We start from the raw sequence: 61,006 nt of genomic DNA, 5'->3' as shown, positions 1-61,006 counted from the left end.
CCCCCCCCCCCCATTTAACAAACAAGACTTTTCATTCCAGAATTTAGAACTGTTTTAGATGTAAGCAATCTTTTTAGAGACTTCACACTAGGTGAACAAATACGATATTGTTGTAATAGGGGTGTTTAAAGTACTCTGCATTTGATTTACTTACACTAGCCAATATGCAGTTGTATTCATTTGCCTCATTCTGATTCTGATTTTACTTATCTTTCATTAATGAAACATAGAATAATAGAGTGGGAAGGAACCTCGGAGATCATCTAGTCCAACCCCCTGCTCGAGCAGGAGACCCTATACTATTTCAGACAAATGGTTGTCCAGTCTCTTTTTGAAAGCCTCCAATGATGAAGCATCCCCCAACTTCTGAAGGCAAACTGTTCCTTTGGTTGATTGCTCTCACCGTTTGGGATGTTCTCCTTAGTTCTAGGTTGCTTTTCTCCTTGGTTAGTTTCCATCCATTGTTTCTTGTCTTGTCTTTTGGTGCTTTGGAAAATAGTTTAACCCCTCTCATCTTTGTAGGAGCCCCTCAAATATTGGGATATTCCTTTTGTCTGTTTTATGTTGCTGGTCATTCACTGAATAAATATTACATTTATATTTACATTACATTTACACAGATTTCTCAGATTCATAACATAATGTAGCTTATTGTTCAGCAACAGGTTGTTATCCTCTATACTTAACAACTGCAACAAAATTCCTTTATAAAGTTTCAGAGATGTCAATGTTTTTTTTTATTGCTTCAAAGATAATCCCAAATCAAGTGCGTTGTGTAGGTATTTATAAAAACAAAGTTCTGTTTCAAAAACCTCAACACTTTTGTTGCTATCATATAGAAAACAGTACAGTCTATATACCTTGTGTAGTTGATCTATTAACCTTCCATGGTATTCTCCAATTACACTGATAATTCCCACACAGAATGGCCACTGACTGAGAATGGCTTGGCTGGTTGATGCCATCCAAGGCTTCTGGAGGCACCAAGTTAGGGAAAGCTGTTCTACTACTTTTATTTGCTTACTTAGTTAATTAAGTGTACATAATTAAAAACAGCAAATAATAGCAACCCCCCCACACACACTATTTAGATATTATCTTTGCCTTTTCCTTGCTGTATATTTTTGACAAGAGTTTAGCAGGAACCTCAGTTTTGAGGCCATTAAGTTTTGTTTGCATTATGTTTAAGCTGAAATGCATTCTTTTTATGCAGATATGTAGTTCCAGATATTGTATCCAATAGAGTAAGATGGAATGAGAAAATATTAAAAGTAGGATACCCCTGTTGCAAAGCCCAAATATCTATAGTTTCAGATGTTGGACAGAGGGGTGGGCAGGCCGGACGGAACATTTGGGGAGAGCACAAATAGATGGAACAAAAGGCAAAATGTCTTAATTTTTGGAACTACTAAAACTTACACAACTACAAATCCTACAACAAAATGGTGAGAAATTCTGCCAAATTTTAGGAAGACTACTCAGTAGAGACTTAGAGACATTGGTGAGTGGGCAAGGAGGCTAAATGGTACAGGTTGGTCATAAGACAATAGGCCTTTTTGTATGAAACATGAAGATGCTAATCAAATGCCTTGATACCTTTATGATTGGTTTGCCTCTTCCTGGAAGGCACACCTTTATTCATGGAGGTCATACACATGTATTCATTATTTTAGAGGTTCTGCATCTAGTTCCCTTGGAGTGGCATATCACTTTTTTTTTAGAAAAAAATATTCATTTAAATACGTGTGGATCAGGGACATTTCCTTGCACAATTAAAACTGCCATAAAAGTTACTTCATGAAATAATCAGGACAAAATCTGATTAAATGAATATCTAAAGAGAATGGTGATTTTGAGCTTTTGCAGATCGTTTTGTAACTGACAGAACTCGTTTAACTTGTACCAGTCCAGCAAGACAGAGTTTCTGTACAAGATGTTCTTGTACTTCCTGCTATGCCAGTTTAAAAGAACAGTGGATACTGTTTCATAAAATGTCACAAGACAGAAGGCTAAATAGGAAAAGAACGAAATGCTCAACTGGTAACTAGTAATTACTGATAGATGCAAATTGTTCATAAAAAAAAAACAATTAACTGCAATGGCAGCATAGCTTCTGACACAATAATTTGTGAATTACATTGTATAGATAAAGTATAGATAGAAATACTTCCGTAATCGTGGTTTGTGTGGGAAAAGTAGCAAATGACAGCAGGGGTATAGATATTGTGGTTTTTGCAGCTATCAGTATGCCTGATGCAACTTCCCTTTGCGTCCACCAGGAACATAGCTTGAAATATGTGACCTTTTTTTTTCTCAATATAAAACAAGTGAATCAGGCTGTGGCTTATATAATGCTGTGAAGAAAGGAGTCATTTTGACTATGAGGTGTGACAAGCATTGCAATATAATTCCGTTCACCACAGCTTAAGCAACATGAGGAAAACATATTGGCAAAGCTATAGTTCCTTCACAACATTGGCTCGACTGAGTGGGAGAGGACAATGCTGCTGTATGTGAATTCAGCAACTGTGGGGATCTGGGTTTCCACAATGTAGTGGCCCACAATTTTTAAAAATCATGGTTAGCTAATTAAATCATAGAGCTGGAGTCATGCACTGCACTAAGCTATTAACAATGACCAACATTATCTTTCAGTGTTATGAGGCAACCTAGGCAATATTCAAGCTCCAGAGGCATCTTCTGTTTATCTCAGCAAGCCCTGTCTTTCAGCTGGGGGGGAGCCATCTCCCATAATCACTAGCTACTGTGATCGTTGGTTGTGTTGGCTGGGAATTATGAAAGGCTAATGTATGCAGCCTGCTGGTTAAGGTGCTGGCTAGATCTGAAGTCCACATTCAAATTTATTCTCAATCATAGAAGCTTACTGGATTGTGTCTAAGTCAGCCTCCCATACAGGACTGTTATTATAAAAAGCATAAAGGGAATGATAATCATTCCATTCTGAGAAAAAGCAAAAATAAATTTAACAAATACATTTTGCAGGTCATTTGGTTCAGGAAAGGCTGCTGTATCAGCAAAAGAATGCAGTACACAGATGTGGCCGCAATATTGGTACCCCTTCACTTTTTCCCCGAAGAATCCCAACTTGCTATGAAATAAGTTGAAACTGCCACAAGTAAATGGCATCTTCTTCTTGTTGTGCCATATCCGTTATTGGACGTTGGCGATCATGTTGGCGATCCTGTTTTTATCAGCAGCCGCACGAAAAAATGCTGATGAGTTTTGTCCAAACCAGTCCCTTAGATTTTTGAAGCCATGATGTTCTTCTTCTGCCTGTATAAACAGAGCAGTGAACTATTTGGAGAATCCTATATATTTTTTTCCTGAATTCACATTAGTGCTAAGTGGATACTGTAATAGTATGGTTTCTTAAGTTCAGAATCTATGTCTAGCCATTGGTTTTATCAACACTGGTTGATGGCTTAGCACACGGGTGTCAAACTCGCCAAGTCAAGTGAGGTGTCGCGAAGTATCATGACTTTTTTCGCATTGCCGGAGCTGGGGTGGGCACGGCCTCCGTATGATGCAACCGGCCTGCGAGCTGGCAGTTTGACACCCCTGGCTTAGCAGGTTCATGAACCCAGCTTGCTATGCTTCGGTCTACAAACTGTGATTAAAGAAATGTAGCCGCTGATGAGTCAATGTAGACAAAACATTATAAGAAGTGAATTGATTAGTTTTTATTTATTTTTATTCAACCAATTTATATAGCATTAATTTCAAGACAAGTGGATTCTAGGTGGCATACAACAGAGACTCTTGGGTTTAACCTCTTTACTGCCATTATCCCACATAAATCAGCTGTGTATGAAAGCAAATCAGGTAGCATCTTTTATCACCCCACTGATCTTTACACTGATAAAACACTGCTTTGGAGAAACATTACAAGTCTCTGTTAAAAAGCAGTCCAAAGAGGGAAAGCCTCTAGGTATAGTTAAACAGCTTCTTTTATGCTGCTGCATAAAACAGCTTCTTTTATGCTGCTGCATGCAGATTTATACAGTATTTTTAATGTTAAAATAAGAAAGGAAAGCAAACATAATCATGAACTATTTTTCAATGAACACAATGCCAGTTTTCTTTTTAAATGGCCAGACTTAATTAGACAGCCATGTCTTAAATATTTAAAGAAGTGTTCAGAATAAATTCTACAGAGCTAAAAGTGACCCAAATTCTACTGCACTTGCTGCAATTTAATTGGAGGGTGACTTTGCTCGACTGCCAAGAATTCAACCAAGGTTGCTTGCTGCTTTTCAGAGTGCCTTTATCAGCAGAAATTATTAAAAAAAAGTGTTCTATTAACAAAGCCTCATCTGGTCTGATTTCCTTCTCTCTCCCTGACTTTAAAAAATGAAAAGTACAAATGTGCTTATCAGTGCAGAATACACTAGATGCAGAAGTACTGGAAGTTAATTTCCCTTGAATAAGCACTTGCTTTCGTCAGACCCTTGAGGACAAATGTCCAATAACGCCAGCACCGTATCTACCATAAGCACGTGGGATATAAATGGAATGTACCACTGAATGTACCATCTATATACAGTAGGCCCGATCCAAGAACCTTCTGTCAGCTCTTGTAAAGACTGTAATGTTACTGCTTGCTCTCACTGTGCCATACCAACCTGATTAGTAATATTTGCACTAAGATTCCCCCCTGGAGATTCTAGACTTGACGTAGGATTTGAGAATTCTAATTTTAAAACTCAGTCGTACATGTAGCCCAGCGGTAGGCAACCTTGGCTCTTTTATGACTCGTGGACTTCAACTCCCAGAATTGGCTCAGGAATTCTGGGAGTTGAAGTCCACGAGTCATAAAAGAGCCAAGGTTGCCTACCCCTGATTGTAGCCACTGCAATCTATATATATTTCTAATACTCCATTTTGCACAACAGAATAATTCTTAATTATATTTCACTAAGACTCCCTGAACTACCAATAATTGCAGATTTGTATTCATCAGTTGTTTCTGGGTAGTTGCCAGATATCTTCTAAATAAGCTAAGGCAAGGGAGAAAATTTAAATCTGCCAATTGTCCATTAATGGTGCTAGATTTTTCAGAGACAAGGAGTATTTTGTAGGTTTTTTTCCTCCTATCCTAGAGTTTCCATTGTGACAAATGAAGGTTTTTACATTCCATGAATCTGTAGCTCTATAACTCCAGCTGCAAATCAAAGGTCAGGAGCAAGAAAACAAGAAGAAAAGAATTCCCCTTGAAGCCAGCTTTTGATGATTCCTTTTATGTCCTAAAAAAAAAGCTACTAAGAACAGTAATTCATTTGCATAAATTCAATTCTTTTGTTACCTATTTTTATAATTTGTATCCCATCTTCTGCCCATAGAGCACTATTTTTAGGGCTGTAAGCATTAAAATTAATTCAGTCAGCTGAATGGTAGATGGTCAATTGACAGAGTTTAATATTAACCACACACCATAACCTCTAACATATAGCTTGTTTACTCTCAGTTTCAGGTTTTGAAATCTCAGTTAATCCATCTAAGTTCCCAGACTCAAATTCATTTGCTTGATTGGCAAATTCTTAACTGGCTGGGACTAGCATATACTGACTCAGTCCAAAACCTTGTAATATCTCTTGTCATTTGCTTAATTATGTAGGGAATTCTGTAGTTGCTTCAACATAATTTCCATGGCAAATAATCTTGAATGCTATTTGGCCAACGTGGAAAAAAAAACATTGCAAGTCAATGTCCTCCAACACTAACAGGATCCCATAATGGTTCCCCGAGGATCTGACTAATAACATTTGTTGTTACAAGCTTAGGTTAGAAATCAATATCCAACATACAGTAGATTTTTTTACTTAGTTCCTTTCTTCCTGCATGAAGGAAACACAGGTGGATTGTGAGGAGGTAGGAGACCCATTTGGGAGAAGTGGAGTTCAAAGGCAGCACATTGCACGCTATCATTTTGTTTTTAAAATTACCAAGAATCTCAAAATCTTGGAAATATGCCCAGTCTTTTCAAATCTCTGAGAGAGCCTGGAAGAATATTTTATGTGTGAATATTATTCCAACTTTGAGACCCATTCTCACATATTCAACCTAATCCCAACCCAAGGCCTAAAAAGACGAAAGTAGATAGAAATACAAAAACAGATATTTCTGCCATTTTAGCTCCCCGACCCTGAAGTGCACCTGGGTGTGTGTGTGTTTTCTTTTTTTAATCAGACAACAAAATCTTCCTCTCATGTTTTGTTAAAATTAACTGATATTCTCTGCTACTCCAGCTGTTTTGTTGCTAGCATAGTGCTTTTGTCTTTTAACGTCTCATAATCTGCCTTCAGTTGGTATGTATTTTAAGATTTTCTTTTTACATAAAATGATTTATTTTAATACCCTCCACCCACTTCAGTGATTGCTACTCTGTTTACTGTAAGCTGGCTAGAAATGCTTTAACCTTTAGGGCTGGAAAGATTTCAGAGCATATGAAAAAAAATTGGAATGTGCTCTTGGGCGGGGCATTTATTTAGGGTTTGTGAGACTCCCAGCTGCATCTCTCAAGAATATCAACTTTTGAGCTTGTAGACTATATAATTACCCTATGGAAACTACGAGTCCTGTGAGGTCTCAGAGGTGAAATGGGGGAGGTGTGTTGCTGACGGTACTTCCAATGCACAGGAGGGACTTCAGTGCTTTCTCCCTGGTTACAGAAGCTAAATAAATACTGCAAAAACAAAATCGGTCTATTACTGTAATTATACAAACTGCCACATTTTATTCCCCTTTTCAATTCAATTCAATTCAATTCAATATATTCAATGTATACTGCTCAAAAAAATAAAGGGAACATTTTGCCATGGAACTGAAGGGGTTTGCGTTCCCTTTATTTTTGTGAGCAGTATATTTATTATTTAGCATATGATGAGAACATGACAGAAGTAAACAAGTACACACAATCCATATACAAAACTTCTACAAGGGTTTGATACCTCATAACTGGATGCCCAGTTCAGCTATTCAGGTGATCGCCTCCAGTGCTGCTTCATGCAGATCTTCTAGGGAATGTTTATTTTAAATAAAAAAATCATTATTTTAACCAGGGGCAGTAGATATTGGTGATTTTGATACTAGTACACTATCCATCAGATTCCAGATCCAGACCACAGTACCTCAAGGAACAGGGTTTGGTCAGTTCAGTCTAGTAGTTAAGACACTAGGCTGCTGATTTTGGGCCAGTCACTCTCTCTCAACTCACCTCATTTCACAAGGTTACTGTTGTGGAGAAAATAAGAGGAGGAAAGAGTATTGTGTGTGTTTGCTGTCTTGAGTTATTTACAAAAACAGTAAAGGTGTGATAAAAAAAAATCTTAAAAAAAGATAGACAAGATGGTGATTGCAGTGCAAGCCCTGTCTTTTTGCTCATGCAAGAGGCACATGTGTTGTTGGATCTGGGGTTTGTTGGGTCTTTTGCCAATGCTAATCCAAAGCACTCCTCCATGTGGAATCATCAGGAAAATATATCAGCATGACATTGGCTGTCCCCATTGCTTATCTCTGTCCCTGCTTCTATAGTCTGTTTCCAGCTGCTGCCAGGCTGGACTTAGTGCAGTGGTTCTCAACCTTTTTAATGCCGCGACCCCAACCGGTCGTAAGTCGAGGACTAAACCGGTCGTAAGTCAAGGACTACCCAACTGGTCGTAAGTCGAGGACTTTCCCTGCCTGGGAGCGCCGCGCATGCGTGGTTCTGCCCCCTGCGCCGGCCGAGGCGTAGCTGGCAAGCGGCAGAGACGGAGCAGGCCAACCACCAGCTGGCCCAGCCCAAGGGAGGTAAGGCACCCGCCGGAAAAGGGGAAAAAATGGCAGACAAAAAAAATGGCGGACAAAAAAAAATGGCGGACAGCCTTGCTTGGCGACCCCCATGAAATGGTCGATCGACCCCAAATGGGGTCCCGACCCACAGGTTGAGAACCACTGACTTAGTGGGACTTTGTATAGTTCAAGGCTGCCCTTGGATGGTGTCAGAATAAGGAAGGAAATAATACTTTAACATCAATATGGCTAAGGATGACTCAGGGCTCACTTTCACTCATGGTCTATGGACACTCTCACTCATGGTCTATGGATGAGATGAAGGTTGCATCAGAGAGTTATAATGGAAAAAGAAGATGCCAGGATATCTTGATACTGTGGTTAGCTGCCATTGGGGAAAGGCTCACCCAGGATTGAGATCAAGCGATGAACACCAATATGAAGTTGACCAACTGGCTTATTTTCCTCCCTTCTCCCAATTTTGGAAACATCTATGACTTGAAAAAGCTTGCCTGGGTCATTATGTTCCAGTGGAGCCACCCACATAAGGCAAGACATAAGACAACAGATTTTATCCTACATCCACAGATGTTTTATTATAGGAGCTTGTTTAGCTAGCAACTGAGAAAGCAAGGCTATTAAGAAAAGAACACAGAAATCCATTGTTGGAACTCTTCAGTCCAAATGCTGTTATCCTTCTTCGAGTATTTTTCCATCTAAGCTTTTCAGATTTAGAAAAAAATTCAGAACAAAATTCTATCCAATTTCTTTCCATTCTTAATGTGCGGGTTTTTTTACAACTATCCCTAATGAATTTCATAAAGAAATTCTTAAAGCGTTAATCATCATACAGAAAATACAGCAAGAGAGTGAAGTTTTACTCATTTCATAAACCACCAAGACTTCACTCTCTGTACAGATTTAATTGGAAATAGTAAATCTGTACAGATTAAACCAAATAGAATTTATTTTTAAACAAAAATAGTTTTGGTTGCAATAATAATGCTTAATAGGAGAATTTAAAGGCAGGAATAATTTCGTATATATTACTTTCCAAGACATACATTTANTGTTTTAGAAAATTGCTTTCTCTTTTCCCCAACCCCTCCCTCTTCCTTCCCCTGCCCCTTTACCAGTTATCTGGTCCCGTACAGTGCCACAGAGATATTTCCATTATGATGGGCTGAGATGTAGAAAGCAATTGCTTTCATGCTAGCTTTGCCTGGAGCTGTCATACTTCATGTGAGCGTATTTACACATATCACTTCCATTTTTTCCTTCCCATGCTTTCCACTTGTGTGGTTCATACAGTTGTTCAGACTATGTAGACTAAACACTATATAGTACAGAACCGAGACTTTAAAAGGGATGGAATGGGAAATATAGTTTAGAGATAGATTATGTACTTAGTATGCAGAAAATCCCCAGAGAAATCCTTGGCATCTTACTCTTCTCCCCACACCCTGAATTCTGGCAAGCTGTTGCCAGTTAACATTGTAAACCATGCTGAGCTCCTGCTCTGATTGATGCAAATCTGCTTCCATTCTAAGGTTCTAAAAGGTTCTTCCCATTTAATGGGCAGGATTTATTTTGCAGCTTCCAATGAATCACCACCTGTGCATTTTAAAGTAGTGACCACATTCAATACCCACTTTGTCAATTCCCCTATTATTGCCAGTTACATAGATTGGGGACAGGGCAGAGAAACATCATGCCTTAAAAATATTGGTTTGGATTCAAAAGGCCCTTTATATGGTGAAAAACAACTCTCCTTATGAAAGGGAGGGTATTCTGGGACTCACTTCTCATCCCATCGTTCTTGTGCTACCAGTAAAGTTAGCATGAATATATGGAACACAATAGAATAGAATAGAATAGAATAGAATAGAATAGAATAGGAATAGAGCTGGAAGGGACCTTGGAGGTTTTCTAGTCCAGCCCCCTGCTCAAGCAAGAGAACCTATACCATCTCAGACAAGTGACTGTCTAGCCTCTTCTTAAAAATCTCCAGTGATGAAGCGCCCACGATTTCTGGGCGGTAAGCTGTTCCACTGGTTAATTGTCCTCACTGTTAGGAAGTTTCTCCTTAATTCCAGGTTGCTTCTCTCTTTCATCAGTTTCCAACCATTGTTTCTTGTCCTGCCCTCTGGTGCTTTGGACAATAATTTGACCCCCTCTTCTTTGTGGCAGCCCCTCAAATGTTGGAATACTGCTATCATGTCACCCCTATTTCTTCTTTTCTTTAGACTAGCCAAACCCAAGTCCTGCAGCCGTTCTTCGTATGTTTTAGTCTCCAGGCCTTTGCTCACCTTATTTGCTCTTCTCTGAATTTTTTCCAAACTCTCAACATCTTTTTTGTGATATGGTGACCAAAATTGGCTGCAGTATTCCAGATGTGGTCTTACTAGGGTTTTATAAAGCGGTACTAATACTTCGTGTGATCTTGATTCTATGCCTCTGTTTATACAACCCAGGATTGTATTAGCTTTTTTGGGTGCTGCTGCACATTGCTGGCTCATAAGTGATTATCCACTAAGACTCCAAGATCCCTCTCAGGGCTACTGTTTTTAAGCCAGGTCTTGTCCCATCTGTACTTGTATCTTTGATTTTTCCTAACCAGTTTGATACTTAATCTTCTTGCCTTAAAATTATCCATCGAGACTTGATTTCAGAATTTAAGCATACCAATGTTCAAACCTAAAAAAAAATGAACGTCTGTGATGACAATTTGTCTAATTTATGCACATGATTAACTGCTTTTAAAGATTGTGATTCCCTTAGGATAGGATAGATCAAACTTCCTGTTTTGTTTTCCAGCTTGCTTCATTGATTTTATGATGATAGATGCTGGCATTCAGTTATGTAGGTATACAGAAAGCTTGGCACGAAATTCCTTGGAAGAGAGTGATGCCTACCAAACCTATTGCAAATCATATGACCTTTCCCTCCTAAAATTTCCATGAATCATGTTTGGTTTTCAGGAAGGCACATACTAGTGTTAGTCTGCATACATCTTAGGCAATGATGCAGTGAAGGCCAACTTTTTGAGCTAATACTCCGTTTTGAATTTCCTGGTTATTTATTTTAAAAGAATGCACAAGAGATGACTATGTAAAAGCAGGGAGAAAGAGAAAAAACAGATTCAGTGTTATAGATTGTTACCGAAGACTAAAAATATAAACAAATGTCATCATAGTACTATTTAAATCTTTGATACCAGCCACATTTGGAGTGTGATGGGCACTCTGGCTGTCCAATCTCAAAGAGTCCCTGGAGGAAGAAAGACAAAATGGCAACTCAAACAATCAAGACACTGAAAGTAAGTAAGTACTTCTGTTGGTGCTAGTAGGATCTTAGTTGAGATAGGAAGTGAAAAGGTGGAAACAGTGATGCAGATTTTATAAATAATCTGAAAATATCCATAACTATCTTTCACCGACCCCTCCTATATATGACATTGGTAGCAACTTAAAATAAAAATTAATTTATGACAATGTTTAAGCATTGGGGCAAGTTTCTACCTATGGCCCATTCACTGGGAGTCCAAAAAAGCCACCAGGAGGCAGGCATATTGTACTTTCCTAAGAAGTGAAGGTCAATAGTCCAGTGTTTATCTCAGATGACTTCCTTTGGAAGGCCTATTCCCAAAATGTCAATATTTGTATTTACAAATGTACAGGTTGAACATTGCAAAACAGGTAATAACGGATTGAAACGGAAATAACCGTCATTACATTCACATCAGGTTTTTCTGAGAAGGCAGTCAGCACTCACAGTACTTTTATGTTGTCCAGTGTGTTTTCCTTTTTTTTCCAAACCTATTTCCACATTCGCCTATTGGATCCCACACCATTCTTGGTAACTCACATGAATCCAAAAATTCATTTACCATATTCTGATTGTTTTATTTGACTATAATAGACATTCAGTATCTCAAGACTTATCTGCTAGAAGAAATTTGATTGGGATTTTTGTTGTTGTTAATACTAGTGCAGGATTTTGGTCCTCATGATAGAGACTGTTGCAGGTTTCTGGGTTGCGTTTCTGGGGGATGGGGAGGGAGAGTGCAAGTAGTTTTCCCTTTTTTTGTATGAAGAACAAGCACCCATAAGGAGTGTGGGGGAGAAATTTACCATACTAGGCAGTGAAGCTTGTATCAGTAATCTCATTTCTTTGCATATTGTCCAGTTAGAAAAACAGTAACCAGAAATGCTATGAGAAGAATAAGAAATTGACAGCATGATGAAGGCATGAGAAGGATAAAATGAGGAAGTGAGTGGATGCAAGCTAGAGAGAAAAAAAACAAGACATCCTATTGAATCCTGCGATATTGAATGAAGACAGAGGAATTGGGTGGAAAGAACTAAAATAAATGATTTGGAAGAACGACAAGGGCAAAGGAACTGAGATGTGAAAAGGTGGAATATGTCAGAAAATAGAAAAGTCTGGAGTGGGTTCCTATTGAAGAAGAAAGGACAGCTACTGGACAAAGAAGAAACACCATACCACGGTTATATTGACTGGATGGGAGGAACTGAGATAGAGGTCACTATTGTCCCCTTTCAGCCAGAACCATCACCCATGAAGCCATTATGTATACTGCATTAGAAGAGACTACAAACAATGAAGCCCAGAGTATCAGTCTGTGGATCCTAAGTAAAAGGCTGAAAGGACTAGAAGGCAACCTTGTGGGACTGCCACTACAGCTTTCATTAGCCCTGCCAGGGTAAGGCAATGAAAGGATTTGTTTGGAGAATGTGCCTCTCTGTTATTTTCCTCAGCTGGTCTTAGTGAGGTTTACGATTTGTTTGGCCAAAGTAGTGGTTCTGGGAACATTGCCCTTGGGTGGGAGTCTTAATGAATCTGAAGGGCATCAAGTTCTGAGAAAGCTTCTCTGCTGAACGATGCAAAGTAGGGCTCTGACACCAATTCATAAATTGCTGATTAGAAGAAACACCCATTTCAGAAAATGGGATCTATTTTTAGGCAGTGACAACGTCCTGAGAATCTTGGCTTGCAACATGAACTTCGTCACACAGTACAACTGTTTAATCTAGACATGTTTTCACAAAATAGTGAGGTTTTGAAATGATTACTTATTAAGGGAGGCAGGGAAGTTTCCCTGAAATGTTAAATCTGAGTACTTGTTTATTCCAGATGCTTTTTCCTTAGCTGTTCTGTTAATCAAATATGACAGTGGTCACAGGGCAGTTGATGGTAGTGTTATCTACATTAGATACTGTAATAAGTGCAGTATTTTTTTAAGTTTTTGAAAATGTCACGTGGAAATATATTGTTTTCTGACTCTGTCTGTATCTATTTTCAGAAACTGGCCTTTTGAACATGTCACGTTCACTTAGGGATTACTAACTACTTATATAACATTTAGATGCTATTTGTGACCAGAACTGTTGTCATATTTATCTGTCAAATTCATCTAGCCATCCATTTCACAACAAGTGACTCTAGATGGTATACAAGAAAGCAAAAAACAGTGAATTAATAAATACTAATTCATTATTATTATAATTATTAAAACATTTTAAAAAACAAGACAAAAAAGGACTATTATGTAAACACATATTAATAATACTAGAACCACCTTAATAATTTACCAGTCCTCTAGGGACCCCAGATCTGATGACACCACCAGGTTTTGAGGGACCTTTGGATGCATTTATAGTATAGGAAGTATAGACATGGCCATAATTGGGACTGGAACTTCCATTATTAAGTGAGTCAGACCTGATTTATGACTTTTTCCCATGGTCGTTATGTGAATCATAGTCATTAAGTGAATCTGGTTCCCCCATTGACTTTGCTTGTTGGAAGTCTGCAGGGAAAGACATAAATGGCAATCACCTGATCCCCACAATGCTGCAACCATCTTAAATCATAATTACATGCAAGTTGCCAAGGGCCCAAATTTGATCACATGATTTTAGTGATGGTCATAAGTACAAAGACCAGTCATAGATCACTTTTTTCAGCACCATAACTTTGAATGGTCGGTTAACTGAATGGTCATAAGTCAAGGACTACCTACAAAAAATAGTCCTGTCATTCACGTACTCTCCTTTTTACGACCCTATAGTCCAGACATGTCAAACTTGTGATGTCACGTGATTTCGCGCGATGTATCGGAACTTTTTCCCCATTGCCGGCAATGGGGTGGGCGCAGTTTCGGTGTGACGCGTCCGGCCCACAGGCCAGCAGTTTGACACCCCTGCTGTAGTCCCTATTCAGGGTAGAATTGGGGCGACTGGCTGGATTCTCCTTCTGATGCCTATGTGGAGTTCACAGCAAAAAAAATTTTTTTGAGTTCTAGGAAAGAAACATCTGCCACTACTTAGGATGGAACTCTCAACCTTCCGCGTGGGAGGTGAGCATCCTCAACTCTAGGCCATCGCTCAATTCACATTGCCATGCATACAAAATCATAAATTTATTTGGCATGCTAAAAAAATGTTTCAATAATCTTAGGAACTAGGAGACATCATAAAATGTTGCAAATGTTACTTTCCTGAGACAGAAATTTATTCATGGTTCAATTGTGCAAAGTCAACAGGAAGAATAGTTTTAAACCTTTTATCAGCTGTTCTTTAACAAAGTTTCATCACATAGTAGCAAGTGAAAAATCTCTTGATCTTTGTTTTTGGAGCATAGATCAGTGGCAGCCCTGCTTTATTTTCTTCCTCCAGTTTACTTTTCTGAGTCTCTAATTTACAAGGAGCTCATGCTGCATAAACCTTCAGATATTGAAGAACCTGACCCACACGTTCTTGTAAAGTGTCAAGCTTTTGGTAAAATACAGCAACTTCCCTTTGAGTGCTCTGCTGACAGTTCTTGAGCAGTTTATCATCCTTCTCATGTGAAGCTCCTTGGTTACAATCACAGGTTGTCCACTTCATTCTTTATCATACAAATCAACTCCTGATTTATCATCTTTACATTTTTTAGCCCAGAGATGCCCAGTACTTACATCAATACAGTCATCACCAGAAACAACCTGCATACGGTAATGAATTTCAATTGGAGGGACTCCTTTGGCAGTAAAAAATTCAATCACGGACCTTTGTTTAAAGCACACTGTTGAGTACCCACTGCAGACTTCCATTTCATGAACAATAGCAAAACAACCTTTTCTCACAGCAATTTCATGGCAATTGAAATAAAAGAACAGACAGTACTATTAAACACGTCAGAGCTTCCAATACATCAGTATTGCTATTTATTAGTGACCTATAACATTGGAGGCATTCCTTTTTATTCAATCCTCATTCTAAACCCGCTTTTATTAATCATAATGCAGCAATGCTTTATACTATGGAGAGATATAAAAGGAAGTACATTTACTAATTTATTTCTCATATTTATATGGCTGCCCATCTCACAGAAGGTGATTCTGGGTGACATATAATGAAAACAACTATTAAAACAGGATATAAAAACCAGTTAAATAATTAAATAATTTACATGAGTATAGGTAGTCCTTGACTTACAACTGTTTAGTGACTATTTGAAGTTACAATGGAACTCAGAAAAATGACTTATGACCAGTTTTCATACTTGTGACCATCACAGCATCCCTGTGGTCACATGATCAAAATTAGGACACTTGGCAACTGGCATGTATTTATGATGGTTACAGTTAGGGTTACCAGGTCTGCTTCCAAAAAATAGCGGACAAGCGGGGGGGGGGTGTTAAGTAGTAAAAAAAGTAGACTATACAGCTTTAGATTACGTACCATTTCATCATAAAGCTTTTGAATAAAAAAAATGTCCACTATTTTGTGAAAAAAAATAGTGAACATAATGTGAAAAAAGTGGACTGTCCGCTCAATAGTGGACACCTGGCAACCCTAGTTACAGTGTCCTGTGGTCATGTGATCACCTTTTGCCATCTTCTGACAAAGTTTAACATTTCTGTTGCTAAGCAAGAGAGTTGTTAAGTGAGTTTTGCCCCATTTTATAATCTTTCTTACCACAGTTGTTAAGTGAATCAATGCAGTTGTTAAGTTAGTAACTCAATGAATCTGGCTTCCCCATTGACTTTGATTGTAAGAATGTTGCAAAAGGTGATCACATGACATTGCAACTGTCATAAAAATGAGCCAGAAGCTAAGCATCTGAATTTTGATCATATGACCATAGTGGTACTGCAATGGTCTTAAGTGTGAAAAGCAGTCATGTCATTTTTTAGTCCCGCTGTAACTTCAAACAAATAGTTGTAAATCAAAGATTACTTGTATAAGACAGAATGTCTCCACAAACTGTTCCTAAAGTTATTTCAGAAAAATAGATGGTGGTATCTTTCCTGAGCAAACATATCTTGTATGCGTATCTGTTAAATCCAGCTATAATCTAGTGTATAAACTTGAAAACCTCCAATTATTGCTTTGTTTCTTCCTTTGTATGAAAACATTCTACACAGCAAACAAGCTATCTTTCATGAAGCTTCATCCCTTAAAAGCCCTACAATTATGCAAGTCCTCTGATTATTTCCAGGCATCCTAAAAATGCAGTCCTAAAATACAATATTCTGTATGAGCTACTGAACTATTCCACAAAAACTACGTAAAACTTAGAGGGAATCATTTTTTTCGTTGAGTTATTTCTTCCTTAGAATCAGCGAAGCAGATGACTCAGTGACTAAACAGTGGGTTCCTGGAAAGTTTATCTTTATTATTAAGGTTAGTTAAATAAGCATGGATACTCACTCTTTTTCTTGTTATTTATTTGCTTGCTTTGGGCTAAAAACCCAAATAATCGCTCATCTAAAGAAAGGGCTAAACAGTATTGGCTCCTAACTTACCACGTCACTAACTCCCTTTGTCAAAAATTCAACGAACAACGTACACTCTTCATACAAACCAATTTTTCACCCCAACGTGAAAAATTAAGCCTCCTATTTAAAGACGGGAATTTTTTTTTTTTTGAGAAAAATATCATGGAAAAATCCCACGCAGCCTCACTCCAGCTTGTGCGCAGAAGCGGGTTGCAGGGAGCATGCGCAGAAAGAGCTTATTCCCTGCGGAGGGGGGAAGCTTAGCCGTTCTTCAGAGTGCGCGGGCGCACGAGCGGCCGGGCGACAGGGCCCCTCCTCCTCTGGTTTGCCACTGGGTAACACCGCCGGCCCGTTGTCGCTCGGCTTCCTCCGCCTCCGCCCCCTCTTTGTCGCTTCCCAGAACCGGCGGGGGCAGCACCACTCAGGAGGGGCCCCTCCATCGCCCGCGGCATCACAAGGACGGGGAGTCGACATGCGGCAGGAGAGCTGCCGGCCTTGGCGATAGAAGGTGGGTTTCCGCCTCGCCCACCTTGATGGGCTGCCCGGGGCTTCTTCCTCCCTGGCTGTTCCCACCACTTTCTTCCCCCCCACCACCCACCCATCGCTGTTTCCTTCCAGCTCGTGCCCTCCTGGGTCTTCCTCTGGCTCCCAGGCTCCCCAGCCCGATGTCTGCGGGTTTAATGGGACTTCGCATCTGGCGGGTCCTGGACCTGCTGGCCGGGCGATTGGGAGCTGTACTCCGGCCCCCTAAGGAAGGATACTCGCCTGTTGCTCCTGCCTTGCCCTCCTTCCATCCCTCTTCCTCCGTCCCCCCCTTCGCGTCCCACCGAATGATGGGCTTATAGTTGCCTTCATTCACCTTCCCTCCTCTGACCTTGCCTTGGGAAGGTATTCTCCCCCCTCCCCCGGTCCTTTACCCTCGTACCCGTCTTGGGTCTCCCGATTTGCTCTTTTCTCAGGGTTACTACTCCCCGCAACGCAGGATTGAACTCGCCAGTTTGACCCTAAATATTGCGAAGCGCCTTTCTCCGCGTTAGAGTCACTTGGTCTTGAGCTCTCTCTCGCTCGCTCTCTCTCCCCCCCCCCCCCGCTTCTCCGCATCTACTTCTTCCCATCCTTTTGGAGTCCTTTCGCAGACTCCCTTTTTTCCATTTTGTTCTTGCACCATTAACTGGAAGGAGCCTCTGTTCTGAACCCGTTCAACTAAATCGTCTAAAATCATCTTCCTATGTTCCATCTAATTGGCATCAACAGAATAACAGAACAGAATAACAGAGTTGGAAGGGACCTTGGGGGATCTTCTAGTCTAACCCCCTGCTCAGGCAGGATAGCCTATTCCATTTCAGGCAAATAGTTGTCCAATCTCTTCTTAGTTCCTCTGTACCCTGATTAGCTGGCTTCATTCCTGCTGAACTCTACTCACCCTTTTGCCCTGGAATGCACCCTTCTTTTCCTTTCTAATTTTTCTTATAACACGGACTTAAACAATGTATTTTCACCTCCTTGCTTTATCTCGGAATTCTCATTTTATTCCTCTTTTTACTTCACTCTCTAAACTGCTACCCCACTTTTCTGTATTACTTGTTTTCCTTGCTTTGGATTTTCTACATGGTCCCTGAAATTCCTAGCTTTTTTGCAGCCAGGCATCTCAAGTTGGCATGATGTCTAGCTTCCTTTGCATGTTAAACTTTTTTTTTTTGTATTGTATTCACAAGTACTGGGGAAGAGGGCTGAGTCCCTGTGTTCAGCTCAAAATTCATCTTGTCATCTATCTTTGTCAAGTGGATGCATAGTAAATAGATTCCATGTTTTATTTGCTTTTTAATAATAGAGGAGCAATAATAAACAATTGTCTGTTGTGCATAAATAGGAAGAGGAAAAAACTGTTGCTTTTCAAGAATGGCTTATGATTTAGTCTGATAGTTCTGCTTGGATATCTAACTATAAATAATTTGTTTATGGCTTGCTGATAAATAGACAATTGTGGTATTACTTTGAAAGGAGCTTACTTTTCTTCAGTGTTCTTCTCCTTAGTTGCTTATAGAAGTCTATGTTAGCTTCAGATTGCCAACGGATTTAAAGAAGTAGTCCCCTGGTTAAAGAGAGTTCCTCTTGCAGCTTCAGAAAATGTTCCTTATTAATTTCTCTTTGATTTTTTTTTGTAATTTTTTATTGCTTTTAAAATGTTTATTTGCCTTTGAATTAGTGTAGGAAGATAGTTTTATATATTCTTTGAAGAACAAAACTATAGCTTTCATTTCTGAAAAACCTATATGTCAATACGCAGTAATAACTCAGTTCCATACATTCCTTAAGGATGTTGTGCTATATGATAGTTATTTTTAGTATCAGCTTTCTGTGTGTATTTATCAGCACAGAAGCGGATCCATGAAAATACCGTGAAATGCATAACAAAATGTATGGATGGAAGCTATTGTGTAACATTCTCTTTATTGTGCTTATTTTAATGACTTTAAAATAAACTTGTTTATTAAAATGATTGTTACCAATCTTGAGTCCCAGGAGAGAATGAGCTAGAAATTTAATAATTTTGTTCAGGTCACAAAATTAGCTATTTGATTTAGAGAGTAGCTTACTTTATATATACTGCTCAAAAAAATAAAGGGAACGCAAACTCCTTCAGTTTCATGTTAAAATGTTCCCTTTATTTTTTTCAGCAGTATATTTTTTGGCAATGTCTTCAAATTTGTACTCAGAATTCCAAGGGCTATATAAGCATATTGTTCAGAATCGCTTTAAGAAATTTGACAAACATTAGAGAGTAAGAATAGTCTTATATGCCCCCCATCTTATTTAGTAAAAATCTTGTTTTGATTTTGTAAATAAACCTAATCATTTTATTTCTCAACTGAAACTGAGTCTATGAATATATTAGCAATAGTGTAAAAGCATTGCTTGTTTTAGAATAGATGGTAGTAATTCTCTTTTTTCTTTGAAACAGATGTCTCAATGGTTCATAGTTCTTAAATGCTGAGGGCTATATCTCTTACTGTCTAACATCTTTTGTTTGTTCAAAATATTATCCTTCTCTCTTAATTGCAAGCAGCAAAACTAGCTAAGAAATTAAAATTCACTATAGCTTCCCATTTACATGAACTGGGAAATTGATAATTCCCTCTACTTTTAAGTAATCCAAGTAATCAGTTACTTATAACTTAAATGTTCTAAAACCATAAATAGAAAAGCTATAAAACAATCATGTTTAATTAATAGTGCAGAAAACATAAAAACTGCTGTTCCAGTGTAGTATTTTGGCTGGTTAGGGTATGCATAGAAGATAGATAAAATGGCTATGTGCAAGTATCTGAAGCTCATCTTTTTAAGAATTGTAATATTTCTATCTTACAGCCATCTGTACTTAAATATATTTTTATGTTAGTAACATGAAACTCCAGTTTTATTGATTTCATGTATAAATACTGCATTGAACGTCTTCTGGTAATTTTATATGTACACACATGCACCCATAGTAAGCATTTTGCATGTTTTAAACACTTAAAATAGAGTAACTATATCTCTTCCAGCTAAATAATGGTGGAAAAATGAATGGTGCCTCTAAACACATGAGATATTTTAACAAAATGGAAAGCTACTGCAGATAAAATATTCTCAGTGAATTCTTATTTTCAATTTTTAAGATCTCTTTGCTTACATCAGTGGAGTAAGAAACTAGGATGCTAGCTACATGATCTACAAACTCTTGATGAATATTATTGTTTCAACTGCAATATACCTATAACTGTTTTTTTTATTTTTAGATCTTATAGTACAAATTATTGGTAACCATGGTGCAGAAATACCAGTCTCCCGTGAGGGTGTATAAACACCCCTTTGAGCTAATTATGGCTGTAAGTATCTGTTTGTGTAATATAATCATGAATTGTATTGGCTCTGTTTATTGCTTGATTGGTTAATTAAGAAAAGATTAAGAAATATAATTGGCTTGAACATAGTTGCTATAAAGAAGTTGGTGTTTCTAACTAGTTCCAGTAATATATATATTCAGGATGGCATGTTCATTTCTGTTCTTTGACATGAATAGATGACTTCAAACAAATACCATGAACAAGATTAGAATAATATACAATACATGACTATTGAGGAAGTTGGTTGATTAAGTTATGTTATTATAAAAAAGCATTTGCAAGAAAATTTACTTGGTTTGGCATAATATCTTAATTATATTACTTTTGACTGCTTGGCTTTAGACAGATTGCTATCTGCTGATGAAAACAAACAGGGTGCTGTAAAATCATATTTTTCTCTCATTATTTAGGAAAGTAATTATTTTCTTTTTATTATAATTTTTATTATATTGCTGTATTTTTTTTAGAATCCAGAGATGTTCTGCATATCATAGTTTGGGATTGTAAAAAATATTTGGCATACAGTGGTTAAATGATGTGTGAAATAGCTATTCTGGAGCATCTGGTTCTGAGATTGTAAAATTGCTTACTTTTTTTCTGGTTTAGTTTGAAATATTCCTCCCTCCTCACTTGTAGGAGAGGGGGAAAAAAATCCTGTACCCTTTAAAAATCTCTTGCTCCTAAACCAGCAATATTATTGGCAGAATTGTTGTAGGAGGAACAGCATATCTGAAGGCGTTGGCAATAGCAAATAGGCACAGTGTGCTATGTAAAACAGTTACTTTGTGCTAAGGAAATACTGATAAAATGATATCAGTATTTAATATATCATTAAATGTTTTGTAATATATCATTGGCTACAAAACCTTCAAAACTAAAGTTTAGCAATAGAAAGAAGACTTAAAGATGTTATTAAAATACTGTATGTAGATTAACTTGGATATTCACTCTGGGTTGACTGTGTTATTAATCCATTATTGGGAGGGGACTGGTACTGCTGGCCTTTCAGTTGTTCAAAGCATCCCTCACCATTGGCCATATTGGAAGTTTTCAGCTGTTGCCCCTCTAGCTCATCTTTTTGTTTTACTGGTTTGTAAAATTACTATATTTATTTTCTGAATAAGTTTTGTAGGGATAGTATATTAATGCTTACAAATAGGGCTGAAAATACAGAAATTGAGATTTGGTTAAGGTTTTAAAAAGCATGAGTCAACACTGAAATACTTTCAGTTATTTTTGTCCATCGGAAGCTGATCATACATATAGGAGAAATTCACAAGATATAACAAAAAAGTTAAAAAGAGCTTCTTGCCACCCCCGTTCCTCAAGATAATTGAGCGCTGAGAGACAAAGTTGAACCAAAAATTGAGTGTTAATGCTAACAATTCTTGGGTACCACTGCCTTCTACTATGGCCACTAACTCAACTATGAAATATTTGATTCGATTAACATTGAATCAAATTGAATTGAATACTTTATTTGGCCAAATGATTAGACACACAAGGAATTTGTCTCTAGTACATATCTAGAGTTTGTCTCTGGTACATATTTGCCCTCTAGTCTAGAAGATTCTCATTGAAATACTCAAGTATATCGCCATTAAAAAGTTGAACGTTGGATCAAATGCATTAAAATGGTATTTCTGTGACAGGTGTAAAGCGATACATTCGGCTAGGAAAAATAAGGTGCAGGACAGGAGAAATCTGGTTTTGGAAGCATTGCAGGTGACAAGTTTCTAGGAATACTAGTGGACTTTTAGATGAACACAAACTAACTATGTGATGCAGTGGCTAAAGAAGGGTTCTATACAGATGACAGAAGATGATAGTTTTGTTGTAATCTATACTAGTTTGACCATACTTAAAGTACTGTATTCAGTTCTGGGTGTAATGTGAAAGGAAAATGAAACAGAGGGAACATGTGTTATGGCGATGATAAGGATTCTGAAAACCAAGACCTATATGGATTACCTAAAAGACCTGGGCATGTTTAGCTTCCCCCCCCCCCCAAAAAAAAGCTACATGACAACAATCCACAAATATTGAAAAGACTATCATGTGGGAGAGGTATCTATTCTCTGTTGAAACCAAGAGCAGGACAAGGTTCAGTGGGCTAAAGTAAAAGAAAGATTTGAACACTGGAGGAAAATTCCTGACAATAAAGATTGCTTTTCCTTGAAGTGAAGCTTTTAAAACCTCCATTTGAAAGTGGAGCTTTATGCTGGAGGTGGTTTAGTGGATTCTTGTATTAACAATGGGCCAAGATTAGATGAGCTATAATGTTCCTATATTCAGTGATTCTATATAAATTACAGTCTCTCTTGTAAAGTCCTGTTCTGGTACTATTTGTCTCTACGTGCAAATTGTCTATTGTGTTCTTCATTACTAGCAACTGTTCAATAACCTTTCTGTTATCTCAAATACATCTCTTTCAGTGATTGCTCTGATCAGTGATTTTGTTACATTTCCACTGTACATGTGAATAGAATTCAGAAAAACACACTATCTGTATCGAATGAATTCCACACTTTCCTGAACATTGAAGTGGTTTGCAGATGGCTTTAAAACTTTGTAAGAATATCTTCATTCATAGTTTGTGTATGCCAAATGTCAAACGCTGATGGCCAAATAGGTTTTTCCAAAGCTGTTTAAGCAGTTTTTTATGCAAATAATGCAATGGATTTTTTTAGTCTTGCAATATACCGTAAAGCATACAGAGTTCTGCTTAGCAGATACATTGGGGAAAACGTTGTTTTTTATTTATTTAACGCATCCAGCAAAAACGGATAAAGTAAATAATTCTGTGAAATATATATAGGGCCCCTAAATACTGAATTCTGAGTTCCCTGTCCTGAAAATACCTATTAATTCCATTTTGGATATTAAAACTTTAAAACATCTTAATCCATACCTAAGGATTTATAGTCAGAGTTGGTCAGGGATAAGCTTATAACTAAGCATGAAATAGGAAAAAATATGAAAAGAATAAAATTTCTCTGCACGATTCTTTTTAATAAAGTAAACATATTCAGTGAAATGGAACTTCAGAAAAGAAAATGCATTTAATTTTGATGAGCTACAAGATTGGCAATATTAATTGTACTGATTTTGATTTCTAGCATTCTGAAATACACCCAGAGTAGAAAACAGAGCAGGATCATATCATGATTATTATTTGCAACTGAAAATAGAAATAATATTTACTTGTCAATGATTGCTTAAAGTATATTGGTCTGTAATTAAACAAAAGTTCTCTTCCTTTCTTAGAAAAGCGAAGGCTTCACTTGATTGCTGTAGGCTGAAATATATAGGTCATAGCTATTGTTGCCTTATGTTATAGCTTAGTATTTTTTTTTAAGTTTGAAACATTCTAATTGAAATTCTTATTTAATACTAGCTGTACCCGGCCACGCGTTGCTGTGGCTCAGTCTGGTTAAATGAAAAAGAAAGAAAAGTGTTGCTTTTACCTCCAACAGATGGTGCTGTTTTTCAAAAAAGCATGTTTTTACCTGTCACAGGTGTGACATCTATATAATAGTAGGTATATAAAAACACGCGCGTATTCGAATGCAACGTTGTATCAAAATTTCAAAGCAATCGGTGAAGAACTTTCAGAGATTTAAGATTTTGAACAAACGAACATTTACATTTTTATTTATGTAGATATATAGATGATTTTTGTTCATTTGCAGTTTCAGGCACAATCTGGGATGGAATAAGAAGTTGAAAGTGCTTAGACTGAAATGCCTATAGTTCATAAATAGCTGTGTGATTCTAAAAATGATTCCTTCCTTCCTTCCATCCATCCATCCATCCATTTATATAACTGGCCAACTAGCACGTGCAACTCTGAATGGCTAACATTAGATTAAAAGCAGCAGACAAAAATATCAGAGAAAAAAATCTAAAAAAATATTAGCCACCTTATCTATAATTATCTCTCTAGATATCATTAGATGAACCCCTTAAAGTAGGGACATCTAATGGCTAAGGGAAAAACCAAATGTGTGACATCTTATAGAAGGTGACAGGCTTGCAGGCTTCTGGATTATGTGTTGGGTCCTCAATGAATTGGGTTAGGTTCATTGTGGCCATAAACTCCCAAGCCGCTGACTCTACACCCAGGGAAGGTAATTTGAAGTCCCTCAGTACTGTAAGTCTTAGGAAAATCACCATCAACCCAGTCCCAGGCTCCAGCAGTTCAGCCATGAAAGTCACTATGTTGGAGGAAGGCTAGCATAGCAGCGGCAATCCCATCTGATCCCAGGAGGCTTCGCACATAGGATATCCCTTCTGCTATCTGTAGAACAGTACCTTTGAAAACCCCAAGAGATTCCCAGATGACTAAGGTCATTCTGTTTCTCCTGCACAAGGCTGTGGCTTGAAAGCCAGTGGATAGTTACCCTATAGTTGTCCACTCAGCAATGTGAGCCACTGAGGATCCAGTGATAAGAGTATTGGGGCAGAGCTTGGGATCTGGAACACAGAATTAGTTTTAAGTATTAAGGGTGTCTTTCCAAGAACTTCCTGCTCTGTTTTCTTTTATACCTTCCACTGCCCATCGCTCCCATGATATTATTGTTTGCTCCTGGCAGACCACCTCTCCTTCCATTTTCTGGCATCCCTCTCCCAGGTCAAAGTACCCCTGCTAACGCTCAGATGACACAGCCATCTTAACCAAATGGCTAATCTAGTTCTCAAAATCTCTGGTCCCAGTCATTCAGCAATACCCCCTCCCATACACACACACACACACACACACACACACACACACACACAGATACACCCATACCACATTCCCGGTTCATGGGATAGCTGAAGGTATAGACAACCAGGCCCTCACTGCCATCTCTCATCTGGAAGGAGAGTGGACATCTCTATCTCAGTCACATCCAGTCCATCAGCACCATCTGTCAAAGTTGGCTGAGCCCTCAGTTTGGAAGTTTGTTTTCTTCTGCCAACAAAATTAGAAAAAACAGCTGCCGCTGCTGATGTCACTAAGAGTCATCCCTAGCTCATAAGTAGAGTGCTGTCTGTGCTCCGTTACATAGATAGTCATGAAAATGAGGTTTAAATATAGAGTGCCCAGCTGAACTGCATCGTGGCATTGTGCTCAAGGCTTAAACTATAATTTAACTTTTAACTGGTTTATTTTTTTAAATGTCTGTGGGTGTATCTATGCCAAAAATATTTAAATATTCAGACAAGCAAAGGAACTTAGACATTTTTTTTATCCCTCCTGGGTTTAGTGCTGATATTTAGTATTCTGAAGGCCTTTCAATTAAAACATGTATAGTATACAACTAAGAGTAAATTGGTTTAATTGCTATTTGTACTCTTTTTATGAGTTTGAACTGTTTGTTAATGTGTCCTGAATGTCAAGTAGAAAAACAGGCAGGATAGCAATTAAATTATACATGCATACTGTGCTAAAGGGAGGCCATAGTAACCAAACTTTGAACGAGAAGAAATATTCATCTATACTTCCTGGCAATTATATTGTCATTATTCAATTCCAGAATAAAGCCTGGGGTCTTAAATGTCTCTCCTGTGACATTTATGAATAATGTAGCACCCTCATGTAGTGTGTTTTTCTACTAAATATAAGTAACTTCGCACTATTGTTGACTATTGTTAAAGCATCTTTCATCTATCTACTCCAATAGATACAAGAAGAAGCAGATAGAAAGCTGGATGTTCTTTTGTCTACAATATCTTCTTGTTCCACCTTTTGATATCTATTTGTTATAGATACTCCTCATTTAATACCCACTTGTTCAGGGATCATTCAAAGTTGTGATGGGAGGTATAAATAGGAGCTTCTTAACAATGCATCTTTGCAATTGTAGCCATTGCTGTGTCCCCACAATCATGTAATCAACTTTGCAACCAACTCGCAGTTACAACGTTGCAGCATCCCACAGCTATGTGATTGCCATTTGCAACCTTCATTACTGGTTTCTGTAGGAATGAGGTTGTAAATGTCTCATCGTGCTGTATGACTGCGTTGCTTAAGGACAGACTTCATGGTCCCAAATACTGTTGGTAAGCAAGGACTACCTGTACTATGTAAGCAGTATCTTCAAGTAATGCTCAATTCATGATGATTTACATGGAACACTTTAATGCAGCTTTCTTAGCAGTAAGGTGGAAATGTTTTCTGACTGCGTTCTCCTTTTCAGCTTCCTAGTCTAACCTGGACTTTCTGGATGGTTCCCCATCTAAGCAGGGCTCATCTTGCTAGCTTTTTAGAGCAGCTAAAATAATTATGGAACTGAAAGAAGAGAGCATTTATTACTCAGATCATGAAACTGATGTAGGAATCTATTCCCATTGAATTTGTGGATCTGTATATTTTAGTGCTTCTTTATTTTTACCATTTTGCAGGGCAATTTTGTCCTAATTTGCTAAAATGCCATGTTACTGATTAATATTCATTAACCCATGATTTGAAGATCTCTAAGCAGCAGTACAATAAAGAAATGTTATCTTTTAGTAATTGAATGTAGGAAACGTAGTAACATTTACATTCTTTGATTAATGGATGATAATATCCTGGGAAATAATGGGAGAGGCAATTAACTAGGTGGATTATGAGTTTATGGGATATCAGCTGTGTTACAAAGATGCCTTCATCTGCAGCTGTGGGTAAAACATTTTTAGAAGAGTTACAGTATTGGTGAGGCATACCCATTATAGGATTAACATGCTTGATTGCCTCCTGCTAGAAAATATTCACCACCATGTCAAATATGAAAAGGAGAAATGTTTCATATAAGGAAACAATTGAGAGTTTTGAGAATCCAGATAAAATCTTAGAACTTTCAGATATAATGTAAGCAGATTATGTAAGCAGTTGAATTAATAAGGCAGCAATGTTCAAGCTGTCTTAACATAATGGCCCTTCTTAATGCAAATTGTAATTTCACTGCAACAACAGGCAGAGATGTTATTAGGCTCTTGCTTTCGTAATAATGTAGTATGTGTGATTAAAAGGTTGTGTTTGCCATATTCTTAAATTTCCTGAGTCCCTGCAAGACGGTGGGAATAAGTGTCCCAGCATTTAGAGATGTTTGAACCACAATAGCAGAATAAGTAATGAGCTTCCTGATGGAATTAGTTTCTTTTCCAAAACATATTGTGTTTCTCCACGTGATGGGAAATGTGACTGACATCAACGGTGGACTCAGTTCAAGAACTTATCTAGCTCTGCAAGTACATTTTCTTCCTTCAGTCCCATGACTGAATTTTGAATTGTTCATTTAATATGTTTTATTTTGTTACTTGTATAGTTTTGCCTGACATGGCTTGAAATTAAATTGTCTAATTTAGAGTACTATTTGTATTTCAGTAATAAATTTCTCATGTTTTGTAAAATGTTCCTTTTTGTTTTAAGGAGTAGAACTGAGTGTGAATGGCTTCCTTCAGATTCATTTGTTAATACAGTACTTCCAGGCTTTTGGGATGGGTTACTCAAAGAATGGTAGTATGAGAAGATATTTATCTTATAAGGAAATATATGTGAAGTTATTCAACCTTGGTTTATTTTTATAAGAATCGCTTTAGTTAATTTTGTTACCAGCCTCTTACAGGAAATGCCATATATCTTGATGTCTTAAGCAAGACATTGGTCTACTTCACCAAAATTATTTAAGAATATTTTCTAATAACAAATTTTTGTAAGCCATTATGGACTGGCCATTTATAACTTAGTCATCTGCACAAGGCTCCTGTAGTGATGATGCTGTATGAGAAAAGTCCCATTTAACTTTTAATGTTCTTAGCCACACTGCCATCAAGATTGTATGCTATATGATTATGCATTTTTCTACTAGGAGCTACAGTCAAAATTTTCTAGAAGTTTTAAGTGGTTGCCAACAATAAATAACACTTATATGCTCTTGAAACAAGACCTGAAAACCTTGTCTTAAAAATAACAAAGTTATTTGTAATCAATATTGGATGCAAAACATACCAGTAACACAATAGTGGACTAACTGATAATTTGAATTCTGAGGAAGAAAAATTGAGGGGGGAAAGATGTCTAGGATTATTTAAGATTGGCTTTTCTAAGTAGTAGTTGTAATAAAGATGAGACCTTTATTTTGCTGAATCATGAATGGTGCTCTATTCACATTGGAGGCATGAGTTAGATCAGTGGTTCTCAACCTTTTCTTTATCACGGACCCCTTTTAAAAACTTTTTGTGGTCACGGACCATGACCACAGACCCCCAAGACTTAAGGTTTAAATCATAACATTTTTTCAAGTCTTTATGGATCCCCTGTGACGACATTGCAGGTTGAGAACCACTGAGTTAGATAATTAGGTGGAGGGATCTACATTACTGTAATGAGGCAAGTGTGGATATAGTCAATATGCTTCAAGACACAAAAGAGTTAATTTCTGCATATAGTGGAATAGACCATTTATGAAACAGAGAAATTTAACAAACCTAGAAGGAAAAAACGTTGTCAAGGAGGAAGGTATACTTTAAAAAAAAAAAAAAAAGCATTATAATTTAGATTGCCAAACTCTGTTGATATACTTCTGATAATGTCGATATGCCTGTAATGTTTGTATACTTCCAGTGTGATTACTGTGGTTCATAGAATACGATATGGAAATGGCACAACCATATCCCTGGGTGTTTTATAGCATTTCTGCTATTCATTTGTCACAGGAAATTCTTGGTAACTTTAAGCTGGTATGTATAATTAGTGGATATAACCTTCTGTGCCCAAGAGGTACAATATTGATACATTAATTGTCTTGGAGTATGTATATTGTCAAATAAAAATAATTGACAGTATTCTCCAGTGAATGGCATTTAGCAATATTTATATGGGTTTAAGCTCCCATGTGGTTTCTTGGCAGACATCTGTTTTAAAGGAGGAGGGAGCAGGTGGCTTTCACATCCTGTAGTATTTTTAGAAAGTTATACCACCAGCATAAAGGAATAGAGCGCCATTAGCACTACCTTCTTGATCTCCTTAAAATTTCCCAATATAGCACTGAGTTTACAAAATTGATTTTTGAGATATTCCTCTCATGCTGACATTAGCACTGCTTTGGCTGTTAGCACACTGTTTAGAATGCTATGGCTGTTTGATGGATAATCACTTATCCTTTTAATACATCATTCAGGCTCGCTTTGGAGATATCACTAGAATTTGTATATACAATCTTTAAAATTAATGCAAATAATATCATAAAATGATGAAAGAAGGAAACGGATTGAATGCTTAAGTTCTGGTGGAAAAAATAGCCTATTGCAAATCTTGTAGTTGCTAAGCAACTACATACTTACGGTTTGAGTTAAGATTTTTAAGCTGGTATGTGGGAAATAATATCTGAAGGCTTTGTTCAGTTGCAGCTGATGTCAGACTTTGTCATACACATAATGCCAAAAACTGTTCTTGGAAAATAAAATGCCACTGCAGTTGGCTTCATGCAGCTCTGTTGAAGATGCATACGTGCTGAGCATTTTAAAATTAAATTAAAAGTACCTGCCTAGTCATCTCCTTCATGAAAGCATTCTAAACATAGCTAGTTGCACAGTTTATTAGCACACTACATTTTTAAAGGCTTAATAACAATGCAGGTTAGAGCTACCTATAATAGACCTACCTTGCAGAATTTGGTGTTAAGCAAGCTGACTCCTTCAAATGTGGGCGATTTTATTTATTTGTCAAATTTAGATAATGCCCCCACCTCCCTAAGGCAGCTCAAAAGGCTGCCATGGTTGATAGTATCAAAAACCACCAAAAGCAAAAGATGCACTAGGTGGGACAGATTTTGAATCTGATATGAACTTTTGCATTAGTTATTGTTTCCTGTGCAGTGTGTGTATTTTGGGGAGAGGGGAGGAATTTTCAAGATTCTCAGTTATTATAATAGTGAAAGGCAGTTAAGCAGAAAAGCTAGACAGCTAGAGCTTCTTTCATGGGTCAGATGTTTGTGAATTTACTTCTCAGTTTCCCTATAATTTCTAAGCTATTAGCAAAAAAGGCTACTTCCAATTTATTTTGAATTATAAAACCACATACCACTATTCATACCTTGGAGATATGTTTCTAATCTTTACCACTAGAGGTGGATTTCCAAAGTTTGATTCACTATTTTGCCTGAATGGATTCTTAGAATTCATATTTATGTCTTAGGTGTTAAATCTACATTCAAGGTAAAGGACTATGTTCCTTCACACTGAAACTAAAATTGTTAGAGGCAGAAAAGGAAATAATCTACTTTTATTAATGTCCAGGTTTCTGTCAGAAGAGAAGAGCATTAACTTGATAATTTTCGTATAATGTAGGAATAACTTCAGAAGGCATTTAAAAACTGAGCCCCTGGCAGACTTAGGTTGTCAGGGGATGTGAAGATTTGCCAGGAATCTTACAATTTTATTCACAGCAGAAAAGCTCCTGAATGCCCCCTGAGAGGTGGAGAGATTGCAAATTCATATCCTAGTCATAAGTGAATGTGTTGGAAAATATCTGGATAACTTGATAGAATAAATTGAAATCTTTTTTTCTGAAAGTAGTAATATATATTATGCTGGAATAAAAGTTTATTCTGAAACTGGATTGTATCATCATCTTACAATTAGCAGCGTGCCATGTCAATATTAACAACCCAAATGTATGCCCCTATAATAAATAAAAATCAGGATATAATAGCAGAAATTCTAAGATGTTAAAAGCATGATACAATTAATAAATGCGCAAAACACATGCACAAACAGATCATCTGAATGGGTTGTTTCAGTGCAAATGTGTGGGGATAGATAAACACAATGACCTGATACAAGAATTTGATCTGATGCAAGAATTTGGTTTGTGAATGAATATGCCCTCACAAACCTTCTTGTGCACCCTCCCCAACTTGTGTTAGACCTCTCACACAACCTTTTGCATCCAACCCGTATCTCACCACCCTCATACACCTTTCCTGCACCATGCCTCACGCCCTTCTGGCAGCAGCCACTTACCTGCCTGCCAGCCTGGGACTTGCAACTTTTATCAGCTTCCCCAGTAACTTTGACTGCAGGAAGCTGTCTTACCTAATAACCATATTAATGATGGCAACCGGGACTGCAGGGATTGCTGTCGCTTAGATCCCAGTTGCCATCATAAGTCGAGGACTACCTGCATGTACTTAGTCATGAATACAGGCTGGGAATTGGTTGTCCCAGTTCTGAGAAGAATTTGTATAGGTATGCTTGGGGACAACCAGTATGGCAGGAATAAGCTTTCAATGTCTTTATTAGGCTTAGAGGAAGTACTTTGGAAAACTGGAGACAATCGCCTAAAGATGCTTCTCCTGTGCCACTCACTGCTCGTATTAGATATGTGAGAAATACAAGACAGCGTTTTAGTATTTAACATAATTTAGCCTTTATTTATTAAAATGAAGAGGACATCTGTGATTAGCAAGTATGTGAAATGCTGCCTTGAGAGCCTTGTGACAGAGGTTGATGTGTATATTCTTCTTTTCTTACAGGCATATGAGAAAAGGTTTCCCACTTGCCCTCTTATCCCCATGTTTGTAGGCAGTGATACTGTGAGTGAATTCAAGAGTGACGACCGAGCAATCCATGTGACCGAAAGACGTTGTAAACTGGATGTGGATGCTCCACGGCTCCTGAAAAAGGTATACGCCTAGGCAGGTTCTTTGCCCAAATAACCGTCTACAGGTGAAACTCGAAAAATTAGAATATTGTGCAAAAGTTCATTTATTTCAGTAATGCAACTTAGAAGGTGAACCTAATATATGAGATAGACTCATTACATGCAAAGCAAGATAGTTCAAGCCGTGATGTGTCATAAGTGAGATGATTATGACTTACAGCTCATGAAAACCTCAAATCCACAATCTCAGAAAATTAGAATATTACATGCAATCAATAAAACAAGGATTGTACATAGAACAATATCGGACCTCTGAAAAGTATAAGCATGCATATGTACTCAGTACTTGGTTTGGGCCCCTTTTGCAGCAATTACTGCTTCAATGTGGCGTGGCATGGAAGCTATCAGCCTGTGGCACTGCTGAGGTGTTATGGAAGACTAGGATGCTTCAATAGCGGCCTTCAGCTCTTCTGCATTGTTCGGTCTCATGTCTCTTATCTTTCTCTTGGCAATGCCCCATAGTTTCTCTATGGGGTTAAGGTCAGGCGAGTTTGCTGGCCAATCAAGCACAGTAATCCCACGGTCATTGAACCAGGTTTTGGTGCTTTTGGCAGTGTGTGCCTCTCCATTCTTCCTCCAGACTCTGGATCCTTGGTTCCCAAATGAGATGCAAAAGTTGCTCTCATCAGAAAAGAGAACTTTGGACCACTGAGCAACAGACCAGTTCTGTTTTTCTTTAGCCCAGGTAAGACACTTCTGACGTTTGTTGTTCAGGAGCGGCTTGACAAGAGGAATATGACATTTGAAGTCCATGTCCAGGATCCGTCTGTGTGTGGAGGCTCTTGATGCACTGACTCCAGCCTCAGTCCACTCCTTGTGAAAGTCCCCAACACTTTTGAATGGCCTTTTCCTGACAATCCTCTCCAGGCTGCGGTCATCCCTGCTGCTTGTGCACCTTTTTCTTCCACACTTTTCCCTTCCACATAACCTTCTATTAATGTGCTTTGATACAGCACTTTGGGAGCATCCAACTTCTTTTGCAATTACCTTTTGAGGCTTTCCCTCCTTATGGAGGGTGTCAATGATGGTTTTCTGCACAACTGTCAGGTCAGCAGTCTTTCCCATGATTATGATTCCTACTGAACCAGACTGAGAGACCATTTAAAGGCTCAGGAACCCTTTGCAGGTGTTATGGCTTAATTAGCTGATTAGAGTGGGACACTTTGAGCCTAGAATATTGAACTTTTTCACAATATTCTAATTTTCTGAGATTGTGGATTTGGGGTTTTCATGAGCTGTAAGCCATAATCATCTCACTTATGACACATCACGGCTTGAACTATCTTGCTTTGCATGTAATGAGTCTATCTCATATATTAGGTTCACCTTTTAAGTTGCATTACTGAAATAAATGAACTTTTGCACAATATTCTAATTTTTCGAGTTTCACCTGTATATGGGGCTGCTTCTTAAATTCATCTCTGTTCTCCTTCTCAGATTGCAGGGGTAGATTATGTTTACTTTATCCAAAAGAACTCCTTGAATAGAAGAGACCGCACTTTACACATAGAGGCCCACAATGAAACTTTCTCCAACAGAGTTGTCATTAATGAAAAATGCTCATATACGGTGAGTAAGGGAAAGCTTCAATTTTATGTTATGGTCTTTCTAAGAACGTCTGTCTGGCCATTTCTAATTAAGCTTTCTTTGTTATTTATGGTTTCAATTATTTATGGTTCTGTTTTCAATTAAAAGCACAGCTAACCCATATAACGTTATTATTGATTTGACTTTAAAGGCTTATTTGAAGAGATGTTCTTGCTTACTTTTCTGAAAGCGTAGTGACGAGAACGTAGCTCCTGAGGAGAGTTTAGGAGCAAGAAGAATATACCCGACAGATTTTTCTGATCACTTTAAGACAATTTGTGATGTAAATTGTTCTGTGATACTCAGAGTTTGTCATTTTTGTTGGCAATTCTGATCTGAGGAAAATCTAATTCACAAGTCTTGAATTAATGCAGATTTTATATTTGCTTTGTGGTTTTTCTCAGATTTTATTCCATTCAAAGAAATTATTGGCTGCACAGTTTTTAAGATTTAAGAAGATAATATTTTTCAAACAACATGTAAAATAATTCTGTAGGAACACAAATATTGGGCATATTGGGCATTCTGTTACGTTGGTGAGAAAAAAGTTGTAAGTGAAGAAAAGGAAAATGCTTAAGAAATAATTGTCTTTGTGCTACTGGATTAAGATTTTCTTACACCTAGATTTGTATTTCTTAAATCTCCAGGTGCACCCAGACAATGAAGACTGGACATGTTTTGAGCAGTCTGCAAGTCTTGATATTAAATCTTTCTTTGGCTTTGAAAGCACAGTAGAAAAGATTGCTATGAAGCAATACACCAGCAATATTAAAAAGGTAATCTTTTTAAGTTTTATACGCAAATAATGTTGCTGTTTCCTGAAGGCTGGGAACAATTTTCAGCTCCTGAGAAGGATCTTATTGATCTTGTATGACTTCATACTCTGTGTTTACTCTCATCTTCTATTAGAGGCATGTTCTACCCTATTATATTGGCAAGAGGAGGGCCTGAGTATGGCGGGCTCTGGTCATCCAGAATATCATCAGTTCTCACCTTTTAATCTTACAGAGATTATTGTCCAATAACAGGAATGAATGAATGAATGAATGAATGAATACAGACATATTGGGGATCATGTTCTGCTGAAGAATAAACCAGTTTAGAAGAAGTTGGCCTTTCAGCACTGAGTCACTAAAAATAGTCTACTTTACAATTTATATTTAGAAGGAATGAGGTTACCCATGACCTGGAATGATCTTCACGATTCAAAAGACAGCTATGTCTGTTTTTGAACAAAAAGATCCAGAAGACATATTTTTCATTTCTTTCTCTCTTTTTTTTCTTTTTGTATTGAAACTCATGGGAATATATTTGTTCTTCTCTTCTTGAGTTTCTATTTGAGGGTTTGTAATGCTGAAGTATATGGCATAACACTAGGTTCCTGCTATTCCAGCAGACTTAGTTTTCTTCAATCAGGAACTAATTACGTGAGTTCTCCACACACACACACACACCAACCATGTACATCTACAATGTATTGATGTAAGAATTGTCTTGTTTTGAAAGGGCAAAGAGATAATAGAGTACTACTTGAAGCAACTAGAAGAAGAAGGTGTAGCATTTATTCCTCGTTGGACTCCTCCTGCTAAATTTGCATTCGAACACGGCACAGCTCACTTTAGACGGTCACTGTCCCCTCCAATCAGCATACCAGAAACTGTCGTTAAAGAGGGACTGAACACCAAGGAAATCAACACATGCAACAATGCATCAGAACTGGCGGCTGGAACACCTGATGGTGTGTAGTTTGTCCTGTCCTCGTTTATAACCATTTTATGAATGCCATCATAATCTCAGCTGGATTTTAAGGATACAAGGAAAGAATCAAATTAATTAATTTATTCAAAAAAATGCAGGCGGGCAGTTGTACAGTTTTATCTCTTTTCAAGAATATCAAGTAGATACACAGTTGTTGTTTTTTAATCAACTGGGGATTCAGATGATAGATGTTGAAGGCAGTTAGTAGCATGGAGGTTACAAAGATCTACAGAACTGATGGAAATATCAAAAGTACTAGTGGCTAATTTATGTAAATAATTGACGATTTCAAATGAGGGTTTGCACTGGAAGTATGGGCAATGAAAACAATTCTATTTTTTCAGACAAATTAGATGCAGATTATATCAAGAGGTATCTGGGCGACTTGACTCCACTTCAGGAAAGCTGCCTCATCAGGCTTCGGCAGTGGCTCCAGGAAACACACAAAGGCAAAGTAAGAGGATGTGTCTCTCTTTTGCTTCCTGTCCATTAGAAAAGTGCGTGGTGTACAAGAATGTCTGGCAGAATGTCAGTGTCCAAAGGAAGAAAAACAAAAGTGCCAAATTATTTATGTATTTATTTATAAATTAGAAAATTCTAATCTTTAGTTTCCCATAGTGCAGAATTTAGATTCCTAAATCTATTTCAGAATTGGGTGATTCTCCCTCCCCCAAGACTTCCTCCTCGTGATGTTTTTATGATCTTCTAGTACTGTGGTTGAAAATTTCCTGGACTGTGTTCTTATATTTCCTGTCCAACTTCTCCATTCTGCTATAAGGCATCCTTTTTGTCTTTGGAGTTCTATCTTTTTCCTAAATAAGAATATACAAAACATTCTGCTCGTGAACTGTTTTGTCTATGGATCAGTTTTTAATTGTTTGTGCGAGACCAAAACGTGCATTTTTTTTCAGCATGTGGTGTGGGGCAGGAATAAGACATTATTGGCAGAGACTTAGATAAGATAGGGAGGGGCTGCTAACACTATAAATTTAAGCATTGCAATTTGAATGGCTCTGCCCACCCTTGCCCCCATAACTTCTCAATCCTGTCAGTGCTGTGGTTGAATTCAAAAGCAGCAGTATGTGGTACCTGTTAAAGGGAGAGGGGAAAGAGAGCCACTGGGGAACTATTAAAAAAGGCTAGTTAGACTGAACAAAAATTATGCCATATTTACATTATCATTTATTAACTCCAGTTATTTAGGTTTTCAGTCTTCATTGCCATGTTTTATCGAAGAATTATTTAAGTTATAGGATAGAAGCTTACCGTATTATTACTAAAATATATAGGCATTGATTAAAACATCATGGTTAGGGCACCAGGCTGAAAAGCAGGAGACCATGAGTTCAAGTCCCGCCTTAGCCATGAAAGCCAGCTCTGTGGGGAAAATAAGAGGAGGAAGGTGTGTGGCATATTTTTGTAAAAATAATAAATAAATAAATAAATATTACATTGCAGGTAGTCTTAATTTGAATTAAATTCTGTTTTATAAGTTTTATATAGATTCAAGTATTTTAGTGAATTCTTAGTTTTGTATACGAGTAATTTTTTATTTTTAACTAAGTTTTGCAGAGCTGATATGTTAGATAGTTGTTACTTTGTGCTGGTCAATGACAGTAATAAAGATTTTGATTTGATAGTTATATTTAATTATCTATTTCATTCTATTTATGCCACTTACAATTTCTGTTAACTAGCAGCAAAAAAGGCAAGGAGCTTTTAATATCTCGTTGCTTAACATTGGAAAGTTGCAGCCAAGAATTTATTTAAGACAATTAGAAGTTACTGTATAAACAATAAATTACTCTATAAACGAGTACCCAGCTCAGACTTCTGAAAAGAATAAATTTATCAAAATATATACAGCTCTAATATCCCAGTTTACTTCTGTTATTTTTCATGAAATCTTTTAGGCGTTCTTCAAATATTCTTTTAAATTTCTTGTCCGATTGTACTATTTTTGTACTATTAATGAAAGAAAGAAATGGCAGCTTTCTAATGGAGAAAGGATGGTGCTTAAGCACAGAAAGGGACTAGCTTACTTCTTGAAATTTTCTTATGGAGTATTATATATTTTCAACAGTTCTTATCCAGTGATTACTATACATTTATAGATCCCCAAAGATGAGCACATCTTAAGGTTCTTGCGTGCCAGAGATTTCAACATTGATAAGGCCAGAGAAATCCTGTGCCAGTCGTTAACGTGGCGCAAACAGCATCAGGTGGACTACATCCTGGATACATGGAACCCTCCTCAAGTATTGCAGGATTATTATGCAGGTGGTTGGCACCATCATGACAAAGGTAACAGCGACACAGATGTTTTTATAAGGGGAAGCCTTAGGTCAGGGGTGGGCAACCTCGGCTTTTTTATGACTCATGGACTTCAACTCCCAGAATTCCTGAGTCAGCAGGAGCCGAGGTTGCCTACCCCTGCCTTAGGTCTTCTGAAATGCTGCCAGTATGGTTTGCTAAAGAGAGTACTTAAAACTGATTGTCAAAGTTTATTATACTTTGTTGGAGTAAAAGGTAAGATATAAAGATATAGGTATCTTGATATAGTGGAAGGCATCCTATTAGAGTGAGAAGACTTGGCTTCATTATTTATTTGGCATGTAAGCGATTACAGTTGTTGCCAACTCTTAAGTGGCAGCAATATAAAACACAATATAAAAAAATACATCAACAATCTGCAACTTCAGATTTCCCGCTCGGTTTTCAATCTTGCACAGTTTGGGAGTTTGATGAACGCAGCATATAGCAGTGGCTGGCCAAAATACTGCCATGGGATCAAATCAAGTTGTACCTTTGGAAGACCGTTCAAAGCTGATCCAAAATTCAGGAGCATAGGCTGTAGTGGGTGTCTCATGTTACTCCCATGTATCATCACCGTTTTACAAGCTGTATTAGTTGCCAGTTGACTTCTGGGTGTAATTCAAGTTGCTGGTCATCACTTCTATAGCCTTTCTGGGCATAGGGCCTGGTTATTTGAGGGACTGCATGTTCCCAATAGTTTCTGCCCATTCACTATGATCAGGCAGAGTGGGTGCGCTCCAGGTTCCTTTATTTAATTGCCATCTCCTGGGAGCAGAGAAGCATATCTTTGGAACCGCATCCCCATACTATGTCAATGGAGATTCTCAGTCATCCAGGTCATGGTTGTCCAAAAGGTGCTGTTTTCAAAAGGTAACTGGACTTTATTTTTCCTTGAAGACGTTTTGCTTCTCATCCAAGAAGCTTTTTCAGTTCTGCAGCCCACTGAAAAGCTTCATGGATGAGAAGCGAAACATCTTCAAGGAAAAACAAAATCCAGTTGCCTTTTGGAAAAAAGCATCTTGGGATCCCAATACTGCCCTTCCAGAAGTCTCTGAAAACCTCCCTCTGTTCCCAGGCCTTGGGTTAGGGAGTCCCTGGTGATTTGGGGAGTTATTATTTGTGTGGCTTTGTTTGGGCACTATTTTTTCCCCTTTATATTACATAGTATAGTTTTAAAATGTTAAGCCACCCAAAATTATTTTGGAATGTAGTGATCTCAAATTCTAACAAAAAGAAATACCCATTGGGAAGGTGTCACAATATGACTGTAGAGTCACTAGAGTCAGACCAGTGTCTTCTAACTTTCATTGATAACTTCTCAGTATGTCCTTAACTCATGGTTGTCCTATTCATCTAGGGCAGGGATAGGCAACCTTGGCTCTTTTATGACTGGTGGACTTCAACTCCCAGAATTCCTGAGCCAGCTTAGCTGGCTCAGGAATTCTGGGAGTTGAAGTCCATGAGTCATAAAAGAGCCAAGGTTGCCTACCCCTGATCTGGGGAAAACATTCTGTTTATCATAATAGGGGTTTTTTTATTCCCATTGCCTCTTCTGCTTATAACTCTTGTAATAATACAATAAAGTTGACGAGTGATGCATGAGTGGGCAGCCACAGAAATTGAAATAATATAATAAAACAGGAAAATAATATTAAGCATGTTTCCAAGCCAGCAGTTCCTATATAGGTAACCCTCTACTTATGACCAGAATTGGCTTTCTGGCAGAGAAGCTGGCAGAAAAGATTGCAAATGGCGATCACGTGATCACGGGTTGCTTGGTAACCAGTTGTAAATGCAAGCTAATTGCCAAGCATCCAAAATGAGGTCATGGGACCTGGGGGCGGTGTGGCATTTTACAGTCACTGGAAGTACTGTATAGGCTGTAAAGCACCCTTTCTGAGGCCCTCATAACTTTGAATAGCCATTAAACAAGCAGTCAAAAGTCACTGACCGTTTGTTTAATGACTGTTAAATCTTTATCATCTTTATTTATGCATCATCTTTATTTATGCAGCCAAAACTCTTGTTGGAAACTAAGTTAATAAGCAAGTATTGATCATTCCAGTTTGCTTTGGAGACGAATACAGAAGGCCTTCTAACCATTTCTTGCTTTATCAGAAGATAATTTGAATATCACCGTTATTATTCTTTTGGTTCAGATGGGCGTCCACTGTATGTGTTGAGACTAGGCCAGATGGATACCAAAGGTTTGGTGCGAGCTCTTGGAGAAGAAGCCCTGCTTCGCTATGTAAGTGCCTCAGATACAATTTGCAGATGGTTTTTAGTGGGAATGTTACGTCCCCATTTCATTATCTCGTATCCGTTAGCATAACTGGATGTTCCTAGTAAATCATGTCCAAAATATCTTCAGGGTATTCTCAGTTGGAAAAGGTTACATTACAGTGATGAACACTCTAGGAATGTCATTGACAATCTATTCATTTTGATATCGTATTATTAGAATTAGCAGTGTGGTTTTTCTGTCTTTTGTGCAAGAATAAACATATGGACAGCTTTTTGCTCTTGAGATATTGCATCTCTTACTATTGGCCAGCTAAGCTGAGGCTGTTATAGATTGCTCACTTCTGAGTAGGAGAATAAGGTGTTAATGCTCAGATATCAGAACAGCCTTCCTGCCTCTGAAGGCAAGTAAGAGAGAAATGGTTTTTCCAGTTCCATAAAATTACCACTTTTTCATGATCCAGCCTCCAAAGTGCCAACATCTCAATGAGATAACAAATTCCACGTTTTAGGAAAATAGGTCAACATTACACTGAGATCTTTGGCTGTAATATTTCTTCCCCAAGTTGTATTAACGTATGTAGTGATTTGAAATTCAAACAAAGCTGTAGATGGACAAGAGCAGATTCTATGAACTTTCACATTTCTTATGTCATCAATATAAATCGTATTAATTTCTTTTTAAACATTCTTTGAAGGGCCCAATAAATATAAAATAATATCTTTTGGTATATGCAATTCATTTTTAAATTGTAAGAGGTATTTTACATTTTTAAATATCTGCACATATTGATTCCTCAAAACTGCATATTCAAGTTATTTCATAGTTCAGATACTTTTATTTTATTTTATTTTATTTTAATTTCTTACAAAAATCAAATAAAATTGAACCCAAAGTAACTCTGTGGCTGAAATTTTATCCATGGTCATTTTACAACGACATAATACAACGTTCTCATCTTTTTTTTATTACGTGCAGGTTCTATCTATAAATGAAGAAGGACTGAGGAGGTGTAAAGAAAATACAAAAGTATTTGGAAGGCCTATTAGGTAAGGAAACTTTCTTAAAATTCCATGAATCTGTTTCACTGAACTTTAGATACGTTTGTGCTACTTGAGATAAAGTTTTGCTGTGTAGTGTTTTGACCAATTCCTAGGTTAAGAAATGGAACACTTTAGCACAATTCCAGTGGTCATTTATGCAATATTGCACACACATAGGCAGACTTGATTTTGTAGGATTCTGGCATCCCACCCACTCTGCTAAAGTTTAGTCATTAAACAGCAGTATCAGATACTCCAGTGTAAGAGCTAAGAGTAGATCCAGATAAGTAAAGACGGCAATGGGAAGTGATGGTAGACCCAAGAGCAGTATGAAAATAGATAGAGCTACCCTCTGGTGTAGCTCAGCTAATTATGAGGGCAATTTGGAAATAAACCTCCGTTTGGTTATCAATGACAGACACTCGCAGATACAGAACTTTTATACACATTTGAAAACTACATTACATTACTTTTCGACATAATCACCATTCAAATTGAGGCACTTGTCATAATATCTTACAAGGATTGAAATTCCTTAGTAGTAGTCGCTCGACGCCGAATCTGGGCTATGGGGGGTGATCAAAAACATCCCAACAGAACTGCTTGAAAAGTTCTTGGGTGTGTCTAGCAGTGTGTGGGCGAGCATTATTGTGACCCAACACTACACCAGACGTGCCACAGAAAATCCCGCTAAATGTGAAGATGCCAAAGGAGTACTGCTAGTGAAGTTATGGAGCGTTCTTCAACCATCAGTTCAGAAGTCTACTGTGAAATGTTACGAAAACTCAGATGAGCCATCCATAACAAGCGTGGGGCATGCTGACTTGCGGTGTGGTGTTGGTTCACGATAATGCTCGCCTGCACACCGCTAGATGCACCTAAGAACTTCTGAAGCAGTTCCGTTGGGATGTTTTTGGTCACCACCCCCTATAGCCCAGATTTGGCGCCAAGTGACTATTACTAAGGAATTTCAAACCTTGTAAGACGTTATGACAAGTGCCTCAATTTGAAGGGCGATTACCGTATTTATTGGCGTATAACACGCACAGGCGTATAACACGCACCTTCATTTTAAGAGGGAAATTTCAGGAAAAAAACTTAAAGGTGGGGCCGGGCGGCGGAGCGCTTATATCGGCGTATAACACGCACACATCATTTGCCCCCTATTTTCAGGGGGAAAAAGTGCGTGTTATACGCCAATAAATACGGTATGTCAAAAAGTAATGTAATGTTGAAGTTTTCTAATGTGTCTAATAAAAGTTCTGTATCTGCGAGTGTCTGTCATTGATAAAACGGAGGTTTATTTCTAAATTGCCCTCGTATATTGAATCAGTCTGAATAGAAGACTATTTGGGAATTCCATACACAACATTTTAAAATCACGATGGATGAAAAAAATGGGATGGGATGTAAACAATAAAAACATGGTAGGCCAAGGAAAGGCTGAAAAGGAGGATCAGTGAAATTGGGAGTGCTTGCTCTTCATGAGTGAGCAATACAATTAAACACAAAAATTGAAAGAGTTGGAAGGAGATTGAAAGAATTATAAGCATCTGGATTTGAAAGAGGGGAGAGTAAATTTATTCTCTTTCTCTCATTAACAAATATTTCACAAGTATTATGGTTATGATTTAAAACTTTTTGACCTATCGGAATTTAAGTGATGAGTAAAAACATCTAATGTAGCAGAGTATATTTGTATACTGTCACAATCAAATAATTGCTTGATTGATTTAAACTGAACATGCTGAATATTTTTTATTTTGGGGAAAACCAGCTCTTGGACTTGCTTGGTGGATCTGGAAGGCTTGAACATGCGTCACTTATGGAGACCTGGGGTCAAGGCCTTGCTGAGAATCATTGAGGTGGTAGAAGCCAATTATCCAGAAACGCTCGGACGTCTTCTAATTCTCCGAGCCCCCAGAGTGTTTCCAGTCCTTTGGACACTGGTAGGTCCTTAAGTTGGTTCTCTGTTTGGGAATTTGTGTTTTGTAAATTGGAGTCAGTGTGTACTTTGGAATAGGCAACATTGGCAAGCTTGATATTTAGAAATCCAGCTTAGAAATCCAGCTAGAGCAGGGGTGTCAAACTGCCGGCCCGTGGGCCAGTTGCATCATATGGAGGCCGTGCCCACCCCAGCTCTGGCAATGCAAAAAAAGGCGTGATACGTCGTGACACGTCACGTGACGCAGTGAATTTGACACCTGTGAGCTAGAGCATAGACTTCAGTGGCCCTGTGAAATAATGTGTTTCTCTTGAGTTCATCTGATGTCTTGGGAATGTTACTACTTTAGTATTTTGTTTGTAGGTTAGCCCTTTCATTGATGACAACACTCGAAAGAAATTCCTGATTTATGCTGGCAATGATTACCAGGGTCCTGGTGGACTGTTGGATTACATTGACAAAGAAATTATTCCCGATTTTCTTGGCGGAGAATGTATGGTAGGTAGAAAAAGGGAGAATTGCTTTCAGTTTGTTTGACAAACCAAGTTCAGTGACCTGTAATAATTCACTCTGTGCTACTGTAATCCAGTGCCCAGTCTATTTAGCCTGTGCAGAAAGAAGCCATTTCAGTTGTATAGGTGACATAATTTGCTGAAGTGGCCATCCAGTTCAGTTTAGCAAAGCAGTTTGGGTGGTTTTGAATCCCTTTGGACTCAAATGAAGTCAAGTATTTTTAGGCTGGGCTGCTTTGGGATTTCTTAAAGGCTTTGTTGAAGCCACCCAGCCTAAAAGTCCTTTGGCACACACCTCCGGTTGGCGCCCTTTAGCACATATTGTAGTCTCACAGCATTTGCTCGAGTTAATTAACCCCAAGGGACTTCATATGGAGAAGGCTCTTCTCTGTTTTTCCAGAGCACTCCCAAAGGCTTTCTTGGCCTCCAGCAAGATTCATCCTTTTGTGCCACTAGTCCCTTCAATAAATCCAGAAATTGGGATAAGGAAAGCAGCATGAGAAAACGGCATTACTGTGTAGCACATTCCTCTGTCAGCTAGGTGCTAGGAATCAGGGAGGGCCAACAATAAGTTTTCTGGGCTGCTGGTCTCTCTCAGTTGTTGGCAAGGTAGTTGGAACAGTTGTGTGGTGTGAAACATGCTTTTCCGTGCCACTTGCTTCTCTGAGGTGCTTTCTAGAAGAGGCTTCAAGTTATCCTGGAGCTGCTTACTCTGAGAGACCACTTCAGGATGGCTACTTACAGAGTGTGTTGTTGCCTTGTCTGCCCAACCTCGAAACCTCATAGTCAGAGCTTCAATAAAATGTTTTGCTTTGTTTTAAAAATAATATAGTCTCCATCTTATTTACATGATTCTAGGCCAGGGGTAGGCAACCTTGGCTCTTTTATGACTCGTGGACTTCAACTCCCAGAATTCCTGAGCCAGCTTAGCTTAGCTGGCTCAGGAATTCTGGGAGTTGAAGTCCACGAGTCATAAAAGAGCCAAGGTTGCCTACCCCTGTTCTAGGCAGTTCTCAAGTTAAAACAGCAAAAAACAAACTTGTGTACAGAAATAAAAAATAAACAAAATAAATCAAAAACGTAAAAGCATAGGAGAGTGGTAACTACCACTCACAGATAATACAGGCATCTTGCTGGCTCCCCCAGACCCCATGATAGAACCATGTCATTTAGGTAACATCTTTAGGACATATGCTGAAATATAAACCATTGATAATAATAAACTCAAATCCTGCCAATGTATTCATTTGTATGTGACACCATATATACAGTATATGATGTTCTTTTGTGGCTGAAGAGCTAGTTTTTGAATTTAGCCTGTCTTACAGTGAAGTCAGGCCGAATCCAGGGTTTCAGGCCGATTGACCCTCAGGCTGTGCCCCATCAGTACCTGCTTGAGAAGTGTGTTGTGAGGGCAGATAGAAGCTACAGTGAGAAAATGTTTCCAGTCACAGAGAGTTGTTTTAACTCATTAATCTGTTTACAGCTTTTCACTATTTCAAATTGATTGTGGAATATTCTTCCTGAGATGTTTTCAGTTGGAGCAGAAACAGATCCATTTTGCTGACTCTTTTCCCTCCACTCTTCAATTAAATTTATTTAGTGCGAAGTTCCAGAAGGTGGGCTGGTTCCCAAATCTTTGTACCGGACAGCAGAAGAACTGGAAAATGAAGATATAAAATTGTGGACAGAAACTATCTATCAGTCTGCAAGTGTCTTCAAAGGAGCTCCCCATGAGGTAAATCATTTTATTTTTCCCCTTTCCCTCTCGTGTTTGCTAAAAATAATCTTCTTCAAATCAAGGTCAATTCCTGATGACCTCATGAATAAGTCCATGCTGTTTTCCTATGGTTTACCATGGATATTTTCTGGCTGTTTTTTTTTTAACTTCCTAGTCTAGCCTCTAGTTTTGCTATTTTCTGGTAGGCTCTCTTCTGAGTACTAACCAGGTTCAGCTTTCCTTAGGGCCTGCTATCTAGCTGGAAAGCCTATGGTAAAGATAACTAAACAGGTATGTGGGGAGGATTTTTTGGAAGCAATTTCATTTTCAGAACTGGTTCAAGTGATACTCTTTTGATTTCAAAACTGAAATTCTGTGTCCAGAGATTGGAAAAAATCATACCATACATCTTTTCCTTTTTTAAAAAAAAATATTTGTACATTCCATTAAGTGCTTCAATCTTGGATGACAATTTTGGGCAACAATGCTATCTTGAGCATCATCTGAATGGCCTCAAAATCCTATCTATGTATTTGTCATGGTGATGCTTTATTTCTAAGGAAAAGAGACCTTAAGTGACATGTGGGAAGTCCCTAGCCCAGGGGTAGGCAACCTTGGCTCTTTTATGACTCGTGGACTTCAACTCCCAGAATTCCTGAGCCAGCCATGCTGGCTCAGGAATTCTGGGAGTTGAAGTCCACGAGTCATAAAAGAGCCAAGGTTGCCTACCCCTGCGCCTAGCCCTTGACTTTCTTCCCCAGTTTCACTTGAATGATGCAGCCTTCCCTCATCTGCAATTAAAAAGTTACAGAAGGGGAGCAGAATCTCCTTTGTTCTCACCCTCTGTAATCTGAATATTGTTAACAATTCTGCTAATGCTTGGCTCACTGTATTTTCCTAGACTTCCTAGCTTCTGTTTCTAGTTCTTTATTATTTTTTGCTTAAACAACCATAGGTCTCACCTGACAACAGCCTATGTTTCTGGCTTTGGGGCATCGAATTTTCATTTGCAGTGTCAAGGTTTTAACAATCATCTAACTTGAAAGATTAAAATTGTACAATAGCAAACTCTATTGCTTTGAGGATGTGACACTATTAATGGATGTTTGTAGCTAGATGAACTCTTCAATCCGATTTCTGACAGGAGGTACTGTAACTACGGTCAGACTGAACCATAGTTTCAGTTGGGAAGCTGCGACCATCCTAAACCAAACCCACAAACACTAGGGAACTTCTAGAAGCCTGGCACCCTGACAAATTGGCCATCAATAGGCATAAACAATATCTGCATACTATGCAAAAGAGACAATCAACGAGCCAAAAAGGGAACAAAAAGACCCAAACACCTCCCCACCAGCAATCTGCACCCAGGTGACCATAGATTAACTCCAAGATTAATAATCAGACCAACAATCAAGTAAACGATACCCCAATCAGGGAACTGCCAAACAAGCCAACAGTAAACAGCCCAACCAAATGATATCCAAGACCACCCCCACCAACACTGACAGGACAAGCCACTAGAATAGAAACAGAGAGCAAACACCACTCCTTACTAGCATTGATGATATTACCTAGTTTGGATAATGAAACGTCTGTAAAAAAACAAGCTCAGAGAGCACCAAGGGCCCCTCGTTTCAACCCTGAGCTACAAATATTCTCCTTTGTTGGTACTGTAGCTGATATAAATAGCAGGCTCCAAACCAGACACGGTGCACAACTCTTATTGAGAGAAGGCTGACAGGGGGAGCCTTGGCCAGTAGAAATAACTGTCCTGGCTAGAGTTTCTAATAGAGCCACTTGCTTTTCTTTCCAGATTTTCATTCAGATTGTGGAAGCTGCTTCTGTGATCACCTGGGATTTTGATGTTTGTAAAGGTGATATTGTTTTCAACATCTATCACTCCAAGAGAGCCCCTCAGCCTCCAAAAAAAGACTCTTTGGTAGGGGCGCATAGCATTACCTCTCCTGGTGGCAATAACGTACAGTTGATAGAGAAAGCTTGGCAACTGGGACGAGACTACAGTATGGTGGAATCACCACTCATCTGCAAGGAAGGCGAAAGTGTGCAGGTGAGAACACGTTTTTTTAAACACAACCCCTACTTTTGATTCCTAGCAAAATGCTTTTAGAATTTTATCAGAATGGACTTTTTAATTCAAGCATGTTTTGAATACTCACAACAGCCTTCTTGTGTTGCTTCTTTGTGATTATGCCATTAGCAAGTCTTAATAGAATTCCTAATGTATCATCCTTAGAAAGTGAGGGCTTCATGTGTTTTCATTTCCAAAATGGGCTGCCTTAATAATGGCTATAGGAGGGGAAGAGATCTTTAAGTCCTTCTGAAATAGTTTGAGTTTAGTTTCACCCACTAAACCTATTTTGCCTTCTGCTTCACACCAGAACACTTGGCCAATTACTCATTTCAAAGTCCTATAAAATGGGATGCCAATTCAACCAACTAAACCTTAAAGTAACTGCTCCTTCAGGGCAAGGGGAAAGTGATATTTTAATCAGTCATGTACTTCTGAGATCAATTGTACGTCAGTGAGGAAGCTCTACCGGGGGATGTACCTTTCAATCTTTGACTGATTTAGTTGGTGATCTCTTGGGTTTCTATCCCTCCTTAAAATTTTGCAACCTTATTCTAGGAAATAGCTGCTTTTTAGGGGAGATCTCCAACTTTCAGAATCTCTAAAAAGTACATCTCTGTGTTTTAAAAGGGCGATATACAAATTCTACAATAGTAACAAGTTTGTATGTTCAAAACTATGCGTAAGTCCATCTGCAGGATGGTAGGCTACATAATTTGTTACAACTTTGTAACTGGTCTAAACACTGAGACGTACCACTAAGTCAAGATCTGGTACTAGGTATTATGTATGCCGTACTTGTCAATTAACCCTTATTTTTCATATCTATATCTGTGGTAAGCCGTGATGATCAATAACCATAAACTCAAGAAAACCGAATCGTGTTTAATGGAACTATGTTTCTTGCGTTCTTGCCTACCAGCCTCTCTGAATAGGTCAAGTAGGCTGAGCATGAAAGGGAGAGCCAACCTACAACTGCTGATTGATGAAGTGCCCTAATATTATATCCAAATGGTCGGTTATTAGCACCGATGGCCATTTCAAGCTATTTTGATTTCCTCCACTCTTGCTTTAAGGGATCTCATGTGACTAGATGGCCTGGCTTCTACATTCTCCAGTGGAGGTTCCACAGTATGCCTGCCTGCGCTACCACCAGTCTGCCTCGTGTTGATGATGTACTGGCATCGCTACAGGTCTCATCTCACAAGTGCAAAGTGATGTACTACACAGAAGTAATTGGGTCAGAAGATTTCAGGTAAGGTTCACTGTAATGTTGCAAATGCTAGTCTTTAAAAAAAATAATGAGAAAATTTCTTAGGATTCACTAAGCCTAAGTGCAAGTAGTTGAAGGCTACCCAGAATAGTACAGGAACAGCAGCATTTTCATGACTTGGTTTTCCTAGAGACTTTTAGAGTCATCAAGATGATACTTAAAAGTACTACGCCTGTGAGCTTTAGACAACACTTTTGGTTAAAAGTAATTCATCTGATGTTTATGGTTCCTCTGTCTTACTGCTTTCTCTTATCTCTATTCTTCACATTACTTGCTGGGCTCCATAGCAAAAATGCATATATTATATTGGTGTCCAGTTAACAAAACCTTAAACTTTTCTTGCCTTGGTTGACTGATTTCACACACAAAAAAATAGCATTTTATACAAAGTTGGAAAATGATTTTAACTGTTTTTGTCCTATAGGAAAATTGATAATCGCTAGGGGTAGCTAATATATCCATTGGTCTTTAAACAATAAGTACACTTGACTAATATTAACAAACATTGGTTTGATAAATAGAGACAGAGGAAAAAAGTTAGATCATCTTTTAGACCAGAGGTAAGGGGCAAATTGTTATCATTAAAACGTAAGTGCAGGTCTCAAAAACTGCAGTAACCATGGACTAGTTAAGTAGCTTTACTGATCTTTTTTAACAGTCATGGTCTGTGTGGTTACAGAATTTTTTTTCTTACACTAGCAGGTTACGTCAAACAATGGCAACTTTTGCTTACTGGTTTGAAGAGAAAGAAAACAGCAAGCCAAATACTTTTGTAAATGAATTTATGACAGATCTGTTTTTGATGCTGTTCACTACGAGTGCGGGTGTTGGCATTTTGTCTCTTCAAATCAGTTTGGTTTTTGGTTATAAGTGGCAATTGCACATGTGAACGTTTTTTAGTATATAAAATCTTGAAGATTCCTTAAAGGACTCAGATTAATCATTTGTAATCGGAATCAATTTAAGGAATTTTCTGGATTCCACATACTACATGTTTATTTGTTAGAGAGAACTTGTTTTTTTTTAGTTTATTGAATAAGAAATTGGAATTGGAAGGTAAGAAGTACTCCTTTCTTCAATGTTAGTAAGGGGGGGGGGGTCAGTCTCCATCACTGCAGACTTTCAATTAAGTCCTGAAGAACAATTTATTTTTTTACTGTAGGTACATAAACAAGGTATTATGGGATAGTTGTTTTTTAAGTGGTGCTAGCTATAAAGATATATGGCAAACTAGTACCGTTTATTCTTTTTTTTTTTTTTTAAAGATGGCTTAAGCATCTTTGAAGCTTACTGTTTATTTTAATAGTTGGGAGTTGTTTTGGGAAGTTAGAAAGCTGGCATATACATGGATGGTTCGTTCTGGTTCCTTGGCTTACCGACTATATAAACCAGCCCTTCTCCACCTGCTGTATGCCATATAGTTCCATATAGGTTGGCCAGGGAGCTGTAGAAGCTAAAGCTAATGAAAAGACTCCATGATCAGGACTATACATTGAGCCTCTGGCGAAGGCTATCAGTAGACGCTGCCAGTTCCATTTGGGATCTCTCTTCCTCCTTCCCCCTCCCCCCGGTGTACAGTTTTTTTCATACAGCTCAGCATGTGAAGGTGTCTTATCCTTACCGTAAGTCCATCTTTCCACAGGGGATCCATGAGCAGCCTTGAATCAAGTCACAGTGGATTTTCTCAGCTCAGTGCTGCTACAACTTCCTCCGGCCAATCCCAGTCCAGCTCCATGATATCCAGGTAGTGCCGCTGCCTACATTAAGCCAGTTGATGAGACGGCGGGACCCTCGTCTACGGCAGCCACCTGCAATACAGCATAATCATCAGTGACCGTTGCAAAAACAGACACACAAATGGAAGGTCTTTTTACAGATAGTAAAAGTAGCTGCGTGCATTTAAATATTCTGGTTTCGTTTTGAATTGGAGCCGAAAGAGTGTGTCCAATCTTAATAGCCATAGTTTTTTATACATAACGCTTGCACAAATCCTTACTTGGAAATGTAAGGGCTGTTTTGCAAAGGAAGACTCAATCAATGGTTGTATGGCTGAGAATTTATTTAACTTCCTGTTGATATATTTGTAATGCATTAGAAGTCTGTCCTAAAGCTTTTGCCAGTGAGACTTTCTCAAAGTTGAAGTACACTCCCCCCCCCGCCCCTTCTGCTCCTGCTCTCCTGAGTCTGTTACAGCCCAGCATTAAGGCCTAAGGAGTGCAATACCTGGGTACCTGACATTTTGTGGAAAGCCAGCTGGTGAACTGGCTGAACCCTTTTCCCTACCTTTTCTCAGCGAGAGTTGCTGCCCTGACAGATGGAGGCGAGCAGTTCATCCTGTCAGACAGCTCTTTTAACCCGAGTTCATTCTGCTAGCTCATATGATTAAGGGCAGACTCCTTTTTTTGGGCATTGAAAGGCATTAAGCTAGAACGTACACTTCTGAGCATCGAAGGTGGGAAGGAAGAGGGCAGAGCAGGCTCCCCTCAACTCAACCCGAAGGCTGGCCCTCCTTTGAGTCCTCAGGTTTGTTTCTCCCGGAGGTGCACATGATTGTACCTCGTTTGCTTCTTTTCGCCTTCGACAAGTACCTTTTGAAGAGTGGCATCTTTTCTGCCAAGACCTTCCTGGAGAAGTGGCTGCGTCAGTCCTTTCCTTCCTGTGCCCTTCTCCACTTCCCTGATCTGCCCTGTGCATGCCAAGAGCAATCTCATGCGCTACTGCAGTACAGACGGGATGTTTACCCTCTTAACCAGAGCACAGCCTGCTGTGGCAATAATTCATTGCAGACGTCCACATGTTTCTATAATAGTAAATTTGCTAAAGGTTGCTTAAACTCTCCAGCACTTGCTTCATTAGTATTTGAAGCATGCTTTTCCGAAGCCTTGGGAGCTAAAACAGCCAGCTGCCAGACTAGTCTTGCTGATACAACAAGGATTGCAAATCTGTTCATGTAGCTGACAATAGCTGCTGAAATAGTATCTGTTGGATTCATTCATTCCCATTTAAAGCTCTAGACACCACACACACCTCCGGTGTATATAATTATACCCTTGTTTGGAGAAGACTCTATGCTTACATATCTTCTAGGAGGTTAACGTACACTCTATTTTGGAGAAAGGAAAGTAATGATGAATGCAACTTGCTAATTTATTAATTAGAAAGGTAAAGGAATTTGTTTTAAGGTCAAGAGTGTTTATGTGCTAATTCAAAGGACTTGTCATATGAATTATAAAACTAAAACCCGTGGGTGTTTAAAATATTAAATCTAGATGATCTTTCTAAATACTTGTTAAATGGAGTTGAAGGAGTATAGATTTGTTCCACAGATCCACCCATGCTGTATTTCATCCAGCTGCTGCTTTTTTGTGATAGTTTCTAAGAGCGCTAGTATCTTCTGTAGCAGTTTTTAATTGTTGATATGTAATCATGAACATGGTACCCAGCCTACAGAAACATTGTGCCATGTTCATCATCTTGTAATTATTGTCCCCCATGCCCGGTTGCAAAATGGTACAGTCTTCCCTCTCCAAAACAGGGGTTCTGTAAAAGATAGTTTCCTCCCCCCCGCCCCCCCATGGCAATTTTGCTGGCAGCTGTAAAGAAAATGTTTCATTAAACAGCTACTACCAGCCTAGGGATGTCTGATTTTGCAGAATGTTTAACCATTGGAACACCGTTTCCTATCTTAAGATGTCTGTTTGCTCAGCAATGTCCCTTGGAGGGCAATACACTAGACTTTGGGAGGAAAGTGCATTTCAGAGCTCAAAGCACAAAAACTTGGAGTGGAGGAGTTGCTAGCCCTGATAAAAAGCATGACATCCCAGCTGTGGCCCAACTAACCCTTTGCTCTTCTCCTTAGTGTGTGATCTTACTAGTATTCTGTCTCTGTTCTGCCAGAACTCATAAACCTCCCTTCTATTAACTTAATTTAGCGACTTTCTCCCACCTTCTCTCTATTCCTCAACTTCATATTGATTTCTGTAAATGTTTTCTAAACATATTACCTCAATCTTGGTAATAAGGTAACAGTCTTTTAAAGATTTTTTATTTGTATCAGTAATAAATGTGATATGGGAAAAGTGTCTGAATCGATTTATTCTCAACATGCTTCAGAAGTGGTGATTCTCTACAAGATACAACAAGAGTGCTACGTGTAGGGATGGTTATGTGGCTATTTCATTAAATGATTAGGTCTATGTGTGGTATGAATCTCACATAGGGTCCCCTCGTCACTGGTGTCACCACAGATTTTACAGACACCCATTGGCCGTCCAAAAGATACTTCTGAAGACCTCATTGAAATGTAATTGATGCCCATCAATCTGGAGATCACAAAACTATTTCTAATGGTTCCATCTATGCAGTCAGACCCTGCAGATTTCTGGAGGAATATTTTATTGGCAGATGAGCCAGAAATGAAACTTTTCAGGCTACGCTGTTTGGGCTGGCAGAAACTCATAATAAGAACCTTATACCAACTATCAAACATGGAGGCAGTATTGTTGTTTGGGAATTCTGTGGTACTGCAGGACCCAAATGACTATCTACCCCTTAAGGAAGTTTAAATATTGCTTTATAACAAAAATCTACAGAAATAATCGATCCATCTTCCTGTCAGCTGAAGCTGATGTTCAGCTGGGACATGCAGAAAAATAATGATTCCAAACATGAAAGCAAGTCAATAGGTTTCAGTGTTTTCCACAGGTGAGTTCATATCTCAACCAATAGAAAAGATGTAGCCGAGCCTGACATGAACTGTTCCATGCTAAGAAAATCCTAAATATATTTCTGAACTGACGGTGTTTGTCCATGATGTGAGTCACGGGTCACTAATAACAGCATTTGTTTCAGTTATTATAGTTGAAAGAGCACAGACATTTACTAAATTTAACAGGATGATTACTTTCTCACCCAAGCATATTGTGTACTTTATTTTTTTAATGGAATAAATGAAACAAGGATGAAAATTGGATAGTGTTTGTTCTTTTGGACTCCCTTTATATCCTATATGAAGTTTGATAGCATTTGGTGTCAAAGAAATGCTGTCATTCAGAACTGAAAGAGGGTAAATACTTCATAGAAATGGTATGTATATAATACACTTTTGACTACAATATTCCATATTCTTACAGAGTAGCCCTATTTAAACTTTATGGCATTGACTTCTGAAAAAGCAGGCTGTTCTACCAGGTTCCCTCAGTTTTTTGTTTTTATTGAGCTGTGGTGGTGCAGTGGTTAGAATGCAGTATTGCAAGCTAATTCTGCCAACTGCCAGCAGTTCGATTCTTACCCGCTCATAGTTGACTCAGCCTTCTATCCTTTTGAGGTTAATAAAATGAGAACCCAGATTGTTGGGGGCAATATGGTTTGCCATTCTCTGCTCCCTAGGGCTGAATGAGAATGATTGACTCAAACTCATTCAGCTGTCTTTCTAAGGTGGGACTAGAACTCACAAGTCTCCTGGTTTCTAGCCTGGTGCCTTTACACCAAACTGGCTAAATATTTACATTTTGCCTTTTCTAAAAGGGATGTGGCCTACCTAATGTCCTGCACTTCCTACAGTGTGACAGCAGGATTAACACACGCTTTGATTTGCCATATTGTGTTTGTAAACAATCCTACCTATGTATTTTATAAAAGTTGTTGATAAGCAAGAAATTTAACATATCAGAAAGATAGATGAAAACTTTTGGGGACAAGGTCTGCAGTCAGAGAAACTGCTTTGATGGAGAGAGAGATGCAATTTCTTACATAGAAATATCTAGAAACATACAGAAGGCAAGCCTAAAATTTGCCATTTTAAAAAGCATTCTCTTTCCCGTTTTTGAATATTTCTTACCTAGTCTCGTGATATGATAATATGAATATTTGACTATAAAATCCCCCCTGGGAAAAGCAAGCAGGTTGTCTATGTCTTCAATCGGTTCTCCTGAAGTGTGGATGTATATGCCTGTGACATCTCTTCAGACCGTTACTGACTCAATAATCTTGCCAGTGTAGATGGTGCAGAGTCAGAAATGCCCACTAGATGATGCAAGTAATCTTTAGCAGCTGACTGCTGTTCTATTCTCCAGGTGAATATCTACCTGGAGGAGACAGGGGAGAATGAGTTTCACCTTGACCGGCTGACTGACTTCATGTTCAGTTCCGTAAGGATGCATCTGGTCCATGAATTCCTCTCTATTTTGCATTTTAATCTTATTAAGCAGGCTTCAATCTTGTAGGGGGAAAAAACCATACAGTTCTCTATATGCCTGAAAACTACCCTTTGATAAGTTAGTTGTGGCGAGGGGGTGGCTCATGGTGCATCCCTGGATAGAGATGGCTGAATTTTGGAGGACCCATCACTCCCTCGCGCTTGCAGACTAAGCATACAGTCATAAGGAAATTTAAAAGAGCAATTCAGGAGAAGACTTTGACTAAAACCCATTCACACACAATCTTCATATTTACCCCTTGGCTGTCTTCTGTATCTCTGGATGTGGAGGTGGCATGAAGATCTCTTGAGTGAGCAGCCTGCATCCATTTCACAATTTGTGAAAACATATTTACAAACTTGGGGTTTTCGTTTCCACACTTCTGAAATAGGCATTCACCATCTGATAATTTCCACATAAACTCCAAACTGGGATGCATAGACATCCAATAAACAACTTAGTTCCGAGTCCAACCTCTGGAATTTCTACAGCTGCTCCTATAAGTATTCAGTGTGAGTCTGAAAACAGTTTACTTCCCTTCATCCCAATATTGATGTTGGTTAGATGTGGGGCTATCTTAGTGCTTCAAGGTCAAATCTGGCACATTTGGCAGATGTGCTAATCTTAACACAAAAGCCTTATTTTAAAACAGTTCACGCTGAAAAATTTTTAGTCTTTTCAAAATAATCATTATGTCTTTGAAAGTGCTAGCCTCTTCTTCTGTATGTGGTGTAGGGAGGTAAATATATTACTCTAGCTTCTATGTATGAATAGCAAGTTGGCTAAGTTGGTCATTGTTACCTTTTAGGAATGTATGATGGAATTTAAATATGAATTAAGCATAATGTGTTGATTTGATTTGAAGAATATGGCATTAAAACTTTCAAATTATGTAAATAATTTCATCATCAGGTTGTTTTCTTAAACCAAAAAAAATGTTAATTCTGTAGCAGACCGCACAGCACAATATAAATATATTTTATATTATAAAATGAATCTTGCATGAAATGAATATACTGAAATAGTGTATGCTGCCCAGAGTCACCACCCAGACACTACTCCAATGTATCAGTGAAATAGTGGCATTAAAATTTAATTAATAAATACATAATAAAAAGGTTGTAATTCAATGGGAAAGCACAGGACACTGTTTAATCTGTAACATTCCAATATGAGTTTCATATTCTACCAATGAAAATTCACAAAGATTGATAAAAAAAGGTAGGGGAGGATAGCTTCCCCACCCATATACAGTGGATCAAGGCCCCAGATGTTTATAGAATCTGTAGTAAACCTATGAAATATTTCTGAAATCTATAAACTTTACCAAGAAAGAGAAGGCCATGGCAGCCACATCCTTCTTCTCAACCTAAAGCAAGTTATGATAATGCCCAAGAAAAGCAAGTGGCTCAAAATGCATCCATTTCGTGCTCGTATGAACATTGGGATGGATGTTGGCTGAGCATGCTAGGTTGACCTTGACTGGAAATGAACAGATGCATTCAGTTGGTTCAACAATTCAAGCTGACACAGCTAGGATATTAGGAGACAATTTGGTGGATTCTGGATGAGTTCATGAGATGGAAAAAAAAGTATCACTCACATTCCTTTAGCTCTCCAAAACCTCATTGCAATCTCTGCTGAAGTATGTGACATAGTCAGTCACTGTCTATTACAGTTATTATTGCAACAATAATGCTAATAATTGCACAAGATACAGATTATACAGAAAGATTACCATGATTTGAAATATGGACAATGCCCTATATCTGCCTCCTACCCTGAATGGTTCCTATACCTGCCATCTCTCTGAATAATTCAAATGTTTAAATGCTTACAAAATCTATTGAAGAGGATTTGTAAGGCTCGATCAGAACACAGTTCTCTTGTTTGGATAGAAAACGATTGTAAATATTTTTCACAGTTGCTCTACAAAGCAGATTATAGCTCCATTCTCAATTTAATTTAGTGCAGGCAGCTTCTCCTTATCCTCTCCCTCCCTCCCCCCAAGTATTACGGCAAAACAGCCTTAGGTTGCTTTATTCGTGTATTTAGATACTGCAGATACCCACCGCAAACTAAACATTTTTAAAAAATAATGCAAAACAACAGGAGTTATTCAGTGCTCTTTTGCATGGTCATACTGCTCCAGTTCCCACTGTTTCTCATCTACCTAAATGCTGAAATCCAAAGATGCTGAGCTTGCTGAGACACAGCTAAACTGGAGCAGACCACACTTCTATTTTGAGCTTAGTTATACTCATCTCCCTAAAGCCTTCATTCCATTGTTGGAGGTCAAAGAAGTTACTCGTAGCAATGACTGGAGAAGATTATTATTTTGTGTAAAAGAACTGGTACCAAAATACATTTCTTCCCGAGAACCACTGATTGCCAAAACCAGGAAGGGTATAAAGACTCCATCTTCCTCTGAATTGATTTGTAACGATAATTAAATACCTTTCCTTGATCTGAATTTTATATGATGAGAGCTATAAAATTTTGTCCCATAGGACCAGCCAGTGTAATAAAACACCATGTTATCCCACAGTAACAGAAGTTGATAATAGACATTTTAACTGAAATTCATAATCTCACAGACCATGATAGAATACATATTGGGCTGTTCTTATCCTACTTTTTTTTTTAAAAAAAAATGCAATTACAAAAGTTACAAGGCCATCCTAGGTGACTGCTATAATAGAAATCTCAGTCATTGGAGCCCCCATGACATCCAGCATTCCACTGGAGTTTGGCATAAAGGCTGGTAGAAATCTATTTTCAATTCTTCTCTTGACTTTTTAATTTAAAGATCAGAAAGAAATTAGAGGCCAAATTGGCAGTATTTTCAGATGTAGATCCATGCCCTCTCCATGCACATCCCCTGGTTGAAGCTTCAGCATGTTTCCTTCTAATTCCTTCTGGCCTTAGAATATAATGAGGGGTGGGGGATAAGAAAGGGCCATGATGGCTTCTATTGGTTCAGGAAGAGTTTTTTCCATTAGCTTTTCCTCTCTGTTGGAGTTACCTGTTCTGTCAAACAATGAAATACGAAAAATCTCCTGACCCCTGAGACTGCAATCTGTCAATTCAGTTTTGGCTACCTGGATGTAAGCCAGGGGTAGGCAACCTTGGCTCTTTTATGACTCGTGGACTTCAACTCCCAGAATTCCTGAGCCAGCATGGCTCAGCTTGGAAACCTCTCCTTTCCCCTCAGCATGGCTGGCTCAGGAATTCAGAGATTTGAAGTCCATGAGGAGTCATAAAAGAGCCAAGGTTGCCTACACCTGATGTAAGCCCACAGAACAAGTAGGTCCACATTACATGATTTGGTTATGGAGAGTAAGAGTTCTCATTTATTCTACCCCAATGGATGAAATCTGCATTTTGCTTGGGTCCTAAATGTTGATAACATTGTAAATAAATCTGTAAAGCTCCATCTTTTTGACATTGGAGAGCAGTATATAAAACTACATAAAAAGAAAACAAAGAAATAGAGTTATAAGAGAAAAGTTATCATGGCTAGATTTTTTGACAATGGGAAGTTATCTCTCTTATTTGTAGTGATAATTACAAACTTCAACTTTTGGTAGAAATGTTTCCAAAACTGATATGAAGTAGTATTCCTATAGAAGACCTTCTAAAGGGCCTCAATCCAAAACTAATTCTGGAGTCTGCATAGTAGCAATAAAGGGATTTATTTATTTATTCATTCATAATCCACCTTTATTATTTTTATAAGTACGGTAACTCAAGGTAGCAAACATATCCAACACACCTTCCTCTTCCTATTTTCCCCACAACAACAACAACCCTGTGAGGTGGGTAGAGCTGAGAGAGAGTAACTGGTCCAAAGTCACCCAGCTGACTTTCATGGCTAAGGCAGAACTTGAACTCACACTCTCCTGTTTTTTAGCCTAGAGCCTTAACCATTAGACCAAAGTGGCTCTAATAAGTCATCTTATATGGCAGTAGTGGCGAACCTATGGCACGGGTGCCAGAGGCGGCACTCAGAGCCCTCTCTATGGGCACACGTACCATTGCCCCAGCCTCGCCTCCCCCACGACCCCCTCACCAGCAGCCCTCCTGGAGAAGAATCACCCCAGAGCATGGCCCACACGGAGCAGTGCAGCCAAGGTCAGGGCAGCCAGGCAGCGTAGACAAGACTCGGCCCTCATGCCCCATCACGCACAGTTGATGCGGCGGGGCGCGGGCAGAGGGCGTGGCTGCCATGGTGCTGTGGGCGATCTGCGGCGGACCCTGGAGGCGGTGAGTGGCCCTGCGGGCAGGTGGGGTGGGGATGGGGTGGAGGCGGGGCAGGGGGTGGAGCAGGGGCGGGGCCAGTTTTTGGGCACTTGGTCTCTAAAAGGTTCGCCATCACTGTTATATGGGGATGACTTCCAGACAGTATTACTTCAGAAGAGCAAGACTGCAGTAAATATTTTTGGAGTTCCAATTGCAATCAAACAAAAAGCAGTTCCATTAAAAACATTAATCACATGGGCAGCCTTGGAAAGTGCCAATCCATGTCTGTTACAGTTTGAGGAAAGAGGAAGCAACAGATGGAGTTCCCTGGCCTGGAGGCTCCTCTCATTCAAATCCATTATGCAGGAACCACACCTGGTCAAGCTTAGAGCCAAGCACCATCACGTGAGGTGATATTTTAGAGCTTTTGTGGTTTCCAGGCAAAGCAAGAGAAAGGCAATATTTAAACAAGATAAATTACAAAAGGAAAGGAGTACAAAAACAAGGCTTTTCCCTAATTTCCTCTTCTATCTAGTAGGCCATAAGATAAAGGCTACTAAAGTATTTGACCTGCTATGCCATGTGTAAATTGAATGTCAATTATTAGCTTTTAAAGTAGTCTCATGCTTTTGTTATGTCCCCCAGCTCTGTCTTTCCCATTGTTTCACGAATTCAATTTTTTAATAACACCTTGTTATAAAAGCATTATCGAATTCCCTGTTCTGTGAAAGATCAAACAGATGCTAGCAATCCCCTAGAAAGTATAGCTTTAAAGGAGCCCGTTTAAAGTTAAAATATTAAGATGATTGCTTTTGAAGAGAAACCTGTAGGATTCAGAGTGTGTAACTCGTTCAGTTTTCCGATTTAATATTTTGATTTAATTATTTGAGAAGATCCATCTCGGGAGAGCAGAATGACAGAGAAGCAACATGATCAAAGGAGGAGCGCAGTGATCAATGAACAAACAAAACCCCACCTCTTCCCGCTCCTTCTAATGGTCCTAGAATAAATATTATCCAATGAAATGATTGGCCGGACAGAATAGATCAGGGAGAAAATAGGGGAAAGATTTTTCAACTCTTCTCGGAAGTTTAAACATATGTAATATTGTATTTAATGGTACAATGCATTTTAACCACATCTGAAAACTAAGAAATTAATATCAGTGCTTATATGTACTCAGAATTTTTTAAAGAAAGTTTAGCACCATCCTACAAAAGATTTTCTGCTATCTTCACATTCTTTTGCCACCTCTATTAGGGTCAATGAAAATCAGAGAGAGACCATGTTTGGTACAGGGGGAGTTGCAGTTATCTATCCTTTCCATATAATAATAATAATAATAATAATAATAATAATAATAATAATAATAATAATAATAATAATAATAATAATAATAATAATAATAATAATAATAATAATAATAATAATAATAATAATAATAATAATGTTGGAAGGGACCTTGGAGGTCATCGAGTCCAACCCCCTGCTCAGGCAGGAACCCTACACCATTTCAGACAAAGGGCTGTCCAGTCTCTTCTTAAAAACTTCCAGTGTTGGAGCATTCACCGCTTCTGGAGGCAGGTTGTTCCATTGGTTAATTGTTCTAACTGTCAGGAAGTTTCTCCTTAGTTCTAAGTTGCTTCTCTCCTTGATCAGTTTCCATCCGTTGCTTCTTATCCTGCCTTCAGGCGCCTTGGAGAATAGCTTGACTCCCTCTTCTTTGTAGCAGCCCCTGAGATATTGGAACACTGCTATCATGTCCCCCCTCGTCCTTCTCTTCGTTAAACTAGACATACCCAATTCCAGCAACCGTTCCTTATATGCTTTAGCCTCCAGTCCCCTAATCATCTTTGTTGCTCTTCTCTGTACTCTTTCTAGAGTCTCAACATCTTTTTTACATCGTGGTGACCAAAACTGGATGCAG

The 61,006-nt window shown here is 38.5% G+C and overlaps 1 protein-coding gene across 1 annotated transcript; it reads left to right on the top strand.

The window, feature by feature from the left end:
• Positions 1–16,907: 16,907 nt before the first annotated feature.
• SEC14L1 (SEC14 like lipid binding 1) lies at positions 16,908–50,545 on the top strand. Its single transcript, XM_015820786.1, has 16 exons — positions 16,908–17,084; positions 20,356–20,445; positions 31,965–32,114; positions 33,590–33,721; positions 34,387–34,515; positions 35,246–35,477; positions 35,842–35,951; positions 37,612–37,801; positions 39,973–40,061; positions 41,034–41,104; positions 42,876–43,047; positions 43,407–43,541; positions 45,159–45,293; positions 47,092–47,346; positions 48,444–48,622; positions 50,283–50,545. The coding sequence occupies exons 2-16, from the start codon at positions 20,383–20,385 to the stop codon at positions 50,386–50,388; spliced, it is 2,148 nt and encodes a 715-aa protein (XP_015676272.1). The 5' UTR covers positions 16,908–17,084; positions 20,356–20,382; the 3' UTR covers positions 50,389–50,545.
• Positions 50,546–61,006: the final 10,461 nt, after the last annotated feature.

Source organism: Protobothrops mucrosquamatus, unplaced genomic scaffold, assembly GCF_001527695.2.
Source record: "Protobothrops mucrosquamatus isolate PMUCROS unplaced genomic scaffold, P.Mucros_1.0 scaffold1183, whole genome shotgun sequence".
NCBI lineage: Eukaryota > Metazoa > Chordata > Lepidosauria > Squamata > Viperidae > Protobothrops > Protobothrops mucrosquamatus.
The sequence above is the reverse complement of the archived record's forward strand: the minus strand, read 5'-3'. Positions and strand labels throughout refer to the sequence as shown.

What these genes read in the sequence shown, in the direction of transcription:
- SEC14L1 (XM_015820786.1), top strand. Translation starts at nt 20,383, where the DNA reads ATGGTGCAGAAATACCAGTCTCCCGTGAGGGTGTATAAACACCCCTTT. An exon ending in GGCGGCTGGAACACCTGATG is followed by an intron (nt 35,478 to 35,841) that starts GTGTGTAGTTTG and finishes CTATTTTTTCAG; the next exon opens with ACAAATTAGATGCAGATTAT. An exon ending in AGGAAACACACAAAGGCAAA is followed by an intron (nt 35,952 to 37,611) that starts GTAAGAGGATGT and finishes ATACATTTATAG; the next exon opens with ATCCCCAAAGATGAGCACAT.